Consider the following 72089-nt stretch of genomic DNA (forward strand, 5'->3'; position numbering starts at 1 on the left):
AAATCAAAGTTTATATTATTCAGACAGATTCAGAATTGTTAAAAATATGCCCAATAACCATATTCATGCAACACATTTTCTTTAAAAAATTAGTAATGTTAAAGAGCAGACCTAAGTACTGAACACAACATTCTGGTTTATAACCTACAGCTAAAGATTGCTAGCTGACTGGAGTGTTTAACAACCCTAAACCTATTTTACAGTTTGGATTGAAGAGCAAAATTAATTTGAGATTTTAAGAACTCATACCATTAGTTAGCATCCTTAGGAAATACAGTAAAATTTCTCCACTTTTCTCAAACTCAAATGTGTCTATCCTATTAATATATGAGTATAGGCCCTGACTTATGACCCCTAGGTTAGCCTTAGTCAGGATAATTAGTGGTACACATGCTTTTCACAAAGGGCATGGAGCAATAACCTGAATGACATATGCCTTAGTGTTCTCATCGAGAGAATGAGATAATACAATTACTTAGCTCATTGGTTTGCTATAATGATGTAATATCTGTTAAGAGATAAGAACAGTGCCTTCAACCTAAATAACACTCAAGTATCAGTGAATATTAGTATTACTGTTATCCTACTAATTTTATTAATATTGGTATTATTATTAACCTCAGAAATACATCTAGGATAGAAGAGGGAACATTAATATTCTTGATAGATGTGTCTTCCATTAAAGAGAATATTCAGCATTCCAAGTTGGTACCTGCCAAGGCCTCTCTAGTTTATACTACTGAGCCCTATAGAGAAAATTACTTAAGAAATTAATCTTTGTCTGGAAAGACTGAAGTTTTGCTCCTGGATAGTCATGACAAGAAGTTTGTAATCTAAAACTTTATATGAAGAAAATCGCTGACAATATTAAACATAATTTAGATTGGTGCTAAGTCCCTTAAGTCTTATCTGATTCTATGGGACCCCATGGACCATAGTCCACCAGACTCCTCTGTCCATGGGATTCTCCAGACAAGAATACTGGAGTGGGTTGCCATTTACTTCTGCAGGGGATCTTCCCGACCCAGGGATCAAATCTGCATCTCTTAAGTCTCCTGCATTGTCAGGCAGGTTCTTTACCACTAGCACCACCTGGGAATCTTATAATGTAGATTATGTGGAGATAATTTATAGATGACTTTTTTCCCTTCCTACATCTATAATATAACATTGGAATTCTTCTATGCATTTGCATCTTAGAAAACTATTTCAGATTTGCATCAGAATCATAGCAGTAGGTTTGTATTCAGGCGCTACTTTTGCAGGAAGAAAGAGATATACTGACATGTAAAGCAATGGAAATGAAAAGTGTCTACATTCTTTCATGTGCTTGTTTCAACCTTTCATGATAAGAGTTGGAGCCAAAAGCCTTCAACTACAGTACAAAGGAGGTAGCACCAGCACGATTTTCATTTCTTTTAACCCAATTGTAATTTTATGTTTAGCATTTTGGTTTTAAACACTGGACTGTGGAGTGGGCTGTGACATTTACTCATAAACATTTATTTACCCATTTTAAGTTCAATTCGCTTTGATTCTGTCAGTGATATGAAGGCAGAAAAAACATGGTCTTTGTTCTCATGTATTAGGCGGCCTATGTAACGTACTATAAGTCCTAAGTACTATGAGTCTAAGAGAAGAAAGCTCTTCTATAAAGTGGAAAGCTCTGAAAAGGGGTGACCATATTTACCCTAACATTGGAAATGAAATCCTTTTGCAACTTTATATTACAGCCAAGTAAATGCTATATAGTCATGTCAGACTCTTTGAGACCCTATGGAGTATACAGTCCATGGAATTTTCCAGGCCAGAATACTTGAGTGGGTAGCCTTTTCCTTCTCCAGGGGATCTTCCCAACCCAGGTCTCCCACACTGCAGGCAGATTCTTTACCAGCTGAGTCACAAGGGAAGTCCAAGAATACTGGAGTGGGTAGCCTATCCCTCCTCCAACAGATCTTCCTGACCCAGGAGTCGAACTGGGGTCTCCTGCATTGCAGGCAGATTCTTCACCAACTGAGCTATCAGGTAAGCCCCAAATACTATACAAGTCAATACTAAAAGATATCAACCATGTGCCTTAATTTAAATGACATCATAGAATCCTTATTACAAAGTTTCTAAAAGTTAACACTAATTTTCTTGAGTCATCTAGGTCCACAACAAATAGATCTGAAATTTCCATAGCTTTTATGTACATAATGAATTTTGATAAAATGACAAATGTCAGGAATTCAAATAAGGTGATCTCTATGCTCACTGATTCCAAACTGAATGAAATATTATGCTATTTAATATTTTTTTCTCTTCTTTATGCCCTTTCCTTATATTTCAGAGCAAACAATCCTCTCCTTTGTACCAATACATTTTGATTAATAAACATTTTATACCTTATAGGAAAATCTAATAGCTCACTGCATTATATAGCTGCATGGTAAACATAAATGATTGGATATAGACAATTTAGCATAAAACTTTTCACATAATGGGATGTCATCCTTTTCTTTCTCTGCTAATCTAAATTGTAGATTACTCTGTAAGTTATTTTCCAAGTAAGTAAATATATTAATTTCTGAGAATAAAATAATATGAAATTTTAAAGAAAGCCCCTGGAAGCACACCTATTCTCATTTTATAAAATGCTGGGATCATCCTTAACCTCTGAAAAAAAAAAACAGCATTAAAATAGAACTTTGAAAATATAGTTATTAGGGAGAAAACTGTTTTTAGAGTTGAAAGGTATTCACTTATTCAATGCAATGTCATATATTCAACAGCTATGTAACCCTGCAACAAGGAAATTATAATGGAAATATTAAGAAGACTTTTAATTAAAGCAGCATTGTCTGTGTCTCTTTCTCCTCCTGCTCAATAAGAGTATTACATTTTTATCTAAGAGATTTTGCCTTTAAGTTCTATATACCTGTCTTTCATAACATATTTTGAGGTAACACCACACTGGTAATCAGTAGTAGTCCTAGATTCTCAAACCTTGACAAGATACAGAGAGAAGCCAAGTATTGTCTTTTGTTGTCTCAGATGATAAAGAATCTTCCTGCAATGAGGGAAACCTCGGTTCAGTCCCTGGTTGGGAAGATCCCCTGGAGAAGGGAACGGCTACTCACTCCAGTATTCTGGCCTGGAGAACACCATGGACAGAGGAGCCTGGCAGGCTATAGCCCTTGGGGTCACAAAGAGTCAGACATGACTGAGTGACTTTCACACACATTATTAAACATGCATCTTCACATTGATTCCCATTCAAGAAGATATTATAAAGAAAATATGGAAGATGGTATTGATAGGAAATCACAGCTGACAGAGAAAAGGAAGAGAGCCACACATGCTAGGGAAAATATTATGGCTCCCTTAGTCTTCAGTCTCAGTAAAGAGAGGAAATGCGGGTAGAAGTCTTATCAGCCTGATCTCTATTAATTCTAGTTATTAGGGACCCATGCTTCCCTAGTGGCTTAGAGCCACCGTCCCCACTTCAGCCTTGCCCATTTCTGTGTTTTTCTTTATATCTTTTCTTCCTATAGGACTTTCTTCCTCACTCTTTGCCAGCCAGTCACACACTTCTCAGCCTTCAAGGAGATGAATGTCAAATCTCCTCCTCAACAAATGTGCCCCATCACACCTCCTGGAAGTAATCTTTCTTTGCATAAACTTCCAGAACCCTTATATCTAACCCCCAAATCTGTAACACATTTACTTCCCAAGGAAAAGTTCTTTTTCTTCCTGCATTTACTGTCCTGTTCCTCACTTTCTTAATAACCCTATTGCCTGACCAATACTTCGTTAGAGGGGAGGGGAGGAAAATTTGAGATGGGTCCTGAGTGTTGACTGTATTGTATACACTTGATAAGGGAGATAGAAGAGAATTCCAAGTCAAGCATTAAATCTCAACGAAGAACTTTGACCCAGAACTGGGCAGGGGTTACACAAGGTAAAATGAGTATCAAAGACTCATTGTGGGGGTGATTCATGAGAGGCACAGTCCTTGCTCTTGTTCAGGTGACTGAATATCAAACTGACATATACCATCTCACATACATTATTTACTATGTCCTCAATGGAAGCAATTTTAAAAGAAAGTATAATGATATACAATTGTATACACCATGACAACCATAAACATATGCCTACAAAATATAAATCTGTCCAGTTCAGTTCAGTTCAGTTCAGTCACTCAGTTGTGTCCGACTCTTTGCGACCCCGTGAATCGCAGCACGCCAGGCCTCCCTGTCCATCACCATCTCCCGGTGTTCACTCAGATTCACGTCCATCGAGTCCGTGATGCCATCCAGCCATCTCATCCTTGGTCGTCTCCTTCTCCTCCTGCCCCCAATCCCTCCCAGCATCAGGGTCTTTTCCAATGAGTCAACTCTTCGCATGAGGTGGCCAAAGTACTAGAGCTTCAGCTTTAGCATCATTCCTTCCAAAGAAATCCCAGGGCTGATCTCCTTCAGAATGGACTGGTTGGATCTCCTTGCAGTCCAAGGGACTCTCCAACTAGACTCATTTTCCCCAACATTACCTGTTCGCAATTGCTCATTGGTCTTGTCAGGTGCTAAAGCAGATTTCAAAAGTTGTGGAGAGGGGATGGAGTATGGAAGGAAAAGAAGATTTAAGGAAACTTTATCTATGAACTTTATTGTTTTCTGAGAATTTTAGGAAGATTCTTCTTTTCCCCTATTTCAGAAGCTTTATTGAGAATCACTGATTAGAGCAAGAGTGGAAAGTAATACCATATAGATGGGAAGAGGTCAGTTTAGTTTGGGTCCAGCCACATACACTCAGGAAATTATTTCTGTGGCCCCTGCCTCAAGTCTCAGTAGAATCTAATGTGCCTGAACAGTGAATTCAGATACACTGCTTTCTAATATTTCCTCCATTTATTTCCCTGAATCATTTTCTTCTTGTCTAGTCAACTGGTATAACTATGTAAGCATTTGGCATTCTAGCTGAATGAGAATGAGATGAAATGGCAGCTCTCCCAGCCCTCTTATTTCACAACATAGAAGTAAAACTGGCAATGCAGAGAATGTCATAATTCAGATGTGTCAGTCCTGAGATGCTCAAAGTGGTTAGGAGCAGAAATACCACAGCTCATTCTGAACCACAGCTAAGAACAGGGATGCTCCATCCTGCTGTCCAGAGTGACATCTACTGGTATCACCAAGTCCAAGGCTTTACTGTGAAACAAGTCTCCTATTTCACTTGAATATAGGCAGAGAGGTGAATGTGCAAAGACATGCAGGAAATTGAAAAGCCAGTCATTTGTAGAAGAAGACTTGTGGGACCAGAGCTCTTGTAAAATCCTTGCCCTCCAAAAAGAAAGTTTCAGAACAGGTGAAATGGAAAGAAATGGGGATAATATCACACTAGGTTTTCTTTTGGTTTTGGAGAGAGAACACACTTTCTTAATCCAAATTATAGAGTTAGCAACTCTATGATCTGACCAAACGAGAGCCAATTTTACTATTTAGAGAGAGGTGACAATGTTCAAATCTGCCAAAACTAAATGGGCCAATTCAAGCATGCAACTACATACCAACCCATGCAGCAAGAGGCCTGCAGCTGACCGCTGAGAGATCTGTGGCTCTGTTTCAACACTGAATCTACTTTTAAAAACAAATAAGTAAGGAATTATCCAGAGAATTGCCTTCAAATATTTCCTTATACAGTGATATGGAATGGCTACAACTCAAGCAGTAATAAAGACACCATGCATTAATTGTCTGAGGAAGAATAGAAATATAGGGTGAGACTCCTGTCTCAGTGAATGATGGTCTTCTTGGAGGTAAATTACACACACACACAAGTGACCAATATTAGCAAATGAACGTTCAGTATCAAGTGAGGGGTCATTCCTCTGCTCTCCATTCTGTAGTCTGTCGTTTCTCACATCCCTTTATCTTTGAAAAAAATTATCAAATATGAATGCTTATTAGTCAATAAGATTCTTACCCTTTATGTTATAAATGCCACCTTTCTCTAACTTCTTCAAAGACTAATATAGCTTCTGTCTCCTCTTTATATAGCACACATCCCTCAAGTCATTGCAATATGGCTCTGGCCCCACCATCCCACTAAATTACCTACCTAATGTAGAATATGACCTCCTAACCATCAAATCCAAAGGACACTCCTCATCTTATTTAATGTCTCTTTCTTGCTTAAATATATTTCTGTCTTTGCTTTTCAGGTCACTATTACTCTTGAAATCATGTCTTCATTCCTAAAGTCTCTTTTCAGTCCCATAGAATTCACCATTAAGTATTTCTGTGAAAGACTGTGCTGGACACTGGGTACACACAGATGAACAAGATGCAGTCACTAACACCGACTTCTCTTCCTCCAGTCATCCCTTAAATACTTGTGGTCCCTGGGATTTTCCTGTCTTCAGCCTTCTTATGCACAGAATCTCCCAAAAGGAGCATACCCACTTCACCGGACCATTTAAACATCTCTATCTGCATATTCCACAGGCATGCTGCTACTGCTAAGTTGCTTCTGCATATTCCACAGGCAGCCCACGAGGCTCCCCCTTCCCTGGGATTCTCCAGGCAAGAGCGCTGGAGTGGGTTGCCATTGCCTTCTCCAATGCATGAAAGGGAAACGTGAAAGTGAAGTCGCTCAGTCGTGTCCGACCCTTAGCGACCCCATGGACTGCAGCCCACAAAGCTCCTCCATCCATGGGATTTTCCAGGCAAGAGTACTGGAGTAGGGTGCCATCGCCTTCTCTCTTTCCACAGGCATGCAAACACCTAAAACGGGATTCTTTACTTTCTCCTCTAAAACCAACTCTTATTCTCACAGTATAACACGGTCTTCAGCTCTGCTTTTGAGCTGTCATATCTAACTGAATAGTACATATGATTAATTCTATCAAAAAATGTTTTGATGTTAAAATTCTACTGCCAAAAATTTAAATGCAGTAGCCTCCAATTGGTTCTCTCTCCTTCCAGGCTCTCCTTGTAATCAGCTTCAAAACTTCATTGAAGATTTGTTTTCTGAAACACAAGCCTGACCATTGCACTTCTCTCCTAAAATATTTTCCATCATTCCCCTCCCTATAGGACAGAACAAACTTAAAATTCCTTTCCAAATTGTTCTACATCCTTCATAATCTCCGCCTCCATTACCCCTGTCTACCTATACAGCCTTATCCTTATTACTCCCTCAGATACTCCCTTAACTGCAGACATGCTGAACTATTTCTTGTTCCCCTAACATAGATAGTTATCCAAATGTGGATGGCTCTGAACAAAGCTTTCCTGCAAAGCTCCTTTCAGGGAAGTGAATCACTAAGGCTATTTGGACAATTTCAAACTTCAGTCTAAAAGACCTGGCCTTAAATCAAGTACTAGAGAGGTAGTGCACAGAGAAAGGAAGATGAAGCACTTACCTGAAAAGGCTGGGGGGGTGGGGGGGGGACCCTAGTTTATTTCTCCAGGAAATTTTCCCAGAGGAACTAAACTCTTGAAAAGTCATGATTACATACAGCTGTTGTATCTGATGCATTAAATCAGAATAATAAGAAATGGAGAAAGTACCACGGGGGGGGGGGGGGGGGGGGGGGGGTGCGGTGGGGGGAAGCCAAACAATTTGAGGTCAAACAGAGAATCTAATCTGGTACTTAAAAGGCCTCATGATAGATATCAAATCAAATTCAATAATCTACAAAAATGAAGCCTCTTTAAGTTGCTGCTTTATTTTCAATCTCTATTTAAATGAATGTAATAAATAGATTCCTGAAGAGGTTAACAATGTGATAATGTGATACGGGAAATTTCTCTTTCATTAGCAGAAAAGAAATGAAAAACAATCAGAAATTCTAAGCAAAACAAAAAGTTGTACAAGAAAGACATAGTCCAAATGTGAAGTAAACCAATAAATCACAAGATTTTGAATAATCGATGAGATGCACAGAAGTAAACAATTTCACTTTGATTCCTAGAATATAATCCCTTGAGCAGCACAGCTTTAGTGACACAGGGTCATTCATATAACATGTTGTTGTGTTCAGTCACTCAGTCATGTCTAACTCTTTGCAACTCTGTGAATTGTAGCAAGCCAAGTTTCCCTGTCCTTTGCAATCTCCCAGAGCTTGCTCAAACTCATGTCCATTGAGTCACTGATGCCATCCAACCATCTCATCCTCGGTCATTCCCTTCTCCTCCTTCCTTCAATCTTTCCCAGTATCAGGGTCTTTTCTAATGAGTCAGCTCTTCACATCAGGTGGCCAAAGTATTGGAGCTTCAGCTTTAGCATCAGTCTTTCCAGTGAATATTCAGGGTTGATTTCTTTTAGGATCAACTGGTTTCATCTCCTTGCAGTCCAACGGACTTTCAAGAGTCTTCTCCAATATCACACTTCAAAAGCATCAATTCTTCAACAGTCAGCCTTCTTCACACTCCAACTCTCACATCCATACATGACCATTGGAAAAACCATAGCTTTGACTTATATGGACCTTTGTTGGCAAAGTAATGTCTCTGATTTTTAATATGCTGTCTAAGTTTGTCATAGCTTTTCTTCCAAGGAACATGGGGCTCTTCCGAAAATGATATTACTCAGCACTTACTATGCGCCAGGCATTATTCTGGGAACTTGATAAGTACTCTCTTACATAATGTTCACAGCAACACTATCAGGTAGGTACTATTTTATGATCATCTTACATAAGAGGAGATGAAGGCACAGAGAAGTTAAGAAATATATCCTCAACTGAAAAGGCCAGACGGAAAGTGGCAGAACTAGACTTTGAAGCCATGTGGGAGAGTTCCGCAGCCTGTGTTTTACCAGCTACATTAGTTCACTGGGTCTTCAATTTTTATAATTAACTTTGAAATGAAGCATAGGAAGGATAATTACAGTTACAGGTCAAAGGATCAGTGTTACACACCTTGCTGATGTAAGACTGAAGGAAAATGAGGATGTTCTTTCTTCATCTTACATAGATAAGAGCTATGGTATATTTTCCAAAGTCGATTCATTATAGAATGTACTTTTCAGAATATAAATCATCAGTTCAGTTCAGTTGCTCAGTCGTATCCCACTCTTTGTGACCCCATGAATTGCAGCATGCCAGGCCTCCCTGTCCATCACCATCTACCGGAGTTAACTCAGACTCACGTCCATCGAGTCTGTGATGCCATCCAGCCATCTCATCCTCCGTCGTCCCCTTCTTCTACTGCCCCCAATCCCTCCCAGCATCAGAGTCTTTTCCAATGAGTCAACTCTTCGCATGAGGGGGCCAAAGTACTGGAGCTTCAGCTTTACCATCATTCCTTCCAAAGAAATCCCAGGGTTGATCTCCTTCAGAATGCAATGATTGGATCTTCTTGCAGTCCAAGGGATTCTCAAGAGTCTTCTCCAACACCACAGTTCAAAAGCATCAATTCTTCGGTGCTCAACCTTCTTCACAGTCCAACTCTCACATCCATACATGACCACAGGAAAAACCATAGCCTTGACTAGACGGACCTTAGTCAGCAAAGTAATGTCTCTACTTTTGAATATACTATCTAGGTTGGTCATAACTTTTCTTCCAAGGAGTAAGCGTCTTTTAATTTCATGGCTGCAGTCACCATCTGCAGTGATTTTGGAGCCCAAAAAAATAAAGTCTGACACTGTTTCCACTGTTTCCCCATCTATTTCCCATGAAGTGATGGGACCAGATGCTGATATCTTCGTTTTCTGAGTGTTGAGCTTTAAGCCAACTTTTTCACTCTCCTCTTAGTTCCTCTTCACTTTCTGCCATAAGGGTGGTGTCATCTGCATATCTGAGGTTATTGGTATTTCTCCCAGCAATCTTGATTCCAGCTTGTGTTTCTTCCAGTCCAGCGTTTCTCATGATGTACTCTGCATATAAGTTAAATAAGCAGGGTGACAATGTACAGCCTTGATGTACTCCTTTTCCTATTTGGAACTAGTCTGTTGTTCCATGTCCAGTTCTAACTGTTGCTTCCTGACCTGCATACAGATTTCTCAAGAGGCAGGTCAGGTGGTGTGGTATTCCCATCTCTTTCAGAATTTTCCACAGTTTATTGTGATCCACACAGTCAAAGGCTCTGGCATAGTCAATAAAGCAGAAATAGATGTTTTTCTGGAACTCTCTTGCTTTTTTGATGATCCAGCGGATGTTGGCAATTTGATCTCTGGTTCCTCTGCCTTTTCTAAAACAAGCTTCAATGTCAGGGAGTTCACGGTTCACCTATTGCTGAAGCCTGGCTTGGAGAATTTTGAGCATTACTTTACTAGCATGTGAGATGAGTCCAATTGTGTGGTAGTTTGAGCATTCTTTGGCATTGCCTTTCTTTGGGATTGGAATGAAAACTGACCTTTTCCAGTCCTGTGGCCACTGCTGAGTTTTCCAAATTTGCTGGCATATTGAGTGAAGCACTTTCACAGCATCATCTTTCAGGATTTGAAACAGCTCAACTGGAATTCCATCACCTCCACTAGCTTTGTTCATAGCGATGCTTTCTAAGGCCCACTTGACTTCACATTCCAAGAGGTCTGGCTCTAGATGAGTGATCACATCATCATGATTATCTGGGTCATGAAGATCTTTTTTGTACAGTTCTTCCGTGTATTCTCGCCACCTCTTCTTAATATATTCTGCTTCTGTTAGGTCCATACCATTTCTGTCCTTTATCGAGCCCATCTTTGTATGAAATGTTCCCTTGGTGTCTCTAATTTTCTTGAAAAGATCTCTAGTCTTTCCCATTCTGTTGTACATTATAGAATGTACTTTACAGAATATAAGTCATAGATATAAGTAAACCCACCAAAAGACAGTAATAATATAACTTTTAAAATGAGGAAGTATAGAGAAGAGAAAGAAAGGTAGGATTTAGTCCTGGTGTCTCAACTTTTATAGCAAGGAGTAATAGTTATTTGGATAAAATTAAGAAACAGATATTTAAGTTTATTAATTAGAAAACCTGAAGCTGAAATAGCTGAAAGCCGTAATCTATGGAGAGTAGAACTTTGAAAGAGAAAAGAAAGATAAAGAAATTTCTAATTTTTTATTATGCTCTGATTATTTTCTTTATTATTTACATTTTCCTAAAATTTAAAATAATTTGAATGACTCTGAAATGATAATCTATTAAACAATAAAGCAAGTTATAAAATGGTATCCATGTTTGTATATGTATGTATAAGTCTGTGTATATATATATGCATATGTGTGATTTCATACATATACACAGACAGACACATTAGAAGATAGATACATACAGATACATTGAAAGATAGAAGTTAATATTCACTATAGTTATTTCTAAGAATAATTTTAATTTTCTTCTTTAGGTTCTTTTTCAATTTCATTTTTCTTACAATAAATATGTATGTTATCTTGTTATTAAAAATATTTTTTAAAACATGGTTTTGTTTATACCGTATTTGAGAGCTGGATGGAAATGAAAAGAGATTATTTACCTGATTAAATGTTATTTCTTCTGTTAAGAAATTAAAAAATCATTTTAAGAAATAGTCTTAACCTTCTGGAACCCCTAATTCTTCAGAAAGCTAGACATATCTTTCATGAGTTCAAAGTGCCAAGATCTATTCAAGTTAAAAGAAATTTATGCTTTTTTGAGAGTTCTACTGCTATGTAATATTTAAATATCACTTCAACCCTACACATTTCAGATCTTAAGGAAAAATCAACTTTTAACATTTAATCTTCTTATTAAAATATAAAGTTCATCTCTCTTAAATGTAGATTTTCAACACTACAAACTCCTTTCCAAGATAGTCATGCTTAGGATCACATGACCCAAGTGTGCTGTGTGAAAATTACCCACTGTGGACATATTCAACTAATTTACACAACAGACATATAGGAGGGGGGCAGTCCTAAGATGGCAGAGGAATAGGATGGGGAGATCACTTTCTCCCCCACAAATTCATCAAAAGAACATTTGAAACACTGAGTAAATTCCACAAAACAACTTCTGAATGCTGGCAGAGGCACCCAGGAAAGCAGCCTGTTGTCTTCAAAAGGAGGTAGGAAAAAATATAAAAGATAAAAAGAGAAACAAAAGAGGTAGGGATGGAGCTCCATCCCAGGAAGGGAGTCTCAAAAAAGAGAGAAGTTCCCAAACACCAGGAAACACTCTCACTGCCGAATCTGTGGTGAGCCTTGGAACCACAGAGGGCAACACAACCGGGAGGAAAAATAAATAAATAATTAATACCCACAGATTATGTGCCCAATGGTAACTCCCCCAGCGGAGAAGCAGCACAGACACCTGCATTCGCCACTAGCAAGTGGGGGCTGGGCAGGGAGCTGCAGGCTGCATTGCTTAAAGTCAGGACTAGGCCTGAATGCTCCAAGGGCAACCTGAGAGATCTAACTTGGGAGAGCAAACCAGACTGTGGGGTAGCTACCATGCGAAAAGCCCTAACCTAAGACGCCACCACGCCGCTCACAGAACAAAGGACTGAGCAGAACTAGCCAGCTGCAGACCGGTCCATCCCCCTCCAGTGACAGGCAGGCGAGGGCAGCCAGAGCTGGAAGGGGGCAATCATGGCCCCACAGAGGCATTATCTACCAAACTTCAAGCAGGCTTCATTGCTAACCAAGACTTCTTGGGATTCTGGATGGTCAACATCTGCCTGAGAAGGTGCGCCAATTTGTACACTCAGAAAACCTAGTGGCAGGGACGGGGGAGGCGATAAGTCTCAGCAACCGTGCTCACCAAACACCTGGTCACCTGAGCTGCTCATACCTGGGAAGGGCACAAAACGCAGGCCTAACTGAGTCTCCACCTCTGAGGGCTACCCGAGTGCCTGAACTTCAGTGGCTTAGACTTGGGAAGTGCATACATCTCAGGGCCAGCTTCAGACAGCTCCTGGCAGAGCAACCTAGAGCCTAAGCAGTGTAGACAGGGAAAGCACACATGCCATGAGCAGGGGCAAACCCAGTGTGGCTGAGACACTTCCAGCACACACCAGTGTTATTTGTTTGCAGCATCCCTCCCTCCCCACAGCACAACTGAACAAGTGAGCCTAAAAAAATGTCCACCACCATCCCCTTGTGTCAGGGTGGAAATTAGACACTGAAGAGACCAGCAAACAGAAGAAGCTAAACCAGAAAGAACCTCCTTGGAAGTGACAATAGAGTAAAAAAAAAAAAAAAAAAACTGCAATAGAGTAAAACACTGTAGTTAGTACCGACTACATAGGAAGGGGCCTATGGATCTTGAGAAATATAAGATGGATCAAGGAACTATCCGAAAATGAACTGACCCCACTGCCCACAACACCACCAGAGAAAGTCCTAGATATATTTTTACTATTTTTACTACCATTCTCTAATTTTTTTAATTTTTTAAATTTAAAAATATTTTAATTCCTCTATTACTTTTAATTTTCATTTTTATAACCTACTATTACTTTGCAAAAAAAAAAGAGACCCTATTTTTTTAAGCAAACTTCATATATATATGTTTTATAATTTTTGTGACTTCTTTTTTCTTTAATATTGTATTTTTGAAAATCCAACCTCTACTCTAGATTGTTAATCTTTGCTTTTTGATATTTGTTATCAATTTTGTACCTTTAAGAACCCAGTCTTCAGTACCCATGGGAGCGAGATTACTGGCTTGACTGCTCTCTCCCCCTTTGGACTCTCCTTTTTCTCCACCAGGTCCCCTCTATCTCCTCCCTCCCCCTTCTCTTCTCTACCCAACTCTGTGAATCTCTTTGTGTGTTCCAGGCTGTGGAGAACACTTAGGGAACTGATTACTGGCTGGATCTTTCCCTCTCCTTTTGATTCCTCTCCGCCCCCCCCCCCCCCCCGCCCCCCGCTTTATCCTCCTGGCCACCTCTGTCTCCTTCCTCCCTCTCCTCTTCTCTGTGTAACTCTGTGAACATCTCTGAGTGGTCCAGACTGTGGAGTGCACATAAGGAAGTGATTACTGGCTAGCTTGCTCTCTCCTCTTTTGATTCCACCTCATCTTATTCGGGTCAACTCTATCTCCCTCCCTCTTCTCTTCTCCATGTAACTCTGTGAACCTCTTTGGGTGTCCCTCACTGTGGAGAAACTTTTCATCTTTAACTAGATGTTTTATCAATGGTGCTGTATAGATGGAGAAGTCTTGAGGCTACTGTAAAAATAAGACTGAAAACCAGAAGCAGGAAGCTTAAGTCCAAATCCTGAGAACACCAGAGAACTCCTGGCTCCAGGGAACATCAATTGACAGGAGCTCATCAAACACCTCCCTAACTTCACTGAAACCAAGCACCACCCAAGGGCCAAAAAGTTCCAGAGCAAGACATACTATGCAAACTCTCCAGCAACACAGGGACATAGCCCTGAGCTCCAATATACAGGCTGTCCAAAGTCACTCCAAACTCACTGACATCTCATAACTCACTACTGGACACTTCATTGCACTCCAGAGAGAAGAAATCCAGCTCCACCCACCAGAAAACCAACACAAGCTTCCGTAACCAAGAAACCTTGACAAGCCACCTGTACAACTCCTCCCACAGCAAGGAAACTCTACAATAAAGAGAACTCCACAAACTTCCAGAATACAGAAAGGTCACCCCAAACACAGCAATATAAACAAGATGAAGAGACAGAGGAATACCCAGCAGGTAAAGGAATAGGAGAAATGCCCACCAAACCAAACAAAAGAGGAAGAGATAGGGAATCTACCTGAGAAAGAATTCCGAATAATGATAGTGAAAATGATCCAAAATCTTGAAAACAAAATGGAATCACTAAGACAAGGATTGAGAAGATGCAAGAAAGGTTTTACAAGGACCTAGAAGAAATAAAAAAGAGTCAATATATAATGAATAATGCAATAAATGATATCAAAAACACTCTGGAGGGAACAAACAGTAGAATAATGGAGGCAGAAGAAAGGATTAGTGAGGTAGAAGATAAAATGGTAGAAATAAATGAATCAGAGAGGAAAAAAGAAAAAAGAATTAAAAAAAAAAAAAAACCGAGGACAGTCTCAGAGACCTCTGGGACAATGTTAAACGCCCCAACATTCGAATCACAGGAGTCCCAGAAGAAGAAGACAAAAAGAAAGACCATGAGAAAATATTTGAGGAGATAATAGTTGAATACTTCCCTAAAATGGGGAAGGAAATAATCACCCAAGCCCAAGAAACACAGAGAGTCCCAAACAGGATAAACCCAAGGCAAAACACCCCAAGACACATATTAATCAAATTAACAAAGATCAAACACAAAGAATAAATATTAAAAGCAGCAAGGGAAAAACAAATAACACACAAGGGGATTCCCATAAGGATAACAGCTGATCTTTCCATAGAAACTCTTCAGGCCAAGAGGGAATGGCAGGACATACTTAAAGCGATGAAAGAAAATAACAGCCCAGATTACTGTACCCAGCAAGAATCTCATTCAAATATGAAGGAGAAATCAAAAGCTTTACAGACAAGCAAAAGCTGAGAGAATTCAGCACCATCAAACCAGCTCTCCAACAAATGCTAAAGGATATTCTCTAGATGGGAAACACAGAAAAGGGTGCATAAACTCGAACCCCGAACAATAAAGTAAATGGCAACGGGATCATGCTTATCAATAATTACCTTAAATGTAAATGGGTTGAATGCCCCAAGCACAAGACAAACATTGGCTGAGTGGATACAAAAACAAGACTCCCCTATATATATTGTCTACAAGAGACCCACCTCAAAACGAAGGACACATACAGACTGAAAGTGAAAGGCTGGAAAAAGATATTACATGCAAATAGAGACCAAAAGAAAGCAGGAATAGCAATACTCATATCAGATAAAATAGACTTTAAAACAAAGGCTGTGAAAAGAGACAAAGAAAGACACTACATAATGATCAAAGGATCAATCCAAGAAGAAGATATAACAATTATAAATATATATGCACCCAACATAAGAGCACTGCAATATGTAAGACAAATGCTAATAAGTATGAAAGGGGAAATTAACAATAACACAATAATAGTGGGAGACTTTAATACCCCACTCACACCTATGGATAGATCAACTAAACAGAAAATTAACAAGGAAACACAAACTTTAAATGATACAATAGACCAGTTAGACCTAATTGATATCTATAGGACATTTTACCCCCAAAAAATGATTTTAACCTTTTTCTAAAGTGCACACGGAAACTTCTCCAGGATACATCACATCCTGAGCCATAAATCTAGCCTTGGTAAATTCAAAAGAAACTGAAATCATTCCAAGCATCTTTTCTGACCACAATGCAGTAAGATTAGATTTCAATTACAGGAGAAAAACTATTAAAAATTCCAACATAGGTTGTTTCCATGTCCTGGCTATTATAAACAGTGCTGCAATGAACATTGGGATACATGTATCTCTTTCAATTCTGGTTTCCTTGGTGTGTATGCCCAGCAGTGTGCCAGTCTATGTTCGATACAGGATATAGGATGCTTGGGGCTGGTGCATGGGGATGATCCAGAGAGATGCTATGGGGTGGGAGGTGGGAGGGGGATTCAGGATTGGGAGCTTGTATACACCTGTGGTGGATTCATGTCAATGTATGGCAAAACCAATACAGTATTGTAAAGTAAAATAAAGTAAAAATAAAATTTAAAAAAAATTCCAACATATAGAGGCTAAACAACATGCTGCTGAATAACCAACAAATCACAGAAGAAATCAAAAAAGAAACCAAAATATGCATAGAAACGAATGAAAATGAACACGCAAAACCCAAAACCTGTGGGACACTGTAAAAGTAGTGCTAAGGGGAAGATTCATAGCAATACAGACATACCTCAAGAAACAAGAAAAAAGTCGAATAAATTACCTAACTCTACACCTAAAGCAACGAGAAAAGGAAGAAATGAAGAACCCCAGGGTTAGTAGAAGGAAATAAATCTTAAAAATTAGGGCAGAAGTAAATGAAAAAGAAACAAAAGAGACCATTGCAAAAATCAACAAAGCCAAAAGCTGGTTCCTTGAGAGGATAAATAAAACTGAAAAACCATTAGCCTGACTCATCAAGAAGCAAAGAGAGAAAAATCAAATCAACAAAATTAGAAATGAAAATGGAGTGATCACAACAGACAACACAGAAATACAAAGGACCATAAGAGACTACTATCAGCGATTATATGCCAATAAAATGGACAAAGTAGAAGAAATGGACAAGTTCTTAGAAAAGTACAACTTTCCAAAACTGAACCAGGAAGAAACAGAAACTCTTAATGGACCCATCACAAGCACGGAAATTGAAACTAATCAGAAATATTCCAGCAAACAAAAGCCCAGGTCCAGACGGCTTCACAGCAGAATTCTACCAAAAATTTAAAGAGCTAACACCCATCCTATTCAAACTCTTCCAGAAAATTGCTGAGGAAGGTAAACTTCCAAACTCATTCTATGAGGCCACCAGCACCCTAATACCAACACCTGACAAAGATACCACAAAAAAAAAAGAAAACTACAGGCCAATATCACTGATGAACATAGATGCAAAAATCCTCAACAAAATTCTAGCAATCAGAATCCAACAACACATTAAAAAGCTCATACACCATGACTAAGTGGGCTTTATGCCAGGGATGCAAGGATTCTTCAATAACCACAAATCAATCAATGTAATATACCACATTAACAAATGGAAATAAAAAAAACCATACTATTACCTCAATAGATGCAGAGAAAGCCTTTGACAAAATTCAACATCCATTTATGATAAAAATTCTCCAGAAAGCAGGAATAGAAGGAACATACCTCAACATAATAAAAGCTATACATGACAAACCCACAGTAACATTATCCTCAATGGTGAAAAATTGAAAGCATTTTCCCTAAAGTCAGGAACAAGACAAGGGTGCCCAACTTCACAACTACTATTCAACATAGTTCTGGAATTTTGGGCCACAGCAATCAGAGCAGAAAAAGAAATAAAAGGAATCCAAATTGGAAAAGAAGAAGTAAAACTCTGTTTGCAGATGACATGATCCTCTACATAGAAAACCCTAAAGACTTCACCAGAAAATTACTAGAGCTAATCAATCAATATACTAAAGTTGCAGTATATAAAATCAACACACAGAAATTCCTTGCATTCCTATAAATAATGAGAAAATAGAGAAATTAAGGAAACAATTCCACTCACCATTGCAATGAAAGGAATAAAATATTTAGAAATATATCTACCTAAAGAAACACGGAGAAGGCAATGGCACCCCACTCCAGTACTCTTGCCTGGGAAATCCCATGGATGGAGGAGCCTGATAGGCTGCAGTCCATGGGGTCGTGAAGAGTGAGACACGACTGAGCGACTTCACTTTTCACTTTCCTGCATTGGAGAAGGAAATGGCAACCCACTCCAGTGTTCTTCCCTGGAGAATCCCAGGGACAGGGGAGCCTGGTGGGCTGCCGTCTATGGGGTCACACAGAGTGGGACACTACTGAAGCGACTTAGCAGCAGCAGAAGCAAAGAAACAAATGACCTATATATAGAAAACTATAAAACACTGGTGAAAGAAATCAAAGAGGACACTAATAGATAGAGAAATATACCGTGTTCATGGATCAGAAGAATCAATATAGTGAAAATGAGTATACTACCCAAAGCAATCTGTAGATTCAATGCAATCCCTATGCAACGGTATTTTTCACAGAACTATAACAAATAATTTCACAATTTGTATGGAAATACAAAAAATCTCAAATAGCCAAAGCAATCTTGAGAAAGAAGAATTGAACTGGAGGAATCAACCTGTCTGACTTCAGGCTCTACTACAAAGCTACAGTCATCAATACTTCAAAGACATCAAAACTCCTCTCCATGCTGAAGAGGGTGTGGAGAAAAGGGAACCCTCTTACACTGTTGGTGGGAATACAAACTAATAGAGCCACTATGGAGAAGAGTGTGGAGATTCCTTAAAAAACTGGAAATAGAACAGTCATATGACCCAGAAATCCCACTGCTGGGCATACACACTGAGGAAACCAGAATTGAAAGAGACACGTGTACCCCAATGTCCATCGCAGCACTGTTTATAATAGCCAGGACATGGAAGCAACCTAGATGTTCATCAGCAGACGAATGGATAAGAAAGCTGTGGTGCAAAAACACAATGGAGTATTTCTCAGCCTTTGAGAAGAGTACATTTGAATTGGTTCTAATGAGGTGGATGTAACTGGAGCCTGTTATACAGAGTGAAGTAAGCCAGAAAGAAAAACACCAATATAGTATACTAGTGCCAATATATGGAATTTGGAAAGATGGTAACAATAACCCTGTATGCGAGACAACAGAAGAGATACAGATGTATAGGGCAGTCTTTTGGACTCTGTGGGAGAGGGCAAGGGTGGGATGATTTGGGAGAACAGCATTGAAACACGTATAATATCATATGTGGAATGGGTCGCTGGTCCAGGTTCGATGCATGATGCAGGATGCTCGGGGCTGGTGCACTGACATGACCCGGAGGGATGGTGTGGGGAGGGGGGTTCAGGATGGGGAACACATGTACACCCATGGCAGATTCATGTTGATGTATGGCAAAACCAATACAATATTATAAAGTAATTAGCCTCCAGTTAAAATAAATAAATTTATATATTTTTAAAAAGACACTTAAGAATAGCCATGTTAAGTGACACAGCGTAAGATTTCCAGGAAGATACAATGGATTTTATAATAGTTGAAGAGCTCAATAACTCCATGTAATAATTTCCTCTAACACAGATAAAGTGCAAATTTTAAAGTGCAAACTAGTATTACAAATAAATCAACTGAGAACCAGAGAGGGTTAGTGACTTCTTTCAGGTTATGCAGCTGATGTGTGAGAGGAAAGAATGACAACTCATGCCACCTGCCTGCTTTCCCCTGAAAGAGCTTCTCCTGCCATAACACACTGCCTAATTAGGTAATGGTGAAAGACACATAACAGAGTCATGAATTTGGAGATTCTCTCCTTGTTGACTTGTCTGGGAGGGTATTAACAACACAGTCCACACATAGTTCATCCCTCACCTGGATTTACAACGCACTTGCTCTTTGAGACTCCAGAGTCCCCAGTTCTGGTTGCAACCTATTCTAATGTTTTGTCTCCCAAATGGAATTCACACTTGGGGTCACTCCTCCTTTCTGTTCAAGACCCGTACCAGTGTCCTCAACTCTGCTTCAAAACTTTTCACCTGGAAAGCTTGAACTCCCCATCCCCTCTCAGAATGTCTTCTTGTTCATGTTGGTTCATATTACCATTGTGAATATATTCTTTCATTTCCTCAGTTGTAAAGCCTTACCATTCCCTTTGTTTATGAATCTCAAGAGATTCTGACTTCTTGCAAAAATCCAAAGGAAACAGCTAGTCACCTTTCTTTACTCATTTTCAACACTTTTGTTTTTTCCTTTATCCTTGGATCTCACATGAATACTTAAAAAATCAGTTCCCTTTAAAGCCATTTTCCTGTCAGGAACATAAACTTGCATCCAGTGGGACAAGTACGGGGAGATCTATATGCAAAAGTACCATTTGCATTTTTGTCTCATTTAAGATTTAATAATAAATATCTTTTATTACGTATCAGACCCTGAGCTAAAAGTTGGGGATTTGAGAATGTATAAGAGACCTTATTATTCCTTAACCTTAAACATCTCACAGTCTTGGGTGGGAGCAATGGGAGTGCTAAGCTGTTAGGTTCATGTACAATGAATCCTTTAACACTGAAGGGAGTCAATACACAATAGATGTGAAAAATGCTATGGCAACAGAGCAGAAAGTGTGTTAATTCCTTACAACATGAGAGCCAGGTTTTGAAGGATTAGTGTAAAATCACCAGGATGGAGAGCAAGGACCCTCTAAAGAGACAGAACATTAAGTTTGGGGTAAGAGAAGCTGACTGAGAGAGAGTATCGGTCTGCAAAGACAGGACGAGAACAGTACTTCAAGGCAGAAAAGAAATGCCACTGTCTGCTCTGAGTCCCAGCCTGCAATTAAACCTGAGTACACTTGGCTCCCTATGTGAACTGTCACCCTTGGATAAAGCAACACTGCCTGGCTTCCATGGCATCTTTTCTGGGCACAAAATTTCATTTTAAAAGACACTGGGAAGCCAATCATGGAGCAGCAAAAACAAAAGCTGTCTGCATTCCCCTGCTGTAAGAACTCTCCTTTAGAGGAAATGTTGAAGCAAAGAAAACAAATAAAAGTTGTTCTGAAAGGAGAGGCAATTAAATTTTTGCCAGACATGACAGGAAGCTGAGAACTAAAGCAGACAGAGTAATGTCTATCTTTGGCATACCAGACAGGGAGGAGAAGAGCATGTCTTTGATGGCAGACTTTATTTTAAAAGTACTAACTGACATTTTGAAAGGACATAAAAACACAGAGAGGAGAGAGCCCTTCAGCCTCTGCTGTCTGGTGGCTGAAGCTCCAAAGTACCCCCAGGGTTTTCATTTTCCTAGTCTAAGGTTAACGGCAAGATAAGGTGTAGGAAGGAAAAGGTAAAAAAAAAAAAAAAAGAATAAAACAAATCCCTATCTTAAAGCAGCCATACAAGTCCACACGATGCATTTAAGTTGCAAGTATAAAGAGAAAGACATTTCCTGGCTGCTGAAGGAGGCTGGCAGAAGATAACCAAAGTAACAGAAGGCAGAGTTCTGTCCATCATCTGAACAGTCAGTGAAGTGCATACATGCTTTTACAGGGAACCCTGTTCCAAGAGGACAGGCACAAAAGTTCATGTTTAAGGCACCAGTTACTCAAGACTTCAAGAAAGTCTTGGCTTTCTCATAGGCACACTTACAGCTGAACAGCTGCCTGTGGTCAGGAGCCCAGCACACCGAGCCCTCCAGATCTTCAGAGCACTTCTCTTCTTTCCTTCCCTGACCCCTATGCTCCTGTCGTTCACAGAAGGCATAACTTATATGTCTCTTGCCTCTTGATCCTCCTAAAACATTTTGCCCCATCAAAGAAGTTTAGATTTAAGTGTTTCTTTTTTTCATTGTCATTGAGCTGTGAACTTCTCGCAATCCAAATTTCTCCCTCTCTCCCAGAGTCATGGAGACATTACACTTTACCTTTGAAATGAGGATGGTTATGATTCCCTCCCTCCACTATTACTCAGGTAAAGGGGATTCATATCATTCTGACAGGAGGCCTGAAGGATAGAAACTGGAAAAAACAGGTAGCCAATGAGAATATGACTCAGAGGATGGTCTATTTCCAGTCCTGCACTGATCAACACTTATTTCAGTTCAATGTGAATAAATACAGAAGAGGAAGAAGAGATGTGTACAAGTAAATAATTCAGTACCCACTCCATCCTTTTGGCTTTCTCACATGAAGATTCCACACAAATTCTCAGCAGCCCAGTATCTCCAACTTACCTCTGACCAAGTCACTGTGTGCTGCAATCAATGCCATCATTCAGTCACTGTTTATCAAGTTCCCACTCTGGGCAAGGTGCTAAGTTAGAGGATACAGGAATGAAGAAAAGGGTTGCCAGCCTGCAATGACATCATAGCTTTAGCCAAAAAACTTACCGGGAGCCTGAGGCCAGGGTGAGCAGGACTCTGGAGAGGGAGTTTCATTAGGGAAAACATCTGACAGTGCAAGTCAATCCAGGCAGATCCAAGGTCTCAGAGTTCAGTCAGGGAATCAGAAACAACAGTCCTGGCAAAAAGAGGACAGTGACATGAGTGCAAATCCCAGGACAAAGTTTATTTCCTACCTAATCCATTTTAGATTTCTTGTTGTCTATAAAGACCCAGGACCTGGGGAAATAAATGTATCCAGAAAGTGTTTCAAGGCCCCCAAGGAAAGCTTGATGCTGTGTGAGCACAAAAACAAATTATCAAGTTGCTTCATAACCTCCATAAAATAACATGCTTCGTTATTATAATGGCTAAAACAAAAGCAGAGTTGCCTGTACATTGAAATAGCTCATTTTGCCACCACCCGCCCTGCCCCACCCCCACACCCAAGATTTCAAAAGGACAATTACAAACATTAGAATAAGAAAGGAAAAGGAGAAAATTAAGTTTCTTATTTAAGTGACCAATATACACACAGAAGTTCAAAGAAAACAAAATTTCAGCAAAAATTACAAAAAGTCCTCTCAATTGTTTTCAGAAATGCAATTTAACCATGAAGAAAATCTCTCTAATTTCTTGAGATGACTAAAGGGAAGGCTAGTTTCTTAATTGCCTAGTTGCGAAACACATTAGAGCATGGATGGAGTTTCAAGATTGAGATTCTGGCCAAATATTATCCTCTGCATTTCTACTTTGTTTCAAAAAAGGAAAATGACTCAGGAAAATACGGAGCTGTTTTTTATGAAAAAGAGTCAAAAAGAAATTACAGCTAGGAGACACAATTAATCAGAAAAGATGACAGATAGGAGTCATAGTTAGGAACCAAAATACCTCAAGATTTTTCTCAGAACTAAATGGAAATAAAATTAAATGTACATCTTCAATTTTATTATTGGGAAATCACTGCAGGAGGCAGATAGGAAATACTCTGTTTCCATTATTTTACAAAGCACAGAGAGCAGTTTTCCAGACAATTTCAGCACTTTACAAAATGCCCAGAAGCAGCAGATCTCTGCAGAAGAGGTCACACACTCATAGGCTCAAGATATAAAGCAGACAGATTCAAGTCAATAGGAGCATCAAATTAGTTTGCTGGTTATTGAGTGGAGAGGGCACTTGCATGCCCTGGTCCCTGAACTACTGCCTCGGTCACACAGCTCAAGTCTGATATCAATCTAGAGGAAATATCAATTTGGTCAAAAAAGAAAAAAATCATAACGACCTAGATTGGCCATCTGTGTGTTTTAATTTTCTGAAGGTTAAAAACAAATTAATGAAAGACGTGCTTAGTATTTTAAAACTATATGCTAAACATTCATATGGTGCAATGTTTTTTTTACCTACTTAGAAGTTTGTCCATTTCTTTCTCTTTCCTCAGTTACTGATAGGATTCATAAAGTATCCATGTTACGAGTGTGGATAATGTGATTCCTGTTTAGAAAATGAGAAGGGGTGTGGATTAGGGAGTGACCAAATGACTTCTTTTGGTCCTTCCAGTTCTGAAATTATATAGTTTAATGGCATTCATAACTCTTAATTTTTATTTATTTTTATGCATTGGGGTATAGTTGCTTTACAACACTGTGCTAATTTCTGCTATACAGCAAATCAGAGGATCAGTCATATGTAAACACATACCCCTCTCTTCTGGATTTTCCTCCCACCTAGGACATCACAGAGCACCAACTAGAGTTCCCTATGCCATACAACAGGCATTCACTAGTTATCTATTCAATGCATAGTAATGTATACATGTCAATCTCAATCTCCCAATTTATTCCATGCCCCTTTCCCCCTTGGTGTCTATATATTAGTTCTCTATATTTGTATCTCTATTACTGCTGTGCAAATAAGTTCATCTGTACCATTTTTCTAGATTCCACATATATGCATTAATAATGACATTTGTTTTTCTCTTTCTGACTGATTTCAATCTGTATAACAGTCTCTAGCTCCATCCATGTATCTACAATGACCCAATTTTGTTCCTTTAATGGCTGAGTAATATTCTATTTTGTATATTTACCACAACTCCTTACAAATAGCTGAGAAAAAAAGAAAAGCTGAAGGCAAAGGAGGAAAGGAAAGATATACCCATCTGAATACAGAGTTCCAAAGAATAGCAAGGAGAGATAAGAAAGCCTTCCTTAGCGATCAATGCAAAGAAATAGAGGAAAACCATAGAATGTCAAAGGTTAGACATCTCTTCAAGAAAATTAGAGATACCAAGGGAATATTTCATGCCAAGATGGGCACAATAAAGGAAAGAAATGGTATGGACATAGAGGAGCAGAAGATATTAAGAAGAGGTGGCAAGAATACACAGAAGAACTATACAAAAAAGATCTTCATGACCCAGATAACCACAATGGTATGATCACTAACCTAGAGCCAGACATCATAGAATGCAAAGTCAAGTGGGCCTTAGGAAGCATCACTACAAACAAAGCTAGTGGAGGTGATGGAATTCCAGTTGAGCTACTCCAGATCCTAGAAGATGATGCTGTTAAAGTGCTACACTCAATATGCCAGCAAAGTTGCAAAACTCAACAGTAGCCTCAGGACTGGAAAAGGTCAGTTTTCATTCCAATCCCAAAGAAAGGTAGTGGAAAACAATGTTCACTCTACTACACAGCTGCACTCATCACACACACTATCAAAGTAATGCTCAAAATTCTTCAAGCCAGGCTTCAACAGTACATGAACTGTGAACTTCCAGATGTTCAAGCTGGATTTAGAAAAGGCTAGGAACCAGAGAACAAATTGCCAACATCTATTGGATCGTCAAAAAAGCAAGTTCCAGAAAAAGATCTACTTCTGCTTTACTGACTACACCAATGCCTTTGACAGTGTAGATCACAATAAACTGTGGAAAATTCTGAAAGAGAAGGGAATACTAGACCACCTGACCTGACTCCTGAGATATCTGTATGGAGGTCAAGAGACAACAGTTAGAACCAGTCATGGTACAACAGACTCGTTCCAAATTGGGAAAGAGGTACATCAAGGCTGTATAGTATCATTCTGCTTATTTAACTTCTATGCAGAGTACCTCATGTGAAATGCCAGGCTAGATGAAGCACAAGCTGGAATCAAGATTGCCAGGAGAAATATCAATAACCTCAGATATGCAGATGACCCTACCTTTATGGCAGAAAGTAAAGAAATTAACTAACGAGCCTCTTAATGAAAGTGAAAGAGGAGAGTGAAGAAGGCTTAAAATTCAACCTTCAGAAAACTAAGATCATGGCATCTGGTCCCATCACTTCATGTCAAACAGATGGGGAAACCATGGAAGCAGTGACAGACTTTGTTTTCTTGAGCTCCAAAATCACTGCAGATGGTGACTGCAGCCATGAGATTAAAAGACACTTACTTCTTGGAAGAACAGCTATGACCAACCTAGACAGCATATTAAAAAGCAGAGACATTACCTTGTTGACAAAGGTTCACCTAGTCAAACCTATGGTTTTTCCAGTAGTCATATATGGATGTGAGTTGGACCATAAAGAAAAGCTGAGTCCCAAGGAATTGATGCTTTTGAACTGTGGTGTTGGAGAAGACTCTTGAGAGTCTGTTGGACTGCAAGGAGATCAAACCAGTTAATCCTAAAGGAGATTAGTCCTGAACATTCATTGGAAGGACTGATGCTGAAGCTGAAACTCCAATAGTTTAGCCACCTGATACAAAGAACTGACTCATTGGAAAAGAACCTGATGCTGGGAAAGATTGAAGGCAGGAGGAGAAGGGAAAAACAGAGGATGAGATGGTTGGATGGCATCACCAGCTCCATGGACATGCATCTGAGCAAGCTCCAGGAGTTGGTGATGGGCAGGGACGCCTGGTCTGCTGCAGTCCCTGGGGTTTCAGGACGTCGGACACTACTGAATGACTGAATTGTACTGACCACATCTCCTTTATCCATTAATCTGTCGATGGATATTTAGGTTGATTCCATATCCTGACTATTGCAAATAATTCTGCAATGAACATTGGGGTACATGTGTCTTTTTGAATTATGGTTTTTTCAGCATATATGCCCAGGAGTAGTATTACTGGGTCATGCTGCTGACGCTGCTGCTGCTGCTAAGTCACTTCAGTTGTGTCCGACTCTGTGCGACCCCAGAGACGGCAGCCCACCAGGCTCCCCCGTCCCTGGGATTCTCCAGGCAAGAACACTGGAGTGGGTTGCCATGTCCTTCTCCAATGCATGAAAGTGAAAAGTGAAAGTGAAGTCGCTCAGTCGTGTCTGACTCTTCGTGACCCCATGGACTGCAGCCCACCAGGCTCCTCCATTCATGGGATTTTCCAAGCAAGACTACTGGAGTGGGGCGCCGTCACCTTCTTTGTACTGGGTCATAATGTAGTTCTATTTTTAGTTTTTCAAGAAATTTCCATACTGTTCACCATAGTGATGGTATAAATTTACATTCCGATGAACAATGCTAAAAGGTTCCCTTTTCTCTACACCCTCTTCAAGAATTTATTGTTTGTAGATTTTTTTGATGGTGACCATTCTGGCTGGTGTGAAGTGATACCTCATTGCAATTTTGATTTGCACATGAAAAGATGATCAACATCAGTAATTTTTAGATAAATAAAAATTATAATGCTTATTTAAATGACTTGACTGAAAACCTAATGCAAAAAAAATCAGTAGTCATCATTTTTGTTCCAAAGGCACATCAGTTCAGTTCAGTCCAGTCATTCAGTCAGGTCTGACTGACACCCTGTGGACTGCAATAGTCCAGGCTTCCCTGTCCATCATGAGCTCCCGGATCTTACTCAATTGAGTCGGTGATGCCATCCAACCATCTCATCCTCTGTCGTCTGTTTCTCTTACCTTCAATCTTTCCCAGCATCAGGGTCTTTTCAAATGAGTCAGTTCTTCACATCAGGTGGCCAAATATTGGAGTTTCAACTTCAGCATCAGTCCTTCCAATGAATATTCAGGACTGATTTCCTTTAGGATGGACTGGTTGGATCTCCTTGCAGTCCAAGGGACTTTCAAGAGTCTTCTCCAACACCACAGTTGAAAAGCATCAGTTCTTTGGCACTCAGCTTTCTTTATGGTCCAACTCTCACATCCATACATGACTACTGGAAAAATTATAGCTTTGACTAGACGAAACTTAGTTGGCAAAGTAATGTCTCTGCTTTTTAAAAACTGCTGTCTAGGCTGGTCATAGCTTTTCTTCCAAGGAGCAGGCATCATTTAATTTCATGACTGCATTTACCATCTGCAGTGATTTTGGAGCTCAAAAAAAAATAAATAAAAGTCTCTCATTGTTACCATTGTGTCCCCACCTATTTGCCATGAAGTGATGGGACCAGATGCCATGATCTTTGTATTCTGAATGTTGAGTTTTAAGCCAACTTTTTCACTCTCCTCTTTCACTTTCATCAAGAGGCTGGTTAGTTAATTTCTTCACTTTCTGCCATAAGGGTGGTTTCATCTGCATATCTGAGGTTATTGATATTTCTCCCAGCAATCTTGTTTCCAGCTTGTGCTTCATCTAGCCTGGCATTTCACATGATGTACTCTGCATAGAAGTTAAATAAGCAGAGTGACAATATACAGCCTTGATGTACCCCTTTCCCGATTTGGAACCAGTTGTTTGTTCCATGTCCAGTTCTAACTATTGTCTCTTGACCTGCATACAGATTTCTCAGGAGACAGGTCAGGTGGTCTAGTATTCCCATCTCTTGAAGAATTTTCCACAGTTTGTTGTGATGTACACAGTCAAGGCTTTGGCATAGTCAATAAAGAAGAAATAGATGTTTTTCTGGAACTCTCTTGCTTTTTTGATGATCCAACAGATGTTGGCAATTTGATCTCTGGTTCCTCTGCCTTTCCCTAATACAGCTTGAACATCTGGAAGTTCACGATTCATGTTCTGTTGAAGCCTGGCTTGGAGAATTTTGAGCATTACTTTGCTAGCATGTGAGAGGAGTGCAGCCTTTTCTAACTCAATGAAACTATGAGTTAGGCCCGCAGGTGCCCAATATGCTACTGGAGATCAGTGGAGAAAGGCACATACTAGATTCTCAAATGACTGCTGAATGAATGAATTCTTTTCAGCAAAAAAATATTAACAGAAAACTTTTGTATAAAATAATAGGTTTTCCTGGATATATACGTGTGTGTGTGTGTGCATATACAACATACATAGAAATACATAGCATATATCAATATTATTTGTGCATTTTTTAATTTTTTCATTTGTTCTATATTTATTAGATAATATTCTTCCACAGAGAAAATGTTTGCTCATGAATTAGAGTATTTAGCTTGCCACAACTATTGGAGAAGGCAATGGCACCCCACTCCAGTATTCTTGCCTGGAAAATCCAGGGAGTCGGACACAACTGAGGCAACTTAGCAGCAGCAACTTGCCACAACTATAGTTTCCACTGAAAAACTAAGATAAATGTATAATAATGTGTCTTTAATTACCAATTTTCAGAAGGATTCAACTTAATGGTTGCCTCCAAGGGTGGCAAATAATTCATTTTTTTTTAAACGTTTTCTTCTTTTATATCTTTATGGACCCATGGATACTTATGTGTTTCAATCAACTATAGTCATATTCTTTCAGATGTAGAAAATGTGCCAAATTTGGCCAAATGAGAACCTCTTAATGCTTGTCCCTCTGACCCTTTGACTCAACCCTTCAGTCTGTAAGGGTTTCCTTGCTTTCTAGCACAACAAGTTTTCCTAAATTCACCATGAATTTTCTTTCCTTCAAGTCCACAATCAGCCATTTCTCCAAAGAATCCAGATTCCTTTCTGTGAATGGTATTTAGAAAACAAAATTCAGGCATTACAATGCTGATTCCAGATAAGGTGCCACTGCTCTTGTGTCCTTCCACTGAACAGAAACAGGATATATATTGTATTATCATGAAATAAGGGCTTCCCTAGTGGCTCAGACAGTAAAGCATCTGCCTGCAATGCAGGAGATAAATTTAACATTACAGGATTTTCATTTAATTTCTTTGATTCAATACAATAGTATCTGTTTTTCATACACTGGAGAAATCTCAGTTTAATTACTGGCTTATTCTGTAATATATAAGAAAACCCAAAGTAACAATATCAACATCATTGTTAATAACAACATCAATGAATGATATTTAAGATTTCCTTGGAGCTCTTTTCATTATTAGACTATATGCCACTAATTTTGTGTCTGTATTCTTCTGGCATCAAAGAAGTTGCAGTTTTATTATGTCAGTCGTCTTTTTATTAATATTTTTAGTAATAGCCCCTCTTTTCCTCCGGACAATGTATACTGTTTCATGACTATATCACAATAAAATTCATTTATAACATCTTTTCCACCCTTTCTTTTTCATCATGTACTTTTAGTCAATATTCATATCTTTCTCAAGTGCCTAATCTTTGTATGCTTAAATATATTAAAGCTTCTATTATTTGTCAGCTTTAGATAATATCCAAAGAAATCATTTAATTTCCTCCCTGTGTTATTTTTACTTTGACATTACATTTACCACTAACAAACACTTCTTTAACCATTGTCTACGACTTTAAGATCTTCAACCTAGAATTAAATATATAAAGTATTCACCACTGATCTCTCTGTCAAAGTCCCCCATACCACTTTTTAAATTGTTTATTTGTAGTAGTTTCCTAGGGACAATATCTCCTGAATTCTTGAATGTTCCATATTTTTCCTATAACCTTCACAAATTTAAAGTACAACTTGAATGGAATAATATCCTTCATCTGTTTTCTTAAGTATCTTGAAGATACTATTCCTTTACTTATTGTTTTGAACATTTATTAAGAAAGTCAATGTCAACCTACTTCCTTTCCTTTATAAATGACTCTGTCTTCTTTCTTTACTGTCTTATAGATAATATCCTGGGTTCATTTTTACATGCACATATGGCCCTCTTAATATGTAGATTCAGATCTTCATTTATATCAATATATTTTCTTGAATATGATTTTAAACATTCATTCTATCCCACTTTTGCTTTCCTTTTTCAGAGGTGGCAAATATGTGCATCCTGCATCTTAAATACTAAACCCAACCCACTCAATTCTTTAGTTGAATGCCATGAAAAATGAGAGCCACCTCTCTGAATCAAGTATTTATAGCTGCTAAGTTGTGTGTAGCCTTTGATTTCTGACCCTATTGTTCCTCTTTAGTGGTACCAGGACCAAATACTGTAGTCTAAAACATGCTGTTACTGTTCCTCTTTGAATACACTATTTCAGTTGCCTCACATTTTAATGTTTTTCAGTATGTGAATTAACTACACAAGCTATTTTCATGGCCCTTCTATTCCCTTGACAGAAATTCTTACTGATATGGATGGGCTACCACATACCCTCTTATATAGTTTCATCATGAAACGATCACTTTCATTGTTCTCCACAGTAAAATTATTTATGTTGAGGATCTTTTTACTTCTGCATTTCCATAATTCTACATCTTTGGCTATAGATTAAAACAGACAAGCCTCATATCAAATTCTAAATTAGGAACACTTATTAGATGCCTATTGTGTGGAAGACAGTACACCAAGATATGGCACAATGAAGAAGATTATATCATTCTTTTCTTTAGTAGGTTGAGGAAGATATAGATATAAACCCTGTGTGTATCTACACAGGTATACACATACATATACATAACATGGATCATGATAAGAAGTAGTAAACAATCAAAATACACGAATAAAACTTACTGGGAGTTTAAGCCAGAGAAAGATGACTTATGGTAGTGGAGATCCTGGAAAACCTTTTATAAGCAGTGGCCTTTCAGTCTCAAAATATAGAAAAGCTTTAGGTGTAAAGGAGATCAGAGAAAAATATTTTAAGAAAACAGTATATTTAAGGAAAAGGCTTAGAAATAGAAAAGTTTGTATTGGATATGACAAATAGCAGTAGTTTCATTTGCTTGAAACATAAATAACATTTTTTAAATGAACTGATTGTTTAGAAAAAGAGGATAAAATATTTGAGCTTTGTTAGAGAAACAACATGAGGCCAAAGTTCAGAGCAGAAGAGTGATATAAGCATTTCCCAAAGATTAATTCAATATCAGAATACAAAACTGACTGGAATAGAGAGAAATTGTAGGCAGTGATATCAGTGAAAAGTCAGCTCCAACAGTCAAAACAAGAAAGAACCAAAGATATCTCTGTATATAAACACAGACCAAAACAACCAGTCTTTTTATAAGATTATACCCCTTTTCCATAAAAGAAATATTTAGAGGAGTATGTATTATTTAGGCGTCTACAATAAAGGAAATGTATTTCTGGTTTAGTCATAAAACCTGAGAGCATTGCTCTGCTCAGGCATCTACAGAATAAATGACTCAGTCTGCACCATGACAAAGCAGTCTGACATGCTGTATTCACATTAAGAAATCTGAATTTAGCATCTGCAATAAAGAATCTTAAAAAAAATCTACTCAATCTACTCTAAAGCCCTCTCTCCTTTTCTCTCTCACTTTTTCTGCCAAATTGTATCTCTTTCCCTTTTAAAACCAATTTCAAGAGGTTAACATTGTCCTGTAATTATATTTTATCTCATGCAAGGATGGTCACTGACAATCTAAGCTAATCCAGGATTTTGTTAAATAAAAAGTCCAAATAGGGTCACTTAGGTTGAATAGAGTGATTTTATCCCTTCATCAAATCAAACATGTGGGATTCACTTCTGCTAAAATTACCTCTCTGGATCTTTGCCTACAGTGTGATGAAGGTCACTGAGTTGATTAAAGAGTTTGTGGCAATAATAGGGTCTTCGGCAGATGCAATCTGAAATGATCAAAAACTGAGAGCAAAAAGGGATTTAAATGGTTCAATGGAGATAATATACCTGAAAAATCCAGCCCCTGTGCTGAATTATTATTATTTCAAGCAGAAAGGATTCTATGAGAAAAGAGTGACTAGATAGTTTCCCTTTGAAACTTTCAGAGATTATGAGAAAGAAGTTTAAAAATCAAAGATCAAAGTAAAACAGGGAAGAATTCTAAATTCAGAAATTAAAGTCACTGGAGGCATCTGGGAACTCCCTCCACAGAGTATAGGAGAGTGACAGAGTGACAGTTCCAGTGTTTGGAACACAGAGGAAAAGACCAAATGAACATCACTCATCTGTCATTGTACAAGGCCTTACACTGCTAGTTATTCGGTCATGTGCTTACATCTTACTCTAATTAGTCTGCAAGTTCCCTGAGGGCAAGAGTACTTCATTAATCTTCTCTGTATTGTTAGTACCATGCATAGGGCAATGCATTCAGGATGCTTGACATAACATATATAATTCAACAAAATGGCCTTAGAAGTTTCCTTATCATCCATTGTAAGGGATAAATGCCTGGAGGGATAAAACTCTCTCTTGTTCACTATTGTATACCCAGAATCTAAGGCATTAGGGGGGGTTCCCTTATAGCTCAGTTGGGAAAGAATCTGCCTGCAATGCAGGAGACCCGGATTCAATTCCTGAGTCGGGACGATCCCCTGGAGAAGGAAATGGCAACCCACTCCAGTATTCTTGCCTGGAGAATCTCATGAACAGAGGAGCCTGGTGGGCTACAGTCCATGAGGTCACAAGAGTTGGACATGACTTAGTGACTAAACCACCACCACCAAGGCATTATGGACTCATAGTAAGTATTTGTTGCATTCTGAAAGCATGCACACTTGGACAATTTTTTAAACAAATGAAAAGAATTGACAGTATCCATGGTCAACTAACCTATACCTGTTTATATATCTTAGGCTATGTGTGCAGCATCTTTTGAAGAACACCACTGCTAGAAATATTTACTTGATTTCAGTCCAGGTAAGTAACAATTTGCATTATCTGAAACAATTAAATATATTTAATGTATTAAATATATTAATGATCAAGAAAATTCTTTCTCTAGGGTTGGTCATGTAAAAAAATATGTTAAGTAGGTTAAGATGTCTAGCTAACAGAAAAAAATGTCTAGCTAGTAGATACCTTCTAGTTATACAATTGTGATCTCACAAACATCCTTAATATTCAGTGGGCCTAGCAAAAAAGCAGTATCTGAAGATGTCGTCTATGATTACACATTGTAGAAGTCATCTCTCTAATGCAATGGGCGTATAAGAGAGAGGAAGCAGCTTTTGCATTAATGCAGGCTTACTTCATAAACAACCTGCTCACCAACCCAAAATGCTACAGACCTCAACTTCAGTATCTAGGGAACTATAAAATCAGGTATACAAAAGACTAAAAATTCAAATTCATAATTACAAAATTTAGGGGATATTTTGCATTAAATAGAAGAGCTTCCAGGATGCATTGTGCTTTAAACGGGTCCCTGCTGAAGAACATGTGCACACCTTCATTCAACCACAAATGTCTTTTGTGGAGTGGGGTAGATTAGAGCTGAATGATGCACAAAGAACTAAACAATCACTGCAATCAAATCCTAATCAGTAGCTCAGAGAGAACCAACTGCTGTGCCCATTTAAAGAGAGAAGAGAAAGAAAAAATAAAACTTGAAAGAAAGTCTTGTGAACTGAAATGGGAGACCCAGAGCTTCCATTTTAGACTTTTTGTGATGTTGTCAATGTCTCAGAAATCAGTGCCATGACAATGTTCATCGCTTTTAAAGAAGAGAAACGATAGAGAAGAGAAATCATTGGGGATTATTTTCCCAAGTTTCCCAGTCATATCTTATATAAACTGAGTTTAGAAGAGTTCATAATGACCATCATGGCAGTGGTGGTGAAGCAAGAAAGTGAAATACTATTACTGAATATATCAACTGGACCAGTGCCAGCATCCTTATCTGGGCCGAAACCCTTTGTCTCAGCCAGGGAGGTGCTTTCTCTAGTCAGGTTCATGTAGCCAGTAAGGAAACCAATGCTGAGGCTGGAACAGCACAAACTTTACTCAATGGCTAAAGAATGGGGAAATGGGAACTTAGTTTGCAAATCAACTTTTCAACCCAGTTCCAATGGAGGTACTGTATATATAGGAGAGTCAAGGTAAAAATCAAGAGGATTGGAAAGAATGAAAGGAATATATATGACTTATTTTAGAACACGGGTGTGATTTGGACCCAGAACTGATGCAACTCTCCTTTTCAGTCTTGGTATGCTCTTTTCTGGTTGTTGTCATGGCAATCATCAATTGTCAAGATGCTAATGGGTGTGTACATTTAGCAAGCTAAGGTATTACAATGAGCATATAATGAAACTCAAGGTCTACTGGAAGTCAAATCTTCCACCATATTGGGCCTAGCTGGTTCTAACTGGTTTATAACTCCTTGCAGCTTCTTCCTGAAACTTACATAGGAGTACTGTAAATAGTTTATGTTGGATGGAGGGTCAGGGGTATGATTCTGGGGTAATAGCCTTGATAACAGTATTATGAATAAACACTCTACCAGGAAAGAGATATGTGGTTTAGTGCCAGGTCTTCACAAATAGTATTTTGGTCAATTTAGCTTAACAAGTATTTAGGGGGTGATTCCATTTTCTCATCATACAGTGAAAGGGTTAAGCCAGATTGTTTCTGGGAGTCATTTCCACCTTTGACATTAATTTCTAGATCCCCAGTTACCTAAATCAAAAAACACATACAACACTCAAACCTGGACACACAGTTTGCTCCACTGGCTCAAGATCTCCTAGAAAGATCTCACCCTGCTCTGATTCCCACCTTTAACACAATAAAACACAGGGTAAAGAAAGCACCAATCTGTGTTTATGTAATCATAAAGAGTGTTGCTCCTTCACTTGCCTTCAGTTTAAAAGGCAAGTTATTTTCCTTCTTCATAAACCACATATTTAAGAATCACCTCCTTAATGAGTACTTCCCTCACCAATCTACTGCTTCAGTCTCCAAACCAACAACTGTATTTCCTTTCCTTTTTTAGTTCTTTCTCCTAACACTTATCACCCTGTATTTTATTTATTAATGAAGTTTATTATAGAGGAGAATGAGTTCATTGAGGGCAAAAATTTTTATCCCATTTTTTTCACTGCTGTATTCCCATTATAATGCTTGGCACACAGCAGGTGGTCAATAAATATTTGTGGAATTAATGAACAAATTAATCAGTACTTTGCTCCTAGGATAACTGTGAACTAAATTTCTATTTAATACAACTAAGATTTTATCCCAGTTATACATCTTCAATGGAGCAGCTATACAGATTATAAAAGAATCATATAAAATCCTCATTTTACATCTTGGCATTAGGATATTTCTAATCTGCAACATTATACACATTCTCAAGTGTACTAGCAAATACAACACCCGTGTGTCCTTTATAAGCTATCTGCAAAAAGTGAATCAAAGTTAAAAACTCAGAAATGTAAAAAGTATGTTAAATGCTTCATAGGAAGTCTTGGTTGGACATAAACAGAATCTAGATTAAATAAGTTTATTATACAGATTCTTCTTAGATTGATCCCTCAAAAGCACCAACTACAGTTGAAGCACCCTAAAAACAGCTTGGACAAGAGTCAATTAGAAAACCATGGCCATGTTATAGCACTGTGGTTTACCTTGAAAGATAAACTGAGTTTAATGTAGGAGAAAACTGAAGCAGCCAAATGGTTTCAAAGATGATTCAAAATCACCCAGCTAAAGTAAAGCAAGGTTACTTAAAGTATGATAGAAAAGTAAAAGCTGGATATGTATGAAAAAGGTTTTGAACAATAACTGGAAAATTTGCTAAGGAGTTAAGGAGATACATGACAATAACTTTATGGCCATCTCCAGAGTTTTATAATGCACCAACTCAAAATCACTATCCTCCCCAAAAACATTCAAACTTCAGAAGTCTATTTCTAATCAACTCATTTATCTCTCAACCAAATAGCATAAATTAAGGAAAGTAAGTAAATAATATCCTTATGTCAAGACTGAAAGTCAAAATTCTAAGGGTTCATTTATAACCTGTACAATATGGTATAATACTGAAGATACATGCCCATTTTGCCTTAATAGAAAATACAGATGAATGCATACTCTCATACCTTATTTTTGCATATAGAGAGGAAATCTACCAAATGATAAATAGGAATGTGAAAAAAAATCCTTACTCCCAGAAAAAGTCCCTAAAATATTACCTCTGATTGGGGCTTTAGGGTTCAGATATATTATCTTTTAAAAGTCCAACTGGAGAAGCTCCTTAGCTTTGCAAAATTAATGTTTGGATGATAAAAAAAAAAAGTAAACTAAACTTAGGCCTTTTTGACAGGAAAGAAATGAAAGAAGAGACCCCCACCTTTGGCATTTGTGAAAATGAAGAGATTGCAATCTTAAATTTATAATGTAGAATCTGTAAAGGTTCTACCTATTCTCCAGTTTTGTGGATTGACTATATACAGCAATTATTTTCAAGAACAGCAGCAGGAAATAAAAAGAGGAGATGGGAAGCAAGGTTCTGCATTTTGAGCAGTTTTTTTAGTTAGGAGTAAATCTTACACAGGCTGTGAACATAAAGAGACTCAATAAGAGGAGCAGACCACATGATGGAAAAAGGAGGATTTTAAATGTCAGTACAAAAGACAGCAGTCACTGGGGTCCCAAAAGCATCAGTGGGGTAAACAGGACCTCGCTACACGTCACCCTACCCTACTTACACTAAGTACTGTTCATCCACCCTGAAGTCATCAGCAAACGCTGCCTTGCTGTTCCCAATGTCCTCCAGTGGGGTAATCTCAAATGAAAACCATCATTCCTTCCAGTAAAGCTGATGGAACATTCTTAATTCAAGGAAAATGCTTTTCAATTTTCCTGCACCAATATGCCCAAATAAAAGGGGCTGATGGTCATAACTGTAAACAAGTCATTATACAAAAAAGACAATATTCTTCGGCACTTGAGTGTGATCTATTCTGATCTTGGTCCTTTAACTTAAGTAAAGCTGGACAAATTCTCTCACATTCGCTTTGCCATCTGAGCTACCAGGGAGGCCCACATCACTTTAGGGACCTCTAAAAGACCCACATATAGCACCCACTTTCTGTATCACTGTTCTGTCCTTCCCATCTCTAAGTCACCTTCCAGTTATCTGACCCCCATACATTCCTATGCTCTCCTCTTCCCTGGTCCTCATATCTCTTACTTTGCCCAAGCACTATCTCATTTTGATGACCCAATTTTACCCATTTCTTCAGTTGACTGATTTGACTGATGACATTTAACTATCAATTTTGTATACCTTCTGGTTTTCAGTGTCTCTGAAGTTCCAGATAAAGGATAGTCCCACTGGGCCAATGCAAACCAGAACTGCTCTCCAGGCCTCTACTCAAGGAGGAGGGCTCAGACAGGAGCATCTCTCTCCAAGTGGTAAATGTTTTATATTTATGTATTCAAATACTGTTATGGCCATCTAAAAACCCCTGGATCATGTCACTTATCCCGTGAATAATTTAGCCCTTGGTTCACTGTAACTCTCTTCAATACCCCTCCTGTCATAATTTTTGTTGATTTCAATATCCACCAGATAGCTATCCAATAATACCCTTGTTACTCATTCCTTGAATTTCTCCTCCCCAATGACCTTATCCTTGACCTAAAACTGAGCACCTATTCCCACAGCCAGATCATGGCACTACTAATAACTGTACCTCTCCACTAACCTCAGTTCTTTTTAATTAATTAATTTCTTTTAATTGAAGGCTAATTAGTTTACAATATTGTAGTGATTTTTTGCCATACATCAACATGAATCAGCCACGGGCGTACATGTGTTCCCCATCCAGAACCCCCCTCCCACTTCCCTCCCCATCCCATCATCACACTTATCCAGGCTTCAATCGACATCCAAGGCTCCACTCTTATACTGGACCCCATATTCCATCCTTAGTCAGTAACTCACCTTGTGATATTTCCCTCCCTTTTAGATCATTCCTATGAAAATCCACCTTCTACAATATCTCCCATTCAAAAAGGAACTGGCATCCCAACTGCTACCAGCTTCATAAAACAGCAATAAAACCTCTCTCTGCCTATCACTCCTTATTCTACCTACCCTACTTCATTTTTCTCCATAGTGCTTATTATACTATGGTGAAAGAAATTATATATTTGTTTGTCACCTGTGTATCCTCACTAGAATGTAAATTTCCCAATGAGAGACAGTTTTGTTCTATTAAATATTTCTAGTTGCCTAGACATTAAATATTTTGTTCTATCAAATATTTCTAGTTGCCTAGAACATAAGGCACTCAATTAAAATCTGATTAAGTAAGCAATCTTTCATGCAAGGGATCAAGGCATCATCATGAGTTATCCTTATTTACAACCACTAGGGAACAAGGCTGTTCCCTTCTGTGTCTCTACTTCTACAGTATCTCTAGACTTCTTGACGAAGGTGATTTATTATCTTTCTTCTGCCTCTCAAGAATGTTAGATTCAACAAACCTGTTCCCTGAACCACTAGTTCTCCTAAGCATCATCGATAATATGCATCCATCTTTTTCTCTACAGTTCATATAGTCAGTCTTTTCCTGTTTTGTTCACATTCCAAATTAAATTCATTATAACTATATATGCTTCAATTATATTCACTTGATCACATATCCATAGACAATATTAGAAATCATCCCCAACCATACTACTCAATAATGGAAAAATTAACATCTCCACATATGAGAGGCAGTGATATAAAAGCTTGAGTATTACAGTGCTTCCATTGATAATGGCTTCAAGACCATTTGATGACCCATTAACTGCAACATCTAGATGCATCTTCTGATTACCTTGTATTGTATGACACGCCAGTGTATTCCAGATTGCCAGGCTGCTAGGTGGGTGGATGAGTGGAATAGAGAGCATTCACAATGTTAATGAGGACTTTAGAGAAGTCTAACTAATATAGGTTAAAACTTTATGCAATCTACCTAAACTGTGTGGACCTTTCTCCTGCACCTAGTCTATTATTCAATTACAAATAAGAGTGGTTAATGAGTTAATACGAAACCTTAGGCATTGTTCTTTGTTAACTTGTCTCCATTGTCAAGTAAGCATATAAAGCTAGTTTGTTACTTCACAGAAATGTAACAAATTACTACGATAACTCATACCACTCTTCATTTATCTTACTTGTCCTGAGAAGTATAATGGAAATAATATTCTCCTTACTAGAGATGTTAATTCAAGCACTGTTGCTAGCAATCTAATTACATTTTCACTGATAAGATCCATACTTTGAAAAGGGAAAGTGACACTTAAATATTTACAGTGTGATTATTTACACACAATTCCAATTATCCTTAGAAATATTTCTGTGAAAGCAACCAGGAAAAGCCATACTGATAGCTTCAAGATGGAACTATCCAATACTCATTGTTCTATTGAATTTAATACCAAATATGAATCATTTGGAAACGTGATTAAAACTATAAATAGAAAGCAACTGTCTAGTATCTAATCAAAATAATCCCTTTAATAGTATCTTATAGCCTTTGAAATAAAAAGGCAGCTAATAAGAAGACTGCAACCTTGTGAGGATGATGTATCAAAACCAAAACAAACTTGGCATCATTTCTGCACAAAAGCTGTTAATCCCCTAAAACAGTGCTGTGTTAATTTGCTTAAACTAGAACTACGTAAATCTGAGAATACTGGAGTGTCACTCTCCATTTCCCGCAGAATCTGAGAAAATTTACAAGTTTTTGTTCATTTGTCATGTTCGTATGACACTGAATATTGTGCAACAGATCAGTTCAGTTCAGTCGCTCAGTCGTGTCCAACTCTTTGTGACCCCATGAATTGCAGCACACCAGGCCTTGCTGTCCATCACTATCTCCCAGAGTTCACTCAGACTCACATCCATCGAGTCCGTGATGCCATCCAGCCATCTCATCCTCTGTCATCCCCTTCTCCTCCTGCCCCCAATCCCTCCCAGCATCAGAGTCTTTTCCAATGAGTCAACTGTTCGCATGAGGTGGCCAAAGTACTGGAGTTTCAGCTTCAGCATCATTCCTTCCAAAGAAATCCCAGGGTTGATCTCCTTCAGAATGGACTGGTTGGATCTCCTTGCAGTCCAAGGGACTCTCAAGAGTCTTCTCCAACACCACAGTTCAAAAGCATCAATTCTTCAGCGCTCAGTCTTCTTCACAGTCCAACTCTCACATCCATACATGACCACAGGAAAAACCATAGCCTTGACTAGACAGACCTTAGTCGGCAAAGTAATGTCTCTGCTTTTCAATATGCTATCTAGGTTGGTCATAACTTTTCTTCCAAGGAGTAAGCGTCTCTTAATTTCATGGCTGCAGTCACCATCTGCAGTGATTTTGGAGGCCCCCAAAATAAAGTCTGATGCTGTTTCCACTGTTTCCCCTCTATTTCCCATGAAGTGATGGGACCACATGCCTACACTGCTTCTAAATGTACATGCTCCAAAAATTCATGATATGGACCCACATTCACCATTGTCACAGGTTCTCAGGGGACTAGACAAGGAGGCTGGTGATGTCATATTAACAGACTACAGGTCTCCAGGATAGGAAATCAAAGATATAGCCCCATTTCCTTTAATGTTAAAAATATAGGAACATAGAATCATTCTTTAATGTGTGCTTTTTGCTGAAGTTTGTAGGATGATATTGACAAAAAGCCACAATAAGAAACTTTAAAGATTCAAGTGAGCCACAGTTAAGAAAGGATAAATTAAAATCAACACCTTTCACTATGAGCCTAGATCCATATATACTGCCCCCTTCCTCCACCATGTAGTATTGATTAGTTTCAATTCCAAATATCTGGCTTCTGACATTTTATTTATAATATTTAGGACAAACCACTACATATTCCTAAACAGGAACCTCACACCGCCTTGTCCCACACTTTGGCTCACGCGTTTCCAGCTCCTGAAAAGTCCTGTGCCTTCATTCTCATAACAAAATCCTAAATCCCTCGTTTGATTTAATTCTTAATTTTAGGGAGACCCATTAAGGCTAGAACAATAAGGGAATTCTGAAAATCATTTGTGACCAAACGGCTTCTTTTTCTTTTTTTGGCCGAAAACCACTCAGGCATTCCAGCAAGTTTGTGTGACTTACTCCAGTATAAGAGGCAGGTATGTACTGACTCCATGCCCACATCCCCCTAATTCCTAATCCAAAGCATTCTATAATTTTTCCAGCTCAGCTGTAACTTTCTCTCTCCCTGGTCCCCCTTGGCCTTGAACGTCCATTGCATTTATTTGGCAATCACTGTGCTGGGTGCTCAGTTGCTTCAGTCGTGTCCAACTATTGGGACACTATGGACTGTAGCCCAACAGGCTCCTCTGTCCATGGGATTCTCCAGGCAAGAATACTGGAGTGGGTTGCCATGCCCTCCTCTAGGGGATCCTCCCAACCCAGGGACCAATCTCTTATATCTTCTGCACTGAAAGGCAGATTCTTCACCACTAGCACCCCCAATGACCTCTCTCCACCACTAGCACCACCACCAACCTCTCCCCACTATGTGTGCCTAATAACCGCACATGGATCATAAGATTCTCCTCACAGCAACTGACACAAAGCAACCATCAACAATATTTGTTCCACCTTACCACGCATGAGAAATGCTGGACTGGAAGAAACTAAAAGCTGGAATCAAGATTGCTGGGAGAAATATCAATAACCTCAGATATGCAGATGACACCACCCTTATGGCAGAAAGTGAAGAGGAGCTAAAAAGCCTCTTGTTGAAAGTGAAAGAGGAGAGTGAAAAAGTTGGCTTAAAGCTCAACACTCAGAAAACGAAGATATTGGCATCCGGTCCCATCACTTCATGGGAAATAGATGGGGAAACAGTGGAAACAGCATCAGACTTTATTTTTTGGGGCTCCAAAACCACTGCAGATGGTGACTGCAGCCATGAAATTAAGACGCTTACTCTTTGGAAGAAAAGTTATGACCCACCTAGATAGCATGTTGAAAAGCAGAGACATTACTTTGCTGACTAAGGGTCTGTCTAGTCAAGGCTATGGTTTTTCCAGTAGTCATGTATGGATGTGAGAGTTGGACTGTGAAGATGGCTGACCGCCGAAGAATTGATGCTTTTGAACTGTGGTGTTGGAGAAGACTCTTGAGAGTCCCTTGGACTGCAAGGAGATCCAACCAGTCCATTCTGAAGGAGATCAACCCTGGGTTTTCTTTGGAAGGAATGATGCTGAAGCTGAAACTCCAGTACTTTGGCCACCTCATGCGAACAGTTGACTCATTGGAAAAGATTCTGATGCTGGGAGGGATTGGGGGCAGGAGGAGAAGGGGACGACAGAGGATGAGATGGCTGGATGGCATCACTGACTCGATGGACGTGAGTTTGAGTGTACTCTGGGAGTTGGTTATGGACAGGGAGGCCTGGTATGCTGCAATTCATAGGGTCGCAAAGAGTCGGACACGACTGAGTGACTGAACTGAACTGAACCACAGTATTTGCAACAGCCAGTGTTCTCACTATATTATAAGTACGTTGAATACTTGAACTCAACTGGAATTATATGTCAGCAACCTGCAAGAGAAAACTTGATTAGTTTCCCTTAGTCCAAAAGCCAAAATCCTTATTCCATTTGTTCAGTTCAATGGCAGCAGCCACAAAACACTCCCAAGACTTCCAAGATCCTTGTCATACTGTTCTGTGCATGGAACCAAGATTCTGTGGATGTTCAGAAATGGGGGACCAAATTTAAAGGGACAAAATATGTGGAGCCAAGTTGTTAAGCTGAATGAAGGACCAAGTGATGCTCTGACGTGTGGCAGAGATAACATGGGCTACAGATCATAATTTCTTGGGAAGCTCCCTGACTTCCGTCCTGCTGACACTGAGGAATCTACTGAGTCTGACCTTTGGTTTCCCTCTTCTTTGACTCAGGTGGTGGGATAAAGATTTCTAAGGTATCTCATATCTGCTCTCCCAATTCCTACATGCCTGTGACTGTCATCACCAACTGGCCATCTCTGCAGGCCCCAAGGATCTTGTCACTGCTGAAAGCAACAGATGCCACTTTTGCTGCCATGGCAACCACATCTGCCTAGGATAATTTCACACATACAAGGGCCTTGAGCAAGAAGAACAAATAAGACACTGCGTGGCAGATGGATAAACACACCTGTCCTTGCCTCTGCTGCTCCCTGCCAGTGAAAGCCACCTCAGGGAGGTCTTAACCAGAAAATATCCAATTTCCATGCCAGACACCTGACTTTCACAGATACATTCCTTTCTATTCTGACCTCCCAGCCTCCCACACGCCCAAGGATTCAGGAATCTCTATGTCCCAGGTGTCAGCTAGACCCATCCCATCCTCCCTGTGCACTGAGTAATTTTTTCATGATTAACTTTCCTTATCTTCTAAACATATCTGATGTGTATCTTTTTCTGATACCTTAGTTTTTTCCATCTTTTATTTTGATGTGCTAGGACAAAGTTTTCACTCTACTACTGTTCTCACAAAGGTTCTTGGTCTTGAGCTCTAGCATAAAATTCCTTTTAAAGCAGAGTCTTCATCAAAGTCCTGGCTAAGGAGCTTTGGCTTTTCTTCAGGAAGCTCCACAAGGTGCACGCACATCTTGTGATGCCAGCTGGCATGGCAGCCGTGCTTCTTATCCTGAGTCCTCAGACTGTGGCTCTTTCTGTGCATCCTCTCACTCTAAAACTCTGTCAGAGGTTTTTCCTGCTCCTCTTTAGTAAGAATGGTTTCCTGTTTGGCATTCAAGCTGGAAACCAATTCTTTGAGTTTGTAGAACGATGCTAACACACGTCCAGATTTACATGCAAATCAATTACATCAAGCTCCAAATCAGATCCATCATGCTAATGCTGAAGACAGGTGTATATAGAGCCACCACCACAACCACTGCAATCTTTAAACAGCACCTGTTATGCAACTACGTGCTTATAACGTGACACACAACATTTAACCACAATGGATGCTGTCCTCTTGAAAATTACAACCCAAGGTGCACAAACCATAAGATGCATTCAGGGAACATAAAGGAGTATGTAAGCCAATATATAAACATACAGTTGAATAAATTCATACTAGGTAAGTGAACAGTTCACTCTTAAGATTTGTTTGCTCTTGATTACTACAATTCTCCAAGGAGAAAGTCAAAGAGCTATATATTTCAAAACAGATAAGCACTAAATTTTGCTTCAGAAATTATAACCAGAAGCCAAAAATGTCTCCAAACTCATTACTATCTGATATGAAATATAGAGACGAGCTGGGATCAATAAACATTCCTACACAGAGTGTTATTTCATCAGTCTTGAAATCACCCAAAGGCCCTAGTAGTACAAATGGGCAGAAGCACTCTGGAAATGCTCCACAGGGTAACTGAATGGTCTTCCCCACATCAGCAAGTAGGCAATGGATCCAGATTCAGAGCTTTGCTAAAACTACTTATTAATTACTATTGGTTTATTGTTCCTCAATACAAGTAGCAACTGGACTATTCTACCTCCTAAATACAGCTAGCTTTAACCTCCATTTGAGGTACAACAGTAATAATTTATTTTTAGATGCTTGATTCTAAGTTTATAGACAGACTCAGATGACAGCAAAGGCCTCATATCTTTGGGATGTGTTTTACTAAGAGAAGTTCTTATTGTTGTTTGAGATAAGTTTAGTAGTGAAAATATAGTCCCACATCTTGGCTGATTCTGAACCATAACATTAGAATGGCTAATATGTAAGCAGATTAGTGAAGAAAAAAGAACAAAATCAGGGCAATGTCTCCAACTTCCCTACTCGTTAAAACAATCTTCCACTTTACTTTTACATTCTCTTGAAGTACATTATTAATGCTGCCCATATATGATGATCGGTCAGCCACATCTGTCATAATTCAGGCTGCCCTGCCAACTATTGTCTGGATCAGACAGTCTAGACACAGTTAGTAAATCATACCTTCTGACATATTTGCCACAGTGGTATATTCTTCGCAATTAATTTTCCCTTAATTTCTGACTAGCCTTCACGGTAGAATCTGGCAAATATTAATGGCCCTCTACTCACCCACAACTTCATTAATAATAGGGACATGTTAGAAAATATAATATTTTTCATTTCTAAAGAATAAATGCTGCATTCATTTTTAAAAGTATCTTACAGTTTTTAACTGGGGAGGTGGTAAATGTGGGAGAAAACAGAGATAACAGGCAGCCAACAAATATGTAAGTTACCCAGAATGCCAAAAAATGGGATTCCCAGGTGGTTCAGCAATAAATAATCTGCCTGCAAGAATCTGCAGGTTCAATCCCTGGGTCAGGAAGATAACCTGGAGACGGAAATGGAAACCCGTTCCAATATTCTTGCCTGGAAAACCCCATGGACAGAGAAGTCTGGCAGGCTACTCTTTTGCCCAACTTGCAAAAGAGTGGGACACGACTTAGCGACCAAACAACAACACAGTGCTGAATGATACACAATATAGTTTTGGAGAAAGTATAACACTGAAATATTGGTGAAGAAAATTTAAAACTAGAAGTATCATTTTTATGAGTAGAGGGACTCAGTGTCATAAAGGTATCAATTTCCACTAAATCAGAGTATTTTCATTCAAACAAAATATCAACACATGTTAAATAAATTTGACAAACTACTTTTGAAATTTATTTGAAAGACTAAAAGACCAGGAATAGAGAAAATATTATTGGAAATGATCAAGGTAGATAGATGCTGCCAAACATATCAAGATCTATTCTAAAACAATAGTAATTAGGGTAGTGTGCTCTTGACGTGGTGACAAACAAACCAAAAAGCAAAATAAAGAGTCTACATGTTTTTAATCTGCATAACTAGTACAATGATCCATGCAACATTTGACATTTTTTTATTAAACATTTATTGCTTTTATTAATGTTGATATTGAGATACATTCAGACTTAGTTTTTTTCATTTTAATCGATGCAATATTTCATCATGTGAATAGACCTTAATTTTTTCAGTCTTCTGAGTATATTTAGGTTGGTCCTCAGTTTTCCACTCACATATGGTCTGATGAACACTTTTGTTTTTGTGCACTTGCATGAAGGGCTTTCTAAAATAAAATTACACTTTATCCATAAGAGCTGCTTATCTTCAAAGTTATAAGTTGTTTTAAAAAGGAATTACAGTATGTAATTTCCATCAGAGGTCATCTTAACCTATACCTTTACCAATTTGGTATTTTCAATATTTTTTTAAATTTTTGCCTATTTGGGTAGTGTGAACTTGTATTTTTGCTTTAGTTTCATCTACCTGGTTACAATTGCAGTTGAGTATATATATTGGTCATTCAGGTTTCCTCTTTAATTACTATTAACATCTTTTGCCCTTTTTTCTTATTTTATTCTGATTATATCATCTTTGCCTTCCTATTTTAAAAAATATTTTTATTATAAACTACTCATGCATGTAAATGCTTTAAAAAATAAAACCAAAATATGCATCATGTAACTATGATATAACTTTTTAATAACATTCTCTTTTTACTAAACTTGTTTCACATTTTTTAAAAACAAATCATTCTAAATAATCTTGATATCCATGCTTACCTTTCCTGTACAGTATTGGATTGCATATTTAAACCTTAAAGAAAAGTTATCACTATATAGGTATTTAACTTCACAAACTACTTTTTCTTTTTTTTACTCAACATTATACCTCATGAGGACTCATGGAGCACATAATCATTTTGATTTTTTATAGATGTTATATGAATATGTTATAATCTGTTTATTAATTTTCCTCTGGTGAATATTTATACTGTTTTCAGTTTTTTACCATTGTAAGCAGTTTAGCATCGAATATTATTATTACAGTATATAAAGGCAAAAACATGACACTGGAGGAGGACCCCTCTTTCACTTCAGTTCATTTCCATCGTTCAGTCATGTCCAACTCTTTGCAACACCATGAATCACAGCATGCCAGGCCTCCCCGTATATCACCAACTCCCAGAGTTCAATACGTCTCACATCCATCGAGTCAGTGATGCCATCCAGCCATCTCATCCTCTGTCGTCCCCTTCTCCTCCTGCCCCCAATCCCTCCCAGCATCAGAGTGAGTCTTTTCCAATGAGTCAACCCTTCACATGAGGTAGCCAAAATACTGGAGTTTCAGCTGTAGCATCATTCCTTCCAAAGAAAACCCAGGGTTGCTCTCCTTCAGAATGGACTGGTTGGATCTCCTTGCAGTCCAAAGGACTCTCAAGAGTCTTCTCCAACACCAAAGTTCAAAAGCAACAATTCTTTGGTGCTCAGCTTTCTTCACAGTCCAGCTCTCACATCCATACATGACTACTAGGAAAACCATAGCCTTGACTAGATGGACCTTTGCTGGCAAAGTAATGTCTCTGCTTTTCAATATGCTATCTAGGTTGGTCATAACTTTCCTTCCAAGGAGTAAGCGTCTTTAAATTTCATGGTTGCAATCACCATCTGCAGTGATTTTGGAGCCCCCCAAAATAAAGTCTGACGCTGTTTCCACTGTTTCCCCATCTATTTCCCATGAAGAGATGGGACCAGATGCCATGATCTTCATTTTCTGAATGTTGAGCTTTAAGCCAACTTTTTCACTCCCCTCTTTCACTTTCATCAAGAGGCTTTTAAGTTCCTCTTCACTTTCTGCCATAAGGGTGGTGTCATCTGCATATCTGAGGTTATTGATATTTCTTCTGACAATCTTGATTCCAGCTTGTGCTTCTTCCAGCCCAGCGTTTCTCATGATGTACTCTGCATATAAGAGAAATAAGCAGGGTGACAATATACAGCCTTGATGTACTCCTTTTCCGATTTGGAACCAGTCTGTTGTTTCATGTCCAGTTCCAACTGTTGCTTCCTGACCTGCATATAGGTTTCTCAAGAGGCAGGTCAAGTGGTCTGGTATTCCCATCTTGAAGAATTTTCCACACTTATTGTGATCCACACAGTCAAAGGCTTTGGCATAGTCAGTAAAGCATAAATAGATGTTTTTCTGGAACTCTGTTGCTTTTTCAATGATCCATTCGATGTTGGCAATTTGATCTCTGGTTCCTCTGCCTTTTCTAAAACCAGCTTGAACATCTGGAAGTTCATGGTTAAAGTACTGCTGAAGCCTGGCTTGGAGAATTTTGAAGACTCTTGAGAGTCCCTTGGACTGCAAGGAGATCCAACAAGTCCATTCTAAAGGAGATCAGCCCTGAGTGTTCTTTGGAAGGAATGATGCTAAAGCTGAAACTCCAGTACTTTGGCTACCTCATGTGAAGAGTTGACTCATTGGAAAAGATTCTGATGCTGGGAGGGATTGAGGGCAGGAGGAAAAGGGGAAGACAGAGGACAAGATGGCTGGATGGCATCACCGACTCAATGGATGTGAGTTTGAGTGAACTCCAGGAGACCGTGATGGACAGGGAGGCCTGGCATGTTGCGATTCATGGGGTTGCAAAGAGTCGGACACGATTGAGCGACTGAACCGAACTGAACCTGAAGTAAACATGATATTGTAACTTGGCAAGTTTGCTTGTAACTTACAATAATTATGTCAGACAATGTTTAATCTGAATATTTATGCAGTTATTTCTACCATCTTATTTTGTAGTTTCTACTTACCATTCATTTCTTGGCATCATTTTTTCCTGTCTTTGATTAGACTGATTAAAAAAACAACTTCTTATATATTTGTTTGAAAGCTAAAGATTAAAAATTTCCTTTTAATCTTTCTTAAAGTGAAGAAAACTCTTTCTTAAAGTTAAGGTATCTCTTAATATGGGAATTTTTCCAAAAGTCAAATTTTCAACTTTATATACTCTTCTTAATAATATGATTTATTCACCCTTGAACTTTACAACTTATCTTACTATTGCATTGAGCTTTTATCTTATTTGTGTTGGGGGAAAGCACCATCAACGGTTAAATTTCATTACCTTTTCTTGAAGTTTCTGTTATATTTTTTGTAATTCATACCTTCCCTCTGGGTTCACTTTTCTTTTTGCTGAATTACATTTATTTCCTTTACAAAGCACCATGGTTAGTAAATTCTCCAAGTCTTTGTCAGACTGTTTTGTTTTGTTTTGTTTTCATTTTGCCGTCACTCTTGAAAGAGAGGTTAGATACAAAACTCAGTTAACTGGTATTTTCCCTCAGCTCAGTGAAGTTGTCTGAGAGTGTTTATCAGTGATGAAGACCTGATGGGACCAAGGAATAGAGGCTAGGGAAAATCTACCCTTTTCTTTCCAGAATACTTTCTTAATTTTGGCCAGGTAGACACATTTTGGACTGCACATATGTCCATTTCTTCTACTGCCCACACCAACTTGCATATAACCACTTATCTGGGTCAGGCTCTAAGCTAACCATTTCACACACAGTCTGCAATTACCTAACAACCCTATAATGACCCCAGTACAATGACGACTACTAGGGGAATCTAATTCTTAAAGCCTTATTGCAGACTTCAGGTTACATCAACATGGTAGACTGAGATAATAGACACCTTGTTCTTACTGAAACTACAAATAAATGATGGGGAAAATATAATGGACATTTAAAAGCATAACCCAAACAAAACATAGCATATAGAGAGACCAGGTGCAAAGCACTAAGCAGGCTAAGTAAGATGGTTCATTAATGGGTATTCCTGCAAAAGTCTCCAGAAAGCTGATTCTACAAGGCCAGGTGAGCCAGCCTTTCCTGAGGTTCTCCATGCAAGGCTTGCATGCAGATCTCCATGTCACCACATATCTGGGCATCCTCTCTGGTCATGCTGGTCCAATGCTAAGTTCAAGGCAGGCACATGGGCACAGCTTGCCCAGCTCTGTGTCTCAAAGCCTGCAGGGTCAAGGTCAGCCTTCAGGCCAGTCTCTGCTGCCTCAGGCATTGGGCACAGCAGGTGTGGATGCTGCCACATTCCCCTTAGGACTACTGAAAAATTGAAACTTAGATTTGTCTTCATCTCAGAGGCACAATGTAGGAAAAGGTCATTTATCTCAAAAAACATAAAAGAACTTGGATTAGTTTGTCAGGATTTTTATTTCAAAACTGCCAGATTGATTCTTTATACATGCCTACATGTAGGCATAAGTTGTAGCAATCTTATTTGGAAAGAAATGATATTTAGAGAGAAAACAAATCTCTGCCTCTGAAATTGGCTACAGGAATGAAGCTATACTACATTTTAACCCCTTCTACCCTTGCAACTCATTGATTTCCAGCTCAAAATTTCTGTGTGTGTTTTGGCCAGGATTCTTTCAGTTGCGAGTAACAGAAAACCCAATTCAAACCAGCATAAATGAAAAAGGGAACTTCTTAGATGAAATAGCTAAAACACCCAGGTCTTTTTTCCAAGGGTCCAAAAGTCACTGACACTTGGCCTCTCCCTGCTATTTCATTTTACTTTCTTTCACATTAACTTTATTCTCAATGTCCTTCATTCTCAAGGTGACAAAGTAGCTCTGCTCGCATATTCATCTTTGAGCCAACCACAGTGGCTATGGGAATATGGTGTTCGGATCAGGAAATCTGAGGTATATACCAGCCACACACACCCTTGCCCCATGCATGGAGAATAGATGAGGATTTCCCAAAAGAAAACTGAGGTGATTTATCCAGAAAACAGTGAATGGATGTTACTTGATGCAAATAATAGATGCCTACTGCAATCTTAATTAAGTTAAATAATGGCAATTAACACACTTGCACTTCATATACAAATTTAAGGGTACCTAAAATTATTTTTAAGTCTAAGGATTTAATTTAGCATAAAAAATAAAACAGACTGACAGCAAACTTTCTAAGCATTCTCCACTCATTTTAATCAAACAACAGGACAAATAAAGGAAATCTCACAGGCCTCATGAGCAATTTGTTGCTGATGTTGTTTTAGAGACGATGAAGAGAGAAGGCACTCAAGATCAAATATACAGATTGAGCCTGATCCCCTAATTCTGGTGTTGAAAAACAAACAAACAAAAAAGAATGAGCCAGCATTAAGTATAACGTTCCTTCTCTGGTGTTTGTTGTCTTTATTTTTTACATTAAAAATTTATGTGTGGTTCCTAAGAGAGCTAAAGTAATTAGAGATGAAAAATCTTTAATTCTCAATGATTCATCTCCCTCCCATCTCTGTAGGATTTCATAGGAAACTGCTTTGACATATCATCAGCTGTAAATTACTTTAATGGCTTCTCTACTGCATTTAACTCCTACCTATGAAAGTGATTTAGTCCCTTAATTTGTGCAACACCTGAACACATAAACATCAATACCATTCAGAGATCTAGAAGAATGTCATTTGCTATAGTACTTAAGAGCAAATTAAATTTGTCACCAAAAAATATTAGTCACTTTAACATTCATCTCAGTGTAATCAAATAGTTTCAATTAGATTAATAGCACTGAATTCTTTGCAGATGTTTTCATAGATAAGAATTTTATTAAACATGAGAATAGGTATTGCTAAAATAATAGTATTTCAAGTACCCTGATGTCTAATATATCTGAAAATTAAGGCTAGCAGTCATTGAGTACCCTTGTGTGCAGAGAAGGTACTATATTCTCTAAAAGCATTTGCATGCACTGACAATATGCATTGATTTTGAAAACATTAACTGATAAGGATTCTTTTTTAAATTCTAAGTCTGTTCAAAATGTATGTGTCCCTCAAAGTAACAAGTAAACTGTTATTTGGGCTCTCTTGGTGGCTCAGTAGTAAGGAATCCACCTGCCAACCAGTTCAGTCCCTGGTTCTGGAAGCTCCCCTGGAGAAGGAAATGTCAACCCACCCACTCTAGTATTCTTGCCTGGAGAATTCCATGGACAGAAGAGCTTGGCGGGCTACAGTCCATAGGGCCACAAAAAGAGTTGGACATGACTTAACAACTAAAGAACAACAAGTAAGTAAGTGTTAGTCGCTCAATCATGCCCGACTCGGTGACCCCATGGACTGCAGCCCACCAGGCTCCTCTGTCTATGAGATTTTCCAGACAAGGATACTAGAATGGGTTGCCATTTCCTTCTCCAGGGGATCTTCCCAACCCAGGGATCAAATCCATGTCTCCTGCACTGCAGGGAGACTCTTTACCAACTGAGCTATAAGGGAAGCCCATAACAAATTGTTATTTGCCATACTGGATACACCATCTGTATGGATTCAAGTATCATAGGTTCAAGACCTTGAGTTCAGGATAAATTTAAAGATAGTCACAGATAAATACACTTTAATGAAACTGATAGGGCATTTTTGACAACTGAAGGAATAGAGCACTTTTCTCATCTTGCCAGGCAGTCACTGCCATATTTCTATTTCTGTACTCTGCTTTTCTCAGTATCTCATAAAATATTCAGGGAGTTAGGAAATTGTGTGTTAATTACATTTATAAATTGGTAAGATACATATATGTACACACATACACACATAATCATATGTAAATTCCAGAAGCTCTTGGAGTGGCAGAATGAGATAGGCACTATCAATTAAAACAGCAAAGAAAGAACAGAATTTAGTACTAAATCAGGAAAGAAACAACACACTGTATAAAACAAAGAATTCTCAGTAAAAGGTGGTTGATAAAGAATAGGAATATTTTAGAAATGCATATATGAAATAAAGACAAAAATTAAAAACCTTAGCCTTTAAATTAAATATAGTTCCATTTGAAAATCTATATTTGTTGGTTAAATTATGGATTTAATAAATCCACATTGAGAAACTAGCTACCTGGGAATAAAGAGACCCTAAAGTGACAATTTCTCATTAGACCTAAGTTACTTTTTGATATCAAGAAGAGAATGTCTTTAAAAGGCAAGTTATACTTTCATAAGAGAGATAAAAAACTAAGTTGAGATATTGTGTGTGTGTGTGTGTGTGTGTGTGTGTTAGTTTCTCAGTCATGTCTGACACTATGTGACCCTATGGACTATAGCCCACCAGGCTCCTCTGTCCATGGAGTTCTCCAGGCAAGAATACTAAAGTGTGTTGCCATTCCACATAGACATTAAAAAGAACGAAATACTGCCATTTTAGCAACATGGATTAACCTAGAGAATACTATATTTTTTTAAGTCAGAAAAATAAAGACTAATACATGATATTCCTTATATGGGGAATCTAAAGAATAATACAAATGAATCTATATACAAAAACATATTCACAGACATAGAAAACAAACTTCTGGCTACCAAAGGAGAAAGTGAGATGGGAAGGGGCAAATTAGGAGTATGAGAATAACAGATACAAACTACTATATATAAAATAGATAAACAATAAGAATTTACTATTTAGCACAGGGAATATATTCAACATCTTATAATAATCTACAATGGAATATAATCAGAAAAAATAATGGAATCACTAATGAGGTACACCTGAAACTAACACAATATTGTAAATCAACTATACTTCAATAAAAAAGTAAGTTGAACATAAGAAGGAAAAACAATATAAGCATCCTAGAAAGCCCCTTTCTTCATAGCTTTAACCCTCCTCCACCAATACCTCTGTATTTACATGCTATCTATTCCTTTGAGGATCTTTCTTACCCCAAACCCACTCAGCTCAGAGAATATATTCTCTGTATTATCTTCCCAGAACCTTTCTAGGTATTTTCCAAAGCTCCCACCTCTGTGTTCCCAAGTACTTTGTTTACTTTAAAAATTAATCACAACAATTAATAGTTATGTAGGATTTATTATTATTCAAAAATCACTCAGGCTTTTACATACCCATGACAACTCTATGAGTTGGTGCTACTTAATTTAAAAATAAAGAATCTGAGGTCTTCAGTGGTACACTGACTGACCATGGTCACAAGGCTAACATGTAATAGCAGCAAGTTTACCCCTAGGAGATCTCACAGTAAAATACCTCCCTATGACCCACTTCCACTGACAATACTGACCCTGAACTTGTTGGGCTGTGTTGAGTCTGTCTGACTGAAAGGCTGGCTTTCAAGGAGAGTACTTCTTGTTCATCTTTTCACATCAGAGATTAACAAAAGCACTAGCACCTTGTAAACCTCAAATGTCTGCTGAATAAATGAATGAATAAACAAGTGACCGAAAGTTTGCTACTTATTAAAATTTTCTTCAGTAAAATAAGACAATACTTATTAAGTTCCATACAAACACTAGGAGGCCTGCCATTCTGTTCTCTTTTTCACAGTAGTATGTGTGTGTGTGTGTGTGTGTGTACATACACACTGCTGTTTAATTACCAAGTCTCATACATACATATACATACATATATATGGGTTTCCCAGGTGACGGTAGTGGTAAAGAACCCACCTGCCAAGACAGGAGACATAGAGATGCGAGTACAATCCCTCAGTCAGGAAGATCTTCTGGAGGAGGGCATGGCTACCCATTACAGTATTCTTGCTTGGAGAATCCCATGGACAGAGAAGCCTGGCAGGCTACAGTCCACAGGGTGACACAGTTGTCAGACACAACTGAAGAGACTTAGCACACAGGTATATGTACCTGTGTATATATATACATATGTGTATGCATATATGTATCAGGACTAATTAAAAATGAATGGAAATATACCCATGATTGAATAAATTTTACAGGTTTTTCTTAGTCCTCCAAATTTTATCCGTTTCTTTTTATAAGTGCCTATTTAACTTTTTCAAAAGAAGGATTTGCCTTTTAATGGGAAGTCGGCATTTCATCATAAAGATAAAACACAATGTGCTCAACTTATTCTGTTTCTAGAAGGTTCCTTTTTATCTTGAATACTTAGCCAGCAGAAAAGATAGATTCCTATATATATATATATATATATTTCAGGCATGAGAGATCAGAGCTCTACTAGACTGAAAAGAATGAAAAATGAAGCTTCCATTTCTGTTGTACTGAAAGGTATAATTTGCAAATGCTTCATTATCACTCAACTTCTGTTCCAGGAAAGAACTTGCATATCTGAAAAAATCAGTCAGCTCTGAGTTCAAGTTTGAACAATGAAGCATTCCTCAAAGTCTGGATTATTTGGATAACACAGCTTTTTATTCAAATAGCATTTTGTGTCTCCCAGCAAACAATTTCTAAAGAATCACTTTCATAGTTGCTTTTTTTAAACCCCAGCATTTAGGATACTGGTAGCATTAGCAATTACATTACAAAGTCTGTCTGTAATTACTGCTGGTACCCTCAACGGCAATGATTCTTCGTGGTTTGGGAGTCACCCTTTGACCATCTGATGAAAGCTATGGATTCTTTTTCCACAGCCCCCTCAAAAAAAAAAAAAAAAAACCACATATACGAAAACAGATAAATACTTTAAATTTGCATGGTATCTCAGGGGACACACAAATGCCCCAAAGTTCACTCATGGGCTCTGCCTGATTCATAGTTATTCCTGGTCCCTTTAAATACCCAGGCTCTGAGAAGATCTCAAGACTTTGTCTCTCCCCAGGTCTTTTCTATGAAAGAGCCACTCTGAAAGACAAGGATACAATGGAGGGCTCAGGAAGACTCAGAAGAAGCCATGTCACTAAAGTGACAGAACTCTCACGAGAAAGCAGAAAGTGTTTATTTAAATAATTAGATTTGGGGAAATGTTCACTTCTTTTTCTCAAACTTTGTTCTGCAAAATTCAGTCCTTCCTTTGACAAAAATTGAATGAGTTTCCTGCTGCCCCTCAAAAGTCCAGGGTGAACCTACACATAAGGAGTGGAGTGAACCCCTAGGACCTGGCTATGTCTAGAGGAAAACGGTTCTTGAGACCTTCCCAGAGGCCTGAGCATCTTGCCGGAATCAGCAACCAGAAAGCCAATGTCCTTATCAGCAGTGCAGGGTTCATGTACCTAAATAGTCATGGTGCATAACTTCCAATGAATATATTAGAACACCAGACATCAAAATCCCTCTGTTAGAGTATATACTAACCATATCAATGATGACAGTAATGACCTTGGCAAACTTTCAATTCAAGCACACACAGCTCCAAGTTGTGTTTATTCATAAATGATGGAATTCCTCAAGTTATTTAACACCTATCTGGTCAGCCTTCTCTTCTCCAGTGGACCACACTCTGTCAGTATTCTTGCCTTGAGAACCCCATGATCAGTATGAAAAGGCAAAATGATAGTATACTGAAAGAGGAACTCCCCAGGTCAGTAGGTGCCCAATGTGCTACTGGAGATCAGTGGAGAAATAACTCCAGAAAGAATGAAGGGATGAAGCCAAAGCAAAAACAATACCCAGCTGTGGATGTGACTGGTGATAGAAGCAAGGTCCAATGCTGTAAAGAGCAATATTGCATAGGAAACCTGGAATGTCAAGTCCATGAATTAAGGCAAACTGGAAGTGGTCAAACAAGAGATGGCAAGAGTGAACGTCGACATTCTAGGAGTCAGCGAACTAAAATGGACTGGAATGGGTGAATATAACTCAGATGACCATTATATCTACTACTGCAGGCAGGAATCCCTCAGAAGAAATGGAGTAGCCATCATGGTCAACAAAAGAGTCCGAAATGTGGTACTTGGATGTAGTCTCAAAAACAACAGAATGGTCTCTGTTCATCTCCAAGGCAAACCATTCAACATCACAGTAATTCAAGTCTATGCCCCAACCAGTAACGCTGAAGAAGCTGACGTTGAACGGTTTTATGAAGACCTACAAGACCTTTTAGAACTAACACCCAAAAAAGATGTCCTTTTCATTATAGGAGACTGGAATGCAAAAGAAGGAAGTCAAGAAACACCTGGAGTAAGAGGCAAATTTTGCCTTGGAATGCGGAATGAAGCAGGGCAAAGACGAATAGAATTTTGCCAAGAAAATGCACTGATCATAGCAAACACCCTCTTCCAACAACACAAGAGAAGACTCTACACATGGACATCACCAGATAGTCAACACTGACTGACAAATTGATTATATTCTTTGCAGCCAAAGATGCAGAAGCTCTATACAGTCAGCAAAAACAATAATGGGAGCTGACTGTGGCTCAGATCATGAACTCCTTATTACCAAATTCAGACTCAAATTGAAGAAAGTAGGGAAAACTGCTAGACCATTCAGGTATGACCTAAATCAAATCCCTTATGATTATACAGTGGAAGTGAGAAATAGATTTAAGGGCCTAGATCTGATAGATAGAGTGCCTGATGAACTATGGAATGAGGTTCGTGACATTGGACAGGAGACAGGGATCAAGACCATCTCCATGGAAAAGAAATGCAAAAAAGCAAAATGGCTGTCTGAGGAGGCCTTACAAATAGCTGTGAAAACAAGAGAGGCGAAAAGCCAAGGAGAAAAGGAAAGATATATGCATCTGAATGCAGAGTTAAAAAAAATAGCAAGAAGAGATAAGAAAGCCTTCTTCAGCGATCAATGCAAAGAAATAGAGCAAAAGAACAGAATGGGAAAGACTAGAGATCTCTTCAAGAAAATTAGAGATACCAAGGGAACATTTCATGCAAAGATGGGCTCAATAAAGGACAGAAATTGTCTGGACCTAACAGAAGCAGAAGATATTAAGAAGAGGTGGCAAGAATACACGGAAGAACTGCACAAAAAAGATCTTCATGACCCAGATAATCATGATGATGTGATCACTCATCTAGAGCCAGAAATCCTGGAATGTGAAGTCAAGTGGGCCTTGGAAAGCATCACTAAGAACAAAGCTAGTGGAGCTGATGGAATTCCAGTTTGCTGTTTCAAATCCTGAAAGATGATGCTGTGAAAGTGCTGCATTCAATATGCCAGCAAATTTGGAAAGCTCAGCAGTGGCCACAGGACTGGAAAAGGTCAGTTTTCATTCCAATCTCAAAGAAAGGCAATGCCAAAGAATGTTCAAACTACCGCACAACTGCACTCATCTCACGCTCTAGTAAAGTAATGCTCAAAATTCTCCAAGCCAGGCTTCAGCAATACGTGAACCATGAACTGCCTGATGTTCAAGCTGGTTTTAGAAAAGGCAGAGGAACTAGAGATCAAATTGCCATCATGCTGGATCATGGAAAAAGCAAGAGAGTTCCAGAAAAATATCTATTTCTGCTTTATTGACTATGCCAAATCCTTTGACTGTGTGAATCACAATAAACTGTGGAAAATTCTGAAAGAGATGGGAATACCACACCACCTGACCTGCCTCTTGAGAAATCTGTATGCAGGTCAGGAAGCAACAGTTAGAACTGGACATGGAATAACAGACTGGTTCCAAATAGGAAAAGGAATACGTCAAGGCTGTATATTGTCACCCTGCTTATTTAACTTCTATGCAGAGTACATCATGAGAAACGCTGGACTGGAAGAAACACAGCTGGAATCAAAACTGCTGGGAGAAATATCAATAACCTCAGATATGCAGATGACACCACCCTTATGGCAGAAAGTGAAGAACTAAAAAGCCTCTTGATGAAAGTGAGAAGTGGAGAGTGAAAAAGTTGGCCTAAAGCTCAACATTCAGAAAATGAAGATCATGGCATCTGGTCCCATCACTTCATGGGAAATAGATGAGGAAAGGGAAGTAGATGAGGAAACAGTGGAAACAGTGGCTGAGTTTCTTTTTTTGGGCTCCAAAATCATTGCAGATGGTGATTGCAGCCATGAAATTAAAAGACGCTTAGTCCTTGGAAGAAAAGTTATGAGCAACCTAGATAGCATATTCAAAAGCAGAGACATTACTTTGCCGACTAAGGTCCGTCTAGTCAAGGCTATGGTTTTTCCTGTGGTCATGTATGGATGTGAGAGTTGGACTGTGAAGAAGGCTGAGCGCCGAAGAATTGATGCTTTTGAACTGTGGTGTTGGAGAAGACTCTTGAGAGTCCCTTGGACTGCAAGGAGATCACCAGTCCATTCTGAAGGAGATCAACCCTGGGATTTCTTTGGAAGGAATGATGCTAAAGCTGAAACTCCAGTACTTTGGCCACCTCATGCGAAGAGTTGACTCATTGGAAAAGACTCTGATGCTGGGAGGGATTGGGGGCAGGAGGAGAAGGGGACAACCGAGGATGAGATGGCTGGATGGCATCACGGACTCGATGGGCATGAGTCTGAGTGAACTCCGGGAGTTGGTAATGGACAGGGAGGCCTGGTGTGCTGCGATTCATGGGGTCACAAAGAGTCTGACATGACTGAGTCACTGAAATGAACTGAACTGGTCAGCCTTCTTTAAATCTATTCTATACTTCTGTGGGTTGATTTTTTAAAAATATTTTTGAGAGAAATTCAAGAGCAACAAAAACCAAAGGTGGATAATTAGATTTGCATAATGATTAAAACTGAAATTATATAATTGGGATTTATGAGATGTTATTTAGGAGTACTTCTTTATTTTAAGATAATAAATGGATGTTTAGTATTCACACAGCAGAATTGTATAACAGTCCTCTCATTGGGGAGAATTGAGATAGTCCACAGAGAAAACCTTGGGAAGACTAATTGGGTTTCCCAGTTGTTCATTTGACTTGGCTCATATAAAAATTAATGTTAGGGAAATCCGAAGGGTGCTGCACAACTGGAATCTGGCAGTTTAATTGCTTTGAACAACAGACCAATGGTCCTGGGTCTTGGGTGTGCCCTTGTGTGCACTAAGGCAAGGGACAAAGCCCTTGCAAAAAACTCCATGCTCTTGACTGTTACAGAGAGACAAACAGGAGCATTGTGTCCAAGGGAGAGGGGTATGAATTCTGCTGAATAGGAATCTATTTTTAGACCTATTCACTTGCCTCTTTTTAGATTCATTATAATTTTAACTCATATACCAGAACATTGTTTCCAAGGAAGCACTGATTTATGTCCTCCACGGACAAAAGAACAGAAATAAGTCTCACTCCAGATGAAGATTAACTCTACTTTTAACCATGCTTTGGATGGGAAGTAGTCTCTACTTATATCTGGCAGCCCTGTGAATAAGTGTGTGCCCTTTACGATATACTTCAGCCAAGGTGCAGTAAAGATAGATGAGTAAATTTAGGCAGATTCAATTATAAGTGATTCTTCTGGGGTACGTTATTTACACAACAGGATTGAATTTCAAACATAGTCTGAATATTTTCGTCATATTATACAATTCTGTGTTATCCAAGAAAAACAAGTACCATTCAATTTTAGCATTAGTATTATTTTAATCAAAATTAATTTGAGTAAGTAATAATAAAAAATGGCATGCTCTCGTCCAAACTGTTCCAAGCTGTTTAAAACATATACACAAAACCAAGACAAGAAAACAAAACTAAAAATATAGAGAGAGAGGAAGAGAAAAATTTTTAAAATCCTATACCCACTATCTCAGAGAATTAATGAGTCCCATTTAAGAAACTACCCAGGACCTCTCTATCTTAGGCCATCCTTACTGTACAAAAGCCATTCTTTGAATACATAGGAAATTTCTTTGAATTCAACTAACTGCCTATTCTTGTGTTTTTAAAGAAAGGCCTGCAATGAAGGTAGGAAATGGAGGTTCTAGTCATGAATGCTCCTGAATATCTAATGGGCTTCGGACAAATCACAGAAACTTTTAGTACTGTCTCACTTTCCCAACCCAGGGATCCAACCCAAGTCTCCCACATTGCAGGTGGATTCTTTACCAGCTGAGCCACAGGTGAAGTCCAAGAATACTGGAGTGGCTAGCTTATCCCTTGCCGGGATCCAGCCCCGGTGGATCCAGGGAATTCAAAGGGTGGACAGCGTTGGTGTGAGAAAAACTTATTTATTGATTGATGTAAGAAATATAAGATTAGATTAGGAAGAAATAGTGTAGTAGGAGAATTAAGTGGAGGAAGAGGGCTGAATAGCTTGAATTACGGGGAAGACCAATAAAATTCCAGACAAGGAGTTTGCACCATCTACGTTGGGCCACCGGCGCTTGCTTGAATATCTCTGGGTGCCTTGCCTTAGGCTCCCTTTCGCGCGGGTCTTAACAGCCAGGGAAAGTAAGTAGACTTGGCGAGCCTCCGTGCCCCAGATGGAAATTCGGCCTGAAATTAAAGTAAAGAGCAGAGGGAGGAAAAGGGAAAAAGGAGAGAGAGAGACACGGGGGAAACCAGTCCAGCAACTAGCTTTCCGTCCTCTATTGTTCAGAAGGCCTTTTATACTTTTGATAAAACATGGAGATCAATGGGTAACACAAAGTTATGCAGCGTTAGCAGTCCAGACTCTTATCAAAACCAGGCTTTTTTCTCTGCATACCTAATTGTATACACAAGTCTTAGGTAATTTACATCATCTTCCAGCCAAAAGGGCCAACTGACATTTTACAGCCTCTTTTCTGATAAGGGTTTGTCAACCAGAAGACTTATTTGTGTTGATCTTCCCAAGGTCTGGTGCCACTCTCAGAAAGCACTAAATAAAGTTACATTCTTACACAGCAAAGATACAGCAACTTATAACAAGTAGAGGGAGTACAGTGATTTACAGCAAAAGAGAAGCAATTAACTCAAAAGTCTAGTGTTGCTAACATCAAAACTACTATGTATCTTTTTCTACATCCTGCTTACATTGAGTAACATCCTTCCAGGTGCCTAAAAGAAAGAATATGGAGGCCTGGCAGCAGTCATTGAGTCAACAGTGAAAACCCTCTACCAATATAATTTTTAACTCTTTAGAAAAGGCTCTGTATCTTTAAGATGCTTTAAAGCTTTGTGCCTCTTGCGGTTGGGGGGCTGTAAGCAATTCACAAGCTATAAGAGGTCTGGGGAACCTGTTAGGCAAGCTAGAGAGCAATCAGAAGGGGTTAACTGAAACATCCCTTTCAAATGCAGAAGACTAAAGCCCTGAATTGACTTTTTTCCAGAGAATATCAGAAGAGTGGAAAAGCAGGCAGATTCTTATTTTTTGGGGGGTGGATGCTCAGGAAATTCCAGGGGGAAAACCTGAGGTCTGATTAGCCTTGCCATCAGAGCTCTTGCCCCATGACCTTGTCACGGGTGGAATTCCTCATGCTGGCTCCCAGCAATCCCTTCTCCAGGGTATCTTACTGACCCAGGAATCGAACTGGGGTCTCCTTCATTGCAGGTGGATTCTTCACCAACTGAGCTTTGAGGGAAGCCCTTATTAAATTAGAGTAATTATCATCTGAATCTCTGAGATAATGGAAGTAAAACTATGTTTATTATACTTTACAAAGAAAGTTGTATTATGAACTAAAACAGTAAAATACTAAGCACTTTTCATTTAAATAAAACATTAAGATAGATACTTGATACCAGTTGTCTGAAGGAGTTTCTCCACTCAGCTCTTTCATGTCAAAGAAGGATCTGTTCTATGATGCTTTGCAGCATCTCATGGAAAAATTTAAGGCATAATATCTTGCTCCTGAAATGTGTTCTCTGTCCAGTATCCTAAATACTACAGGAGAAGAGAACATGTAGAGAGAAAAGCTGACCTCTGACCAGAACTGACTCTATCTTAATCAATTATTTTATTTCCCAACACAGGAGATGTTTCTCTGAATCTCCAAAAGAATGCAAAGAGAGGAAGCTGCCTAGATGATAATTAATAATGACCATTACTGCAAGATTTGTTGGAGGGAATTCTCTTTACACTAAGCATTGAGAGCAATCTCATCTCTTCAATCACCACTCCAAGATACTGTCAAATGGGTTTTAACATTAGCAGAGAATCTAATTTCCTTTGCAGTGCCAAGTGATAAGTGTATTTATTAAGGAGGAAAGAATTTGAAGTAGAAAGAAAAGTCAGGTATCTTTCGATGTTCAAGAAAACCCAATGATTTATTTTCTGGTATTTAGGAGGAAAGATTTATGTTCATTCTATCTTATCTGTATTAGTTATCTATTCCCATATAACAAATTACCCCAAATTCCTCAGACCAAAACAAAGCATTTATTATCTCCAACAGTTCCCAATCATCAAGAACCTGGGAGGAACTTAACTAGGTAGTTTGGCTCTGGCTTTCTCACCAGGTCACAGTGAAGCTGTCAGCTAGAATTACAGTCATCTCAGTAGTCAACTGAGTCCAGATAATCTGCTCCCAACCTCACCTATATGGTTGTCGACAGGTCGTCCTTTCTCACTGGCTGTTGGTCAGAGTCTTCAGTTCCTTACTCTATGGGCTTCTGAATCAGACTTCTCACAACATGGCAGCCTACTTCCTTCAGAGCAAAATATCCGAGAGAGAGCACCCGAATTGCAATTGTGTATATGCTCATCTCAGAAAAGAAATACCATCATTTCTGTTCTATGCTATTGTGCACACAGACCAATCCTGGTACAGTGTGGGAGGGGGCTGCACAAACTTATGACTATCAGGAGGTAGCTGACATCAGTAGTCATCAAGGAGGCTGGTCACCATGTCATTTAACTTACAAGCAGCCTACAAGATAGTATACCAGCCAACCACAGAAACAGCTAGAGGCTCAGCTGGTGACATCAAGCACACAGCAAAGTAATCATAAATATGCCATCTTTTTCCAGCTTCATCTGATGGATCTTTAAGGTAAATCTGTGTCCTCTTTCTACTTACGAAGTGTGCATAACAGCATTAGCTAAGCCAGTGAGTCTTCACCAATATCGAAATGAAATTATCAAGCATATAGTGTGGTAAGAAAGACACACAATTCCTTTCAAAGTGCTGGCATTTCAATGTACATTTCCTCCCTGGCATTCTGCCCTTCTCTGAAGAGTATGACTCTGTTTTCCTTTGGGAGAAATGGCCACAGTGAAGGAAATAAAACCTTTCTAAGTTAATGAGAAGCTAAGGAAAGGATAATTCAAACAAACCAAGTTTTTCTCAGAAAAGAGATCCTGTCCAAAGTAGGCTTGCACCTCACTTCTCTCTGGCCAGGGAGATGTGTAGCTTAGCCCAAAATCAACTCATGAGCTGAACTTGAATTGTGGTGAGGTTCCCTGGTCCTCTGAGAAAGGACTTTCCCTTTTCTTAGATAGAGGTTTACATATGAGATAAATATAAAACATTTTATCAGAACTATGAAGGAAGGATAGAGCTGTATTATTGCAGTGAAGGAGAGCTTTACTATTTAAATGTCTGTCTGTACCAGTGATACTGAGGTGTATATATAGGAGAGTAAATCTCACCTTCCTCCCTCCCCACTCAACATTCTGATAAACTTTCCTACAGGGTCTATCCCTACCTCCTGAGTTGAGAATCACTACCAAATTGACGCGTGCTTACTAGTGGGTGTGTCTTATTTCTCAAGAGGTTTAAGGAAGAGAATCTTTGTCAACCAATTAACTCAGTGATAACTATTCCCATGATATATACATCTACATAAAGAATTTCTTCATCTATACTTATTAACCATCTTGTTTACTCCAAAAAATATTCACTATGATTTATAAGATTTATAAAATACAACAAAAAACTAATATGAACTACTTGTGAAAGAAATGTTGTAAGAAAACTAAGTCTATGGGGCATAAAACTAAGCAAGAAACATATTTTATCCAGATGGGCCACAAATTTGGTTCTAAACATTTGAGCAGTCTGGCAATTGGAAAAGAGAAATATAATCTCAGTTCAGCTTTCGTATGAAAAATATTAACAATTTTCCTAAAATAGATACAACTATTCTTAAACTAAGATCAGACCCCGTATTCCACTGGGGATTAACATAAAGATGATACTATTCAATAAAAACAAGATGATGTGGCATTGAACTGTTTCTTATACTGACTTGATCAAAGCCTTGTAGAAAGTGACTCTGCAGGAGCATATGTAACAGAAACTGCCTCAGCCTCACTGTTTCTTCCTATCCACACTGAAACTCTCCATTTCCCAGCCATGTGAGGTCAGGCTGGGGCCATGAGACTGGATTCTGGCCAGTGCAAAATGATGTGCCCTCTGCTGAGGCCTGGGCATAACACCCCCTCACTTTCTTCTTCCACAGTGACCTTGAAGGACCATATTTAAGGCGGCAGTCCTGCACTATAGAAGGAGTCTATATCCTTAGCCCAGAGGAGTGTCTCTAAGAAGAACCATACAACCTGAATTAGGCCATGACATAAGCAGAGAACAAAACTTTAGTGTGTAATCTCCCTGACTAAAACAACAAACATTATCTGTACAGGTTCAAAATCCCACCTCTCTGTAGACATGATTTGACCATCTGGGCAAGGTCTGGAACACCTAGAAGAATAGATAGATTTTAAATCTTCCACACAGTCCTCCCTAATATTGTTTTGTTCAACTGTGTGTTTAAAAAATCCTAGAGATGATGATAGTGAAGATATTATAGTAATAGTTAATGCTTGGATATCACATGCTATATGCCAGGAATTGTTTATTCTAAACTTTTCCATATGTTAACATATTGATTTCTTACAATATATTCATTCATTTAATCCTTACCACTATCTCTAATTTTCAAATGAGGAAAACTGTGGAAAAGAAGTGACTTGTCAAGTTCCCTCAGTAAGGGCTGGCAACAGATTTAGATTCGGAAAATCTAACTCCAGGGTTGGTGCTACTAACTTCTACATTATACTTTATTTCATACAATGAGGATAAGGTTGGTATTGTGACCCCTTGAAAAACTATTAAATGCCTAAAATCTAAAGTTGTCTAAAAGTCCAAAGACTTCAAAATACATATCAGCTGAAGTATGGCTGGCATCTTCTTGGAATAGCTAAGGAGCCTAACAAATAATTAATCTTAATAGATGCCCACCCCATTTCAAGAGAATAAATCCATATGGAGCCAAGATTAGCTTTGGAAAGGATTTTCTAATATAATCCCACTGTATGATGCCTTACTAAGTTGGTTTAACAATTTCTATAATTAACTTTAAAATAACAACCTATACAGCATAATATTGGATATGTACTAGTTAGCTGAAATTTTAACATTAGAGTAACTTTAGAGGTATTTAGGACCCTAAGTTAACTTTACAAGAGAACAAAATGAAAAAATATTTTCTGAATGAAGATAAAAGATTGGTACTTCTTGGTCACCTAATGCCACTATATACATTCCTGTATGATCCATTGGCCATATGTGGCATGCCAGAAGAAAATCAATACAATACACAAGGTCCCCTGAGTTAGTTCTCCTTGCCAAAGTTAATCTTTTGGAAAACAAATTGAAGCTTCCTGTTAACTCAAAAGATCACTTTTGTTCACTTCATGTCATTTCTTGCTAAAATGCATAATAATAAGTTTTCTGGGGTTCATGTAAAATTACCTTCACTTACCTCAAGTATACATAAATCACAAAACTTACATCAAGGAGTCAACTTTTAATATTACCTTATCCAATTACTTTTTCCATAAAGGAAAAGACTGAGATCCAGATAGGCTAAATTACTTGTACCAGGTCTCAAGCTAGTTAGTGGCAGAGTTACACACAAAAGCTAGTGCCCTGGCTTTCTCCTCCAAGTCTTTTCTTACCATCATACTGAGCCACAAATGGATCCCAAGCGCACATTTAAATACTGAGACTGCAAAACATGTTTCGCCAACAGGCAGGGATAAAGCATGACCATAACCTTTTAAGTATTTATCACAGTGAAATAAGCTAAAGCAGTCTCAATTGAGGTGGAAAATGTCTGCTGCTGAAATAAATGCAACAATTTAATTCTGAAGGTGAAAAGGCAGCTCAGAGGCAGGATAAAGACGGTGAGTAGGAAAACCCTGACCTCACAAGATACATGTCTCCATCAACAGATAAGTGGATAAATAAGATGTAAAACATATATATATATACAATGTACTATTGCTCAGTCATTAAAAAGAATAAAGTCTGCCACTTTGTGTCAACACTGATGGACTTGGAGGGTATTATACTTAGTAAAGTAAGACAAAGAAAGACAAATAATGCATGTTTTCATTTATGCTGCTGTTGCTGCTAAGTCGCTTCAGTCGTGTCCAACTCTGTGCGACCCCATAGATGGAAGCCCACCAGGCTCCTCCATCCCTGGGATTCTCCAGGCAAGAACACTGGAGTGGGTTGCCATTTCCTTCTCCAGTGCATGAAAGTGAAAAGTGAAAGGGAAGTCGCTCAGTTGTGTCCAACTCTTAGCGACCCCATGGACTACCGCCTGCCAGACTCCTCCAGCCATGGGAATTTCCAGGCAAGAGTACTGGAGTGGGGTGCCATTGCCTTCTCTGTTTTCATTTATACATGGAATCAAAAAATAAATGAACAAATTAAACAGAAATATAATTGCAGATACAGAAAACAAACTTGGGAAGGGTAGAGGCAAAATAGGTGATAGAGATTAAGAGGTACAAACTATTAATTATAAGAGAAGCAATTCATAGGGATGTATTGTACAGTATAGGGAATATAGTCAATACTTGATAACTTTGCATGGTGTGTAATCTATAAAAGCCACTGTGTTATACACCTGAAAGTAATATAATATTGTAAGTCTGTTTTACTTCAATACTTTTAAAAAATATATACAGAAAAAACCTTAACAATAACAGGGCGATTTTATTTTAAAGGAGACAGGAATATTCAATGGAGAAAAGAAAATCTCTTTAATAAGTGGTTCTGGGAAAACTGGACAGCTACAAATAAAAGAATGAGATTAGAACACTCCCTAACAAAAACTCAATATGGATTAGAAACCTATTGATATAAATCATAGCAAGATGTTTCTTAATTCAGCTCCTTGAGTAGTGAAAATTTTTAAAAATAAATAAATGTGATCTAATTAAACTTAGAAGTTTTTACACAGAAAAGGATACCAAAAACAAGACAAGAGAACCCAAAAATGGGAGAAAATATTTGCAAATAATGTTATCTACAAATCTCCAAAATATACAAATGGTTCATACAACTTAATATCAAAAAACAAACAATCCAATCAAAAAAATGGGCAGATCTAAATAAACATTTCTCCAAAGAAGACATGTAGATGGTTAGGAAACACAAGAAAAGATGCACAACATCACTAATTATTAGAGAATTACAAATCAAAATGACAATGCAGTATCATCTCACACCAGTCAGAATGGCCATCATCAAAAAGTCTACAGATAAATGCCGGAGAGTGTGTGGAGAAAAGACAACCCTCCTACATTCTTGGTAGAAATATCATTGGTATGGTCACTATGGAAAACAGTATGGAGTTTCCTTTAAAAACTAAAAACAGAGCTGCCATATGATCTAGCAATCCCACTCCTGAGAAAACCATACATCCAGAGAAAACCATAATTTGAAAAGACACATGCAGCCCAATCACTGCAGCACTATTTAGAAATGGCCAGGACATGGAACCTACTCAAACGTCCATAAATGGATAAAGAAGATGTGGTACATACATGCAATGGAATATTACTCAGTCATAAAAAGAATGAAATAATGCCATTGGCAGCAACATGTATGGTCCTAGAGATTGTCATACTGAGTGAAGTAAGTCCCACACAGAAAGACAAATATCATATAATATCAATATATGCAGACTCTAAAAAAAAAGTGTTATAAATGAATTTATTTACAAAACAGAAATAGAGTCAAAGAAAACAAACTTATGGTCACAAGGGTGGAAAGGGAGGGCATTAATTGGGAGACTGGGATTGACATATAGGCACTACTATATATAAAGTAGGTTAACTAATAAGAACCTACTGTATAGCAGAGGGAACTGTACTCAATAATCTGTAATGGCCTATATGGGAAAAAGAATCTAAAAGATAGTGTATACATGTATATTTATAATTGATTTACTTTGCTGTACACCTGAAACTAACACTACATTGAAAATCAACCAAACTCCAATAAAATTATAAAGGAAAATATACTTTTAAAAAGAAGTATATGAGGCTAGAGAAGGGAGAATAAAATAAAAATGTGAACTTACCAAAATCTTGAAATATACATACAAAAAAATAAAGGCAGCAGTGATAGATATAGCACAATACTAGAACAAATACATTTAATACAATGGTTGGATCTCCTTGGCTAATGATTTAAAATAGCCTATGATACTTGAATCTCTCCTTCACAAACACTTTTTAATTGTTTTACAGAAGTAGCTGCTTTGCAATATTCTATACCTTTTATGCTTATTCAGAATGTTGACTGTTAGTATAACTGTAAGGGGACAAGTAAAGACAGGAAGAAAGAAATTGAAACATAGCCCTATGTGATATTCTTTATTATTTATAGCCCTTCTGTACCAAAAGTAAACAACTGACAGCTCTTCAAATATGCTGTAGTTGCTCTTGACTCTCAGCCTTAGTATGTGCTCCTCTCTCTCTCTGATATACCTTATATCCTACTTACATGCTTTTGGCAGAATCCTATTCTTACAAGTCTGTTCAAATCATACCTCTTCCTGGAAGCAATCTGAGTTGCTTCCCTCACCTTGAGTTAGATATTCATTCAGTGTATAACCTACATTCGGAGAAGGAAATGGCAACTCATTCCAGTACTCTTGCCTGGAAAATCCCATGGACGGAGGAGCCTGGTAGGCTACATTCCATGGGGTCACACAGAGCCAGACATGGCTGAGCGACTTCGCTTTCACTTTTCACTTTCATGCATTAGAGAAGGAAATGGCAACTCACTCCAGTGTTCTTGCCTGGAGAATCCCAGGGATGGAGGAGCCTGGTGGGCTGCCATCTATGGGGTCGCACAGAGTCCGACACAACTGAAGTGACTTAGCAGCAGCAGCATAACCTACATCTCAGCAGAGTTCTCAAACTCCTTTTCAAGCCACCTCCCAAAAATCCACTTCTATAAAATACTAGTGATTAATGATTCAGAAAACGAAGATCATGGCATCCAGTCCCACCACTTCATGGGAAATAGATGGGGAAACAGTGGAAACAGTGTCAGACTTTATTTTTTTGGGCTCCAAAATCACTGCAGATGGTGATTGCAGCCATGAAATTAAAAGACGCTTACTCCTTGGAAGAAAAGTTATGACCAAACTAGATAGCATATTCAAAAGCAGAGACATGACTTTGCCAACTAAGGTCCATCTAGTCAAGGCTATGGTTTTTCCACTAGTCATGTATGGATGTGAGAGTTGGACTGTGAAGAAGGCTGAGCACTTTAGAATTGATGGTTTGGAACTGCGGTGTTGGAGAAGACTCTTGAGAGTCCCTTGGACTGCAAGGAGATCCAACCAGTCCATTCTGAAGGAGATCAGCCCTGGTGTTTCTTTGGAAGGAATGATGCTAAAGCTGAAACTCCAGTACTCTGGCCACCTCATGCGAAGAGTTGACTCATTGGAAAAGACTCACTCTGATGCTGGGAGGGATTGGGGGCAGGAGGAGAAGGGGACGACAGAGGATGAGATGGCTGGATGGCATCACTGACTCGATGGATGTGAGTCAGGGTGAACTCTGGGAGTTGGTGATGGACAGGGAGGCCTGGCGTGCTGTGATTCATGGGGTCGCAAAGAGTCAGACACAACTGAGCGACTGAATTGAACTGAATGCTAGATTTACTGGGGATTTCAGAAGAGATGACATTTGCTACATAAACTATTTGAAAATAATTTGCATCCACTTACTGTTTGATCTTGTCAAATCTAAAAAGGACATAATATGACCTACCTTCCAGCATTTTGGGGAACCTAAATGACATATATTTGCAAAGTATACATCATACCAGAACAAGAAACAGCTCCATTAAAGAAATATGGGGCGAGGGATGGAGGAAGGAAAGGAGAAAGAAAGAGAGGAGAGGAGGGAGGGAGAGAGAAAAACACAATTCAAAATCCTCTCCCAACTTGGCTTTTTCTCTATCAAATAGCACAGTCAGATTTTTAGATGCCATCATCTTGATGCCTTGTCATCTCAAGGCATGAGCCCACTCATCACTGATCACTCAGATGTTATGTATTTGCCAGCAATAAGCTTGGAAAACATCCCTCATTCGGAGCTACCTTGTCTGTCGCTAGGTAGCCCGAGGCACTTTTCTCCCAAATGCCAACCCAGCCTCTGTAGGGGACCTTTCTCAGCTCCCTTGTCATCCTCAAACATTTCAATAATTCATCTGTTTAGAATGCTGTTTTGATACCCGACAGCAGATTGGAAAACAGCTTTCTAAAGAAATAACAGGCAGGCAGTACCCACTAAAGGCCCTGCTTTTGATTTCAGGAAATTCTGCTTGAACAAAACAAAAATCCCCATGAGGGCATAGCAAAAATCTCAGCAACAACAACAAAAATCCTGCGTAAAATCTGTAAAAGACAGATTCAGAAGTCTTAGAAGTTAAAAAGGCATATATTTATTATGTCATGTGTCGTGTGTTCTGCTAAGCATGCACAAGTATGCATTCTATGATGCCTTTTGTAGGTCAGAGACAGGAGACTTGGTGATTTTAAAAGACAAATGAATTTCCACATTGATTTAGCAAATATAGTATGTGTGTGTGTATATATATATATATATATATATATGTATGTATGTATATTTAAAGTATAGCACCAACTGAATCCTTTTAAGTAAACAAAGATCAGCAAGATTCTGATTTAACTGATAATATAAAAGTAGAAGGAACAAGGATTATCTAAAGAAACAAGTGTTTCAGGACCACAGAGTATTATGGAGTGGATGGTTGTGTCCGCTCCAAATATCTGTGTTGAAACCCCAACTCCAATGCAAAGATAAGTTGGAGATCGAGCTTTGGAGAGCTAACTAGGTTTCTTTGAGCTCATAAGGGTAAGGTCCTCATGATGAGATCAC

Source organism: Budorcas taxicolor, chromosome 11, assembly GCF_023091745.1.
Source record: "Budorcas taxicolor isolate Tak-1 chromosome 11, Takin1.1, whole genome shotgun sequence".
NCBI lineage: Eukaryota > Metazoa > Chordata > Mammalia > Artiodactyla > Bovidae > Budorcas > Budorcas taxicolor.